This window comes from Dendrobium catenatum, unplaced genomic scaffold (genome assembly GCF_001605985.2).
Source record: "Dendrobium catenatum unplaced genomic scaffold, ASM160598v2 original_scaffold_96692, whole genome shotgun sequence".
In the NCBI taxonomy this organism is placed as follows: Eukaryota; Viridiplantae; Streptophyta; class Magnoliopsida; order Asparagales; family Orchidaceae; genus Dendrobium; species Dendrobium catenatum.
This window is the reverse complement of record NW_021415131.1, coordinates 459,462-531,550: the sequence shown is the minus strand read 5'-3', so window position 1 is coordinate 531,550 and position 72,089 is coordinate 459,462. Positions and strand designations below refer to the sequence as shown.

The 72,089-nt window shown below is 34.2% G+C and overlaps 1 protein-coding gene across 5 annotated transcripts; it reads left to right on the top strand.

The window, feature by feature from the left end:
- Positions 1-18,383: 18,383 nt before the first annotated feature.
- LOC110110851 (molybdenum cofactor sulfurase) lies at positions 18,384-59,840 on the top strand. 5 transcript variants are annotated; one of them, XR_002304758.2, is made up of 6 exons: positions 18,384-18,634; positions 19,479-19,940; positions 20,458-21,339; positions 26,629-27,075; positions 46,421-46,461; positions 59,368-59,839. XR_002304758.2 is itself a non-coding variant. In XM_020842490.2 (4 exons), the coding sequence occupies exons 1-4, from the start codon at positions 18,587-18,589 to the stop codon at positions 26,998-27,000; spliced, it is 1,764 nt and encodes a 587-aa protein (XP_020698149.1). In that variant the 5' UTR covers positions 18,384-18,586; the 3' UTR covers positions 27,001-27,359. The 5 variants fall into 5 exon arrangements, 1 of the variants encoding a protein (XP_020698149.1); XR_002304762.2 differs by lacking the exon at positions 46,421-46,461 and having other exon boundaries at positions 59,215-59,840; XR_002304760.2 differs by lacking the exon at positions 46,421-46,461 and having other exon boundaries at positions 59,368-59,838.
- Positions 59,841-72,089: the final 12,249 nt, after the last annotated feature.

Here is a 72,089-nt window from a genome sequence, read left to right as displayed (position 1 = left end):
TTGTTTCTTTTGTGCATTAACATATGAGTATTACCTGTAGCTATCAACTTGTACTTCTGGAAAAGAATTATTGTATAGACTCTATAATACACATAAAGGAATAAATGAAGTTAAGCAGTTTTACTTAAATATTATATATTATGATTATAAATTATTTTCCATGCAAGACATTTAAAATCAAAAGATTGAAATTCAACATTTATTAACAAATAACCAAAATATTCCATTCAAGACATTAATAAAAGGTAAATCAAATACTTCAATGTTTATATGAGAATTGGGATGCTAAGGTAATAGAAGTTTTAAAATCAAAAGATTTAAATTCAACATTTATTGACAACTTACATGATTTATTAATTGCATATAAGAAAAAGGAAAGCCAAAGACATGCAAATGGTAAAGAAAAAGTAAAGGAAGAGGCTATTATACTGAAAGCTTATGATTTAGATAGCAATAACACCAAAGGGGGTGTAAATGATGATATTGTTTTGATGGCTAGGCAATTTAAAAGACTTTTGAAAAATAACCAAAAGAGACACAATGAAAAATATAGAGTTAAAGGCATAAAATGAATAAGATTTCCAGTGACATTATTTATTATGAATGAAAAAATCAAGGTCACATAAGGTCAGACTCTCTAAATCTAAAGAATTTACCAACAAAAGAGAAAAAGTGTTGAAAAGAAGGAATTGAAAATGAAGATCTCAACAATATTTTTGGGGAAATTTTGACTCAGATTTTTTAGAACTCAAAGTTAAAAAAAGAAGAAGTTATGAACCTATGATTAATGGAGATGAACTACATAGGTGATACTAAAAATGATAAGGTTTGCAATTTTTTTAAAAAAGATGAATTACTTTCATTTTATGAATTGTTGCATGTTAATTATAAAAATAAATTTTCTTAGCTTGAAAAAAATAGCATAATATATTGATAAATGAGCACTCATATTTAGTTAGCAAATTTCCTTGCTTAAAAAGTGAACATATGATAGTAGTATATGAGCGTTCATGTTTAGTTAAGGAATTTGAAATTTTGAAAATGATTTGAAAAAAAAATAATCATGTATATGGAATTAGATGCAAAATAAAATATATCACTACAGGAAAATTGTGTATTACCGGCAGAAAAATTCATCAGAAAATGCCCAAAATCCGTCGAAAATTTGTATTTCTCACAGATTTCCATCGAATTTTTATACAACGATAAAATGCTCGTAGGAAAAGTTATACAAGTGCAAAATAGTTCGTCGGAAATATTTTCGACGGATTTCCAATGGAATTATTATGTCGATACAGTTTTCGGTAAACTATTTTGCATCGAAAATAAAAAATTAAAAAAAAAACTATAAAAGATGGAAGCGGTTGCACTAGCCCGCCATGCCCAAACCTACAGCTAGCCCACCTGGCCCCATACGCGCGCCCCAGCCAAACCTACGGCCAGCCCGCCCAGCTAAACACGCCAGCCCACCAAACCCACGCGAGGCCAATTGCGGGCCAGCCAACCCGCGCAACAGCTCGCCTACAGTGGGATTCGTACCCCCGCTTACTCGCCAATAAGCCCCAAACAATGCGCTACTAAGGCAAACCTTTTTTCTTTATTTTTTTATTTATATTAGAACTTAATGTCAATTTCATCAATTTAATTAATTTAATTTAATTAAATAAATGTATTTTAATAATAAGTTATTAATTTAATTTAACATTTAATTTCTAAATTAATTTAAGTTAATAATATTTAAATTTATTTAATTTAACAATGAATTATTAATTATTATTTAATTAATTTGATTTAATAATATCTAATTTAAATAATTTTATTTGATAATATTTTATTAAATTATTTAACTTAATTTAACAAAATAATTAATTATAAATATTTATTATAATCTTTTTTTAGAAAAAAAAAATTAATTTTGGTAGGAAATTTCGTCAAAAATAAATTCGCTGGAAAATGAATAAAACAATTTACCAAAAAAACATCGAAAAATCCACCAAAAAGGTTTCGTCGGTAATCTATCAAAAAAGCCGTTAGAATTTGGGACGAATTTTTTTTTGTCGAAAATTGCACCGAAAATAAGCTGTTTTCCTATAGTGTATTAGAAAATAGAAGTTTTGCTTTTGCAAGATAATGAAGATCAAATACATGTGAAACTTGGAATAATTAAAGGTTTAATTAATATTTAAGAAGAGATAAGCTAAAGCTCAAAGCTGTTACATCTAGGTCTACAGTTGTTCATAAAAAAATCATTCAGAGATCACATACATCATCTCATAAGGGGACCATTCATTCATCACATAGATTAGCTCATTCATTTCTAAGAATTCATGTTATTCTTGTGGTATGGTAGGACATATAGCACGAGTTAACACACATAGAGTCGCTTCCACAACTTCCAGTTCCTTCTTACCTTGGCTTTCCCATACAATTCTAAACTCATATTGGAATTTCTAGCTAACATTACCTATATCGTCCACAGCATGACTTTCCACTCCTTTGTCTATCGCCAAAACATAAAAATTACCAAAGCTGACATCGCCCAATACATTGGGCTATCCACTGAAGGGCCTAGAGTTCGTTCCTTTCTCACAAATGAATTTGACTGGAGTGATATCAATTGTATCCTTAGAAATGAAGCCTTCTATCAACACTTACCCCTCGTCCAAACCCTCAATCGAGGTGCCAGAACAATTCAACATGTACTTAGAACTTCTATAGTACCCAAAGCTGGCGATCAAATTCGCATGACCCCTAATTTATCTGTCGCTGCCTATCTTATCAAGTCAAACACCAAATTCGATGAGGCAGACTTGATAATCGACTATATTTGAAATATGAGTATAATTCGCCTCCCTACCACCCGTAGAAAATAAAACATAGCCCTTGGCCACATTATTGGGTACATTCTTCAAAATAAATATTAGTTAACCTATTCCGGTGAACCCGATAACATTTCTGTTTTCTATATAGTTGCTTCCTTTCGTATCTTATTTCATTGGGGGCTAGAGCCAGATGAACCCGACTTTAATGAAGAAGAATAAGATGCTGCCCCAACAACAGCTCCTGCTCGACCACAATGGTAAGCAGCACCCCGAGCACATGCACCAACCTACCCTCATGATGATTTGGTCGAACGCTTCAATCAATTTCACACTCATCTTGACACACACATATAAGAACAACATCAGCAACAAAATGACAACATGTAGTGGTTTGGGGAACGCTTCGCTTTGATTGATCACCGTTTTGACACAATCCTTCAATATTTCCAACCACACCCACCTCCACCTCCAAGTGATCAGGATCCTCCTCTTTGAAGTGTATCTGTATTTTAGTGTTGTTTACTCCTCTTTTTGGTACTGTCAAAAGGGGGAGAAATTTGTTGTAGTTTGCTTATGTTTATGTTTCCTTATGTTTCAATAGAATACATTTCTTTTCTTTTCTTTTCTATTTCGTATTATTTTTTCATTTAAAAAAAAAACAACAACAAACAAAAAAATGCCATTTAAACTTGCCTATAATAAATATTATTTGACATCATCAAAAAGGGGGAGAATGTTGTAATCCATGACCCCTAGTTTAAGCTTTTGATGATGACAAATAATGTCATCTTAACTTTTATTCATTAAATATCTTTTGATTTCTATTATTGTTTATGAATAATAACATTTTAGGAAGATCACAAGTTACTCAGGATAATAGAAAGACTCAAGACTGGGTAGAGTAGGACTATGAGTATGAAACAATGTAATTTTCTATTTATTTTTATTTTTTCTTTTCTTGAGTATGGCCATAAATTATATGTAAATCTTAGCAACCATGCACACATATAGGGGGAGAGAGTTTTAAAAGAAAAAATGATGAAGATTTTTGTCTGTTGATCGTACTGTACGACTTTATATCGTACTGTACGATCTGATCTCATAAAACAATTTTTTATGAACAGATCGTACTATACAAACAACATCGTAAGGTATGATGTGTTACAAATCCAAAACCCTAGCTGCCAGATTAGTTTAAGCAAGTTCTATTAGTCGTTTGTTCTATACAAAGTAATTTATACTATACGACTTATTTTGAATACTTACTTAAATTAACCCGTGATTTGTGGAGTAAATCAAGGTTTAATCATTGATTGGTATTCGTATTGTACAAACATAATTATATTATACAATGAACAGAGATGAGTTTTGATTGTCCTGGACTTCGTCCTAGACGATCTCATATTTTAGCTTAATCGTACTGTACGATGTATATCATACCATACAATATATAGAGACGAGTTTTGATCATCCTAGACTTCATCCTAATGATGCCTTGATGTTGACTATTCATACTGTATGAAGTAGGTCATACCCTACGATGTATAGAGATAATTTTTGATCGTCCCGGCTATCGTCCTATACGAATAGAAGAGTTGATGATCGTACCGTACGATTATTAATCATAATGTATGACTATATTTATAAGTTTTTGAACTGTTTGTAAACCTTCATACTATGACGAAGCCTGTTATACAAATCTTATTGTACGATTGTAAATCATATTGTATGATAGTAACAACTACTTTAAAAATTTTAAGGATTTTTTAGCACGTTTTAAGTATCAAAATAGTAATATTTTTAGTGAACAAGAAAAAGAAGGGAACGTGATTAGAGAGGGAATCATTGAGAGAGAGCTCTTGAGAAGTTTTTGGGGTTTGAGAGAGGAAGGAGAGGGTGAGCTTGGTGAGGGAAAAGTAGTGTGAGGGAGATTATACGATTGCTCCATTCTTGCTGCATCTTGCTACTCCTATGGCCCAAGAAGAACTTGTGGGAGGCTCTTTGAGAGGGAGACTCTTCTACATCCATGACCTTGAAGGTACTCTGCCTTCTTCAAGAGGGAGAAAAATGAGAAGATACGCTGCCGTCGCCAGGAGGGTGAGAAAAGCGCTTGGCACTCCGCCACGCCGGGTTGGTGAAAGTGAGTCTTGTGAGGGCTTTTCCGCCTTGCCGAGGGGGCAAAAGGAGAATTATAGTTTGTAGTAAAATTCTCGGAGTGGAGGACTCCGGGGAGTGGACGTAGGTCATGATATGATCGAACCACTATAAAATTTTGGTGTGCTTTTTCCTTATCACTTTTTATTTTTGCTTGCACTTTATTTTCATTATATTTGCTTGGTGATAATTATGAGAGAAAAAGAATTTCATTGTTGCAATTTGATTTCAATTAATTGTTTCCGCATTAGTTAATTTTTTCTTGTTAAAAATTTCAAAACACAAAAAAAATATTAGAACTCTTGTTTAGGATTTTAAATTATTGCAACAAATTTTTGCAATTCACCCCCCCCCCTCTTGGCGATCTAGTAATTTAAATTATATCACTAGAGGCCTAAGGTAACAAGATCACATCATAACATATTAGCATTACTTCACACTCTAAGGCCCTAGTTTATTTGTGTTCACAAATTCACATCTTAGTGTATTTTCTAAATATGTCTTCAGAAAGTGTCCAGTGAAGGCATGCGATATTTGGATAGAAGATGCTCAAGACATATGAGTGAAGACATCAATAAATTCATTACACTGGAGTCCATAAATGAAGGAAGAGTGATACTTGGATTCAACACCACCATAAAGATGGTTAGTGTAAGTGTTGTGGGAAAAAATGAATTGTTTTATAATTGAAAAAAGTTTACTTGTAGAAGGTTTAAAGCATAATTTATTAAGCAGTGGTCAATTACATGTCAAAGGGTTTGACATTAAGTTCTATTATGATAACTTTTTTTCCAATGTTAAATAATAAAATAATTTTTGAAGTTTTGTACATAAATAATGTTTATCTATTTATATTAGAGTATATTAATAAATCTAGTCAAGTGTGTTACTCAAAAACTACCTTAAATAAAGCATAGTTGTTGCAAAGGATACCATGTAACATATAAATGAAAAATCTTAGAAAAAATAGATACTTAAAAAACATAAATGAATACATGTGTGATGCCTTCCAATTAAGAAAATAAGTCAAAACTTCATCTAACACAATTAAGGAATCCACTAGTAGACCATTGAAGATTATACGTATGGATTTTCATGGACTTGTTGGCACTGCAAGCTTACAAGGTAAGTTGAATAGCTTTGTGATTGTAGATAACAACACAAAATGTGCCATCTCCACCATTCACAGTAATCATGGTGGAGAGTATGAGAATGAGAACTTTAAAATATTTTGTCATGAAATAATAATAAACTAAATTTTTAGCACCTAGTACTCCTCAACATAATGGCATAGTAGAAAAGAAAAATAGGACGTGAGTTAAGGCTACTAGGGTGATATTGAATGAATATAAACTACCCAAGTATTTTTAGGTTGAAGTAGTTAATACAACCTACTAGGTACTAAATAAGATAAATATTACAGCCAAATTAAAAAGACCCCATTTGAGTTGCTTAAAAGTAAAACACCATGCCATTACCATTTACACATTATTGGATGGAAATGATTTATTAAAAATAATGGAAAATCTCAATTGGTAAAGTTTAATGCTAATGGTGCTGAGGGGATTTCTTTAGGATATTCTTTAGTAGGAAAAGAATACAAGAAATTCAATAAAATATTTTTGGTAGTGGAAGAGTCAACCCACATTATCTTTAATGAGTCTTATAGGGGTGCCCAACCTAAAGAAGTAGAACAAGAAGATATTATCCCTAGGATTGAGAATGCAAGATTGGATGAAAGAATAAAAAATAAGGAATAACTACTTAAAGACTTGAAGTATTCATCAAGCCATTCTAGATATTTTATCATAGGAGGCCCTTCCACAAGAGCTAAGACTAGACATGGTATAACGAAAGAGATAAGCCACATCACATTTATATCAATGGTAGAAAATACTTGTAATGATGATGCATTAAAAGATGAATATTGGATTTTTTCTTTTGAGTATAAACTTAATCAATTCATAAAAAAAGATGTGAGGGAGCTAGTGTCTTGGCCATCTAATCAAAGTGTGATGGGAACAAAATGGTTATTTAAAAATAAATTATATGACTATGGATAACTAGCAAGAAACAAAGATAGAATAGTCGCTAAAAGATAAAATCAAATATAAGGTATAGAATTTAAAAAAACCTTTGCACTAGTAGCCAAATTAGAAGCAATTAGGGTATTATTAGCTTTTGTTTGATTTAAATACTTCAAATTGTACCAATAGGATGTGAAAAGTGCATTTTTTAAATGGAATAATGAAGGAAGATGTGTATAAAGAGAAACCACCTAGTTTTTAGAGTTCCACATTTCTAGATCAGGTCTATAAACTTAAAAAAAGGTTTTATGTAGATTAAAACAAGCACTTAAAGCGTGGCATGATAGGCCTAGCACATTCCTATTAGACAAATATTTTGTTAAAGGAATTATAAACACCATATTATTTATTACAATGATAAGAGCTGATATTTTAAAAGTCTAGATTAATTTGGATGACATCATTTTTTGATCCACAAATGATGAACTATGTGAAGAATTTTTATCCACAATGAGAAGAAAATTTGAGATGAGATTGATGGTTGAGCTAACATATTTTTATGGTTCAATGCTAAGCAAATGAAAGATGGGGCCTTCATGAGCTAGTTTAAGTATATTAAAGAAATCTTTAAGAAATTTGTTTTGGAATGAGGCAAGAGTGTGAAGATTCCCATGAGCCTAGCTACCCAGTTATATAATGACCGAAATGGAAAACTCATTGACCAAAAAAGTATAGAGGTATAATAGAATCATTTTTACATTTGATTGTCAACATTCCTAACATTATGTTTAGTGTAGGCATATAAGTTAAGTTTTAGGCTGGCCTTATAGAATCACATATGATCTAGTAAAAAGGATCCTAAGATATCTTGTAGGGACACTACTGATATGATAGGAACAGTTTGGATTTTGAATAAGTAGGAAACTAAAAATTAGATTTTATGAGCTAAGGTATATGTAAAGAGTGCATCTAGAACATACCAATTTATTTTATAACATTTGGCTTCCTAGTTGAGAAAAAAAATAGAATTGTTGTGTAGTCAAATCTATTACAAAGATAGAAGATATCACTGTAGGAAGTTGTGTTGCCCAATTCCTATGGATGAATCAATAACTTCTTAATTTTGGATTGCAATTGGGTATCAAAACAGTAATGTGTAATAATATGAGTGCGATATATATCACAAAGAATACAATTCAACATTGTAGCACCAAGCACATTAATATCATACACCATTTCATTATATATCATGTGTCAAATGGAGATGTGGATATTAAATTTATCAGCATTAATAATTAATTGGCTAATGTCTTTATAAAACTTTTTAACTATGAGAGATTTAGTGCACTTAAGACTAGATTGGGAGTTATATATTTAAGTGCCTAGATTGTTATGGTATGTTTTTGTGCGTTGTTTTATTTATTTGTTTGAATGATTTGTTTATAATGGTTATATATTTGTGTTTTTATTTGTTGATATTTCTTTAAATCTTTTTTTTTTTTCTATTCATTGTTCTGTTAAGTATGTTTTTGTGAGTGTTTCTAATCATCACCTAAGAAATCCTAAAAATTTTAAAATCATATCGTATAATATACATAAGATAATATGATACAATGTGATACACCTCTTCATATTATATGATACACCTATTCATACAATACACTTTGACTTAGTCAAAAATAATTATGACATTTATTGGGAAGAGCAAAAAGTTAAAGATTGTACTTTATAATACTGATCCTATTATATGATTTGACAAGTCTTCCAATTGTGATTAATGGGATAATTTGGCATTTATTGATCATACTAATTTTTTATCAGACTGTATAATCAAACAAAGACTAATATAAGCATGTTTTGTTTCATTTCAATTAAAACATTCTATGCTTCACCTTCCTACTCTCAGTGTGAAATAACCATTCACTTCCATATGGCTAGAATGGTTCATCATTAACAATGATATAGAAGCCTTCAAAAAATATGAAGTGGCATTAATCACATATTCAAAAGTACTCAATCAAGAACAAATAAATTATTAGGAACTACACTTATTCAAAGGCACCACCATTTAATTTCTTATCTCTTTATCGTTCCCCTACCATATCAAGCTTTTTTTTTTATTATTCTTCGCAAACAATAGAATCACTACTAATAGGACCATCATGTAGTGCTTAATTTGTAATCACCATGTTGTAATCACTGACACTAACCTACACGATCACCTGCATATTTCCAACACCCATGTTAAACCACATGACATCGATAATGACCTATACTACAATTGGATCGATGTAAACATGACACTTAGAATAGCCCAGTGATTCATCATCAGCCATTAGCAGTATGGTATTGAATGCACATGATATACAACGTGTACTTTGTCACACTTTTATCCTTAAAGAACTAGTGATAGGATACATCACACCCTCATTTCCATAATTACCTATTTTTGCATAAATAAAACAAAATTCAATGTATCTTATATATTGATCTAGTATGTAGAGAATCTGACCACTAGTAGTAGTTCTAGTGCGCATAGAAAGCAATGTTTAGCTTTAGGACATATCATAACATATATTCCATAAACTAATATAAAGTCACCTTTCCAGCACGACCAGATCGCCTTCCCTCCTACTTCACAAACCACTCATTTTACCATATCTATAGTGACAGGCAAAGGCAGACACACATTAGAGGAGATCATGAAGAAGACAAAGAAGCTGAAAGAGCACATATATTCCAACCCCATCACTAAGCACATTACTACCCTCAAGATGAGTGGATTGGTCATTTTGCACACTTAGAGCTTAAAATTAATAAACATATTCAACAAGATACCTAAAAGTGGAAGTTATTGTAAAAATATTTCTAGGATGATCATACATGGTTTCATGAGCAATTCTCCCACCTCTTCTAGTCACCACCACTACTGATCATGACTGCCTGACTTCAAAGTTTCTTTATTTTTTTTATTTTTTAATAGCTTCTATTTTTTGTCTTTTGTAGTGTTTTCCTCTACTTTTTGAGATATGAAAAGGGGGAAAAGTGTACTGTGGTTGAATTATGATTTTTTTTGTTAATAAAATAAAATAGTTTGGTGGTTACATTTGTGTTTAAAATGTATTACCTAAAAATAAATTAAAAGAACCCCTCATAATAATTATTGGAAGCATAGAGTAATGTGGAGAAATAGGTAATGGACTAAATTAATTTAATTCAATAAAAAAAATTAGCCAAAATATTTGTCATCATAGAAAAGGGAAATGTTATTTATCCTTATGAGCTTAGTGTACACTAGGATTTTGATGATGATAAATATTATTAGTTAAGCTAATCCACATTCCATTTTTACATGTAGATCTTTTTCTTTGTACTAGTCTTTTAGGTAAAAGATAAAGGTAGAGTAATATTCAACAAGAAATTTAAATAATACACGGAGCTCAAAACTATAAAAGAAGATTGTAGACAACTAATAGTGTGTGTGACATTTTCTTTTTTGAGTCAAATTTTTTATAAGTGTAAAATAGTTAAATAACAAGGCTCAAACTCACAAGTGAGAAATACAAAATTAAATTTAATTAAAATCACTTGAATTCTCTGAAAAATTTTCTCGTATGATTTTTTATAATATAATAATAGATCAATTGATATTCATTAAAAAGAAAATAAGGAATTAAAAGAGAACTAATCATCATGGACTTATTTTTAATAAAACACACTAGTTATTCTAAAATCTCATAAATAGGAAAATTTAAATTTGAACTAATTGTACTGTATGAATATTTATAATTTTTGCCTATTTTGGATAAAAAAAATTGATAATTGAATCATGATCAAATCAAACTGAATATTTATATTATACATTATATTTCATACAATATGAACTAATGAACAACTTGTTTGTACGATTTCTATTCAGACATGGTAATCCATTGAACTGGTCATACCACATGATCATGATCATACAATCCAATCAAATAGAGAAGTTTTTTTAGTTTTATCTAGTTGAAATTAATAGCACTATACAAATTAGTATTCGTACTGTATGATCTAGTTAACAAAAATTTAAAAATTAGGTTCTTATTAAAATAAAAATCTTTTGAGTTTCATGAGAGTTGGTTCAAGCTATTACTGTAGAGAGTTTTTGACGAATCCCTTAGAGAGCGAGGAGTCTTTCTTATGATAATTTATGTAAATACTTAGGAGCAGAGGGAGAGATAGAGAGTATGCTCCTTGGGGAATGTCTAAGAAGTTATGTGAGGTGGTTCACATTATTATTTTTCTCTATTTAACATCTTATTCCCCTGAGTTATTTGTGTTAAAAGCTCTTGAAATGGAGCTTTGAGAAGTTTTTGTTGAAGTGCTCACATCTAGCTGAGGAGGCTAGGAAGAATTCAACTTTATCGTTCTAGGATGCAGAGGTAAGGAAATTGAAGCTTTTGAAGTAGAAAAGTGGTGTACAAGGTTTTTCTCCACTTGTTAAAGGAGAATGTCTTATCCACCTTGCTGGGAGAAAAAGGAGTGGTATAGTGGAATTTTCATGGCGAAGAATCTTGGGGGGTGGACATAGATCAAGAGACTAAACTATTTTCCTAGTTTTATTTTTGCAAAGTGGTTTTTTAAATAAAGAATATGAAAAATATTTTAATGTGTTAATTTTTTTCTATTAAAATTTTTTTCATTATTGTGTTACCTTTGCTCTTGAACTTGTGAGTGTGAATAAAAAATAATAAATTATATTTACTTATTATGAAAATTATTTTTTCAACATATCCACTATAATTGTTGTTGTTAAGTTATATATTTTTTAAATAACTAATTCACCTTCCTCTTGATTATGCCACGTCACTTTCATGTCATTCTGTATCCCTTTATGCCCTTTAATATAGAACATTCTAAGGTAGATTTCTCCATTATATGCCTTTTCATACACGACTTTCTTCTTTTATGTCAACCTTCTTTTATCATTATATATGTTAGCCTAAGTGATTCCTCCCTTACTTCAACCTACTAATTGAGGAACTTCTTCTATCTATAATAATCCCTTCATCTTCTACCGTTTACATGGGCTACCAAACTCTCTCCTTATAGAAATCCCATTCATCCTCCCAATCACTGCTCCTACATATCATAACACCTTTCTTGCCACCAACACCTCATACCTCTAATTAGAATTTTTAAATTCCTTCAGGACATCCTCCTAACATCTCAAGCTCTCTAGAACAAAGAAATATCTTAAACCAAAGGCTGCCCTACTTTCCCATCATGATGCTCACTTTTTGGCATCTTGGGTCCCATAACTTTGCAAAATAATTTTTACCACTCCACATTCTTCGTAGTGGTTTCGTTGAGGTTCTTCTAGATGTAAATCATAGGATGAGCTGGCTCTTCTTGTGCCCTCCTTATGAGCAATTAGACAAGTTTTGCTCATTCAAATGCATAAGCATTAAGGAAAATGTCAATAAAGTAATAGTTTATTCATATTTCAAACTAAATCTATTTACCTCTTAATTACGTTGAAATCAAGCACCCAAAATGAAATTTTGAAGTCAAGTATATTTACAATCACTCAAATCCTACAAACCTAAATGTAGCCCAAGTAGATTGAATATGAATTCTTCAAGTGAGCATCAATAATGATAGAACAACAACCAATTATAAGAAATAATCATTTTATCATTTCCTTATAATGCTAAAAGTAAAGGAAAGGAAAAAATAATAATAATAAAGTTCAATTCCCTAAAAGAAATAAATTTACTAATTAAATTAATAATCCATTGGGAATATTTATTTACACTCCTAAAAAGTAGCTGATTTGCATATTTTCTTCACAAACTTATTACACAGAGAGATTTATGACTAAAATCATAATATAAAATTATAGTCCCTTATATTCTTATCAATACCTACTTAGTTTACCCATAGATAAAAAATCTATCTTAAACCCTTTCATGATTGCACTAAACTTATGACATTGAAAGTTAATGAGAGAAAAAGAATACAAAAAATGAAGAAATTTTTTATGCCAGGAATAGGGTTTGGAGGTGTTGCGAGAATGAATATATGCGGCGATAGATTTGTAATTCTACGTCTTAGCGTTGCATGGATATCCAGTTCACACAAAGACAGTACGAGGTGTGATTGAAACTAGAGTGAAGCTATAAGAGATGCAATAGTCAATCACATGAAATATAATTTTACAATTGATCTCAATATTTATTTCAAAACTTATCACAAGTAAATACTTGTTTCATGATTTTAGGGCAATTAATATGAATTTTAAATAAAAACCAATGATATGCCTAGATAAGCTTTTAAATTGAAATTAGATAAACTCCTTATAATTACAATTGATGGTTTGATAAGAACACAAAAAATTATATTGATAATATGATAAATGAGTGCTAATATTGTTTAAGTTGAAACAGTATTTTATTCAACTTTTTTTCCTTTGATTTTTAATTTGAAATATCAATATTTTTTTAAATTGTTAAGTATGTATCTCAATCAACATCAAATAGCTTTTAACTGTACTGATATCATCAATCACATGAAATATAAATTTTTATTTTTATTTTGCTAATATGAAAACCATATGGACTAAACCTGAAATATATAAATAAAAATAAAAAAGCCGGATTTCAATCGACGGTTTTATCCTTTAAAAATAAAAGCGGGTGAGTTTAAATTTTAAAATCGGATATTTGAGAAAACTATAAAATATTTTAGACCGTAGATAAAACATATATAAATTTACATCGTAGCAAGCAAGCAAGTTCAGGATGTTTGGCTTGAACTGAGAACTTCTGTTGGTCAGAAGGATGTTCGACTTGAAGAAGACCAGGAGAAAGTTCAGGATGAATGTAACGGTAACAAGGCAGATGAAGTCTTTGGAAAAGTTGCTGTAACTGGTATGTTCGAACAATCAACGAACCGGTTTGCTGTTTTGGTTGAGGAGAATGAGGAAGAACTTCTGGGTAAAGCTGTTAGTAATGACAAGGTGGTTGACAAAGGCTCGGAACTAATGGAACCAAAGGTAAACATTGATATGAATTATGGTAGTGAAGATGTCAAGGTTAAATTAGCCAAAGAATTGAAGTCATTGGGACCTATGAATAGTGAGAAGAAGAAGAGGAATGGAAGGTTGAACCCCAATAGTGGGGGAAGATCTTCTATACCTTGTTAATTATGTCTACATTCTTTTCTGGAATTGTAGGGGAGCGAGGAAGAAAGAGGCTTCCCTGTATCTTAAGGAAATTGTTTGAAATGAGAATGTTTTCTTTATTGGGCTTATGGAGACAAAGCTGTCTAGCATTGGTAGAATGGAGGTGGATTGCCTTTTGGGCAATGAGTGGGATTACTTTCACCAACCTGCTGTTGGGAATTCTGGTGATATTCTGGTTTTGTGGAACATAAAGTTGGTGTCATTTGAGGTTTGTGAAGCCTCTTCTCAGGTGATCATTGGTAATCTTTCGATTCCTAGCTTAGGAATGTGGAGATTGCTACTGATTTATGGAAGCCGTTGCAACAAGGAGAGAAGTGATCTTTGGAATCAATTGGAGAGGAGCATGGAGAATTCTAGTCCTTCCATCATTGGGGGAGACTTTAATTGTATTCTAAACAAAGATGAGAAGAGAGGGGTGGTAAGAGGTTCCTATTTTCAAGTACCAAAGAGAATGAAGAGCTTCATGGTAAATTCAGATTTCCATGACATTGGATTTGTTGGGCCAAGATACACATGGTGTAACAACAAGAAGGTAATTCTCGATATGGGAAGGTTAGATAGATGTATTTTGAACTCTTTGGCTATGCAGAAGCTTCCTTTGTAGTGGAACAGGCATTTGGCGAGAATGGCGTCTGATCACTGTCCAATTGTGCTCAAGATGGATGACAGAATACGACTTAAGCCGAAACAATTCAAGTTTGAAGATACATGGGACTTATCCGATGGCTAAAGCATAGTTATCATTCCTGGAAGAAGCATGACGAAGGTAATGAGTATGAAGTATTACAGAAGAAGCTTAATCGTACTTAAAATCCTTGTTTTTCTGGAGTAGAAAATAAATGCAAGGATTTGAATGCTTTAAAGGATAAATTGAGAAAGAGATCCTTGAGTTGCAAAACAAGAAGCTTTGGAGTAGTAATTGGTCTGTTGATGACCTGTTTGAACTTAGAAATAAGGTTCATCAACTCAATATCACTATGAGAAGACTTTCAACTTGGTGGAATCAAAGGGCTAAGGCTAGGTGGCATGAGGAAGTCATATTAATTCTAAGCTTTTTCATAATTTTGCGACAGCCAGAAGGGAATGGGAATCGTATTTCCAAGTCAAAGATGAAGCGAATAAGGTGCAAGTGGTTGAGGATCAAATGAGAAAGTCTTCACCAAATTCTTGAGAAGAAGTGGGAATATAGGGAATGTGAAGTCACGGGTTGGCCTTATAATTATGGAAAATCAGAAGTGAATGCCGAAGACATGGAGTTGTTAAATGCTAAGTTTACTGAAAACAAGCTACAGATTGCGGTGTTCCAGCAAGGGAACAATAAGTCGCCTGGTGCGGATGGCGTTACCTCTTCTTCTACAAAGCTATTGGAATATTATATGGGAACTCTTTGGAATGCAGTTAGGAATTTTTTTTAATTCCAGCCATATGAATAAGGAATGGAAGGACACGCTGATTGTCCTAATTCCTAAAATAAGGAACCCGTTGTCTCTATCGAATTATAGGCCCATTAGCCTTTATGATTGCTAATAGATTGAAGAAGGGAATGGCTAGAATGATTTCTGAAGAACAAGCTGCCTTCATACATGGCAGATCTATTGCTGAACATTGTTTGCTTGCTCAGGAGATCTTCCACAAGTTTAGAGATTTCAAAAATAAGAAGGGAATGATGGTCGTTAAGCTTGATATGGAATAAGCTTATGATAGCATGGGGTGGACTACTCTTCTCCATATTTTGAGATGGTATGGTTTTCCTATGCTTTCTCTAATCTTCTCTTGGAATGTGTTGTTAGATAGTGAGATTCTCCATCAATTATTAACGAGAAAGGAACTCTGAATGACAATGCTCAGAGGGTTCCATCAGGGCATGTCCACCTCACCTTATTTTGGTCATCAGTGGTGTTCCAATTGATTACTAACTCGTGGAGCAAAGAGGGAAAGAGCTTGGCATTCAAGTTTCAAGCGGAGAGAGGGCCCAAAGAGTACACACTTTATTATATGCAGATTGACGCTCTTATCTTTCTCTCATGCACTCGAATTGAGCATGGCTAAAAGATTGAAAGACAATTTGGAGAAGTTTGTAAGTGGACGTCGCTAGAGGATAATATTTGGCAAATCTCATTGCTGTTTGGGGAGTAACGTCAACCAATTCGGGTGGAGGAAGGGGGAAGATTTGGCAAAAAAGACTCTTGGGTTTAGATAGTGAAGGAATGAGATACTTAGGAGTTAAAATCTCACTTGAAAGGGAATGAAGGATGGCTGATATCAAGAGTTCTTCAGTAATTGCCATGGAAAGCTTAATGCTTGGAGTAGGAAATCTCTTATCCTTGGGAGGTAAATTGATTGCTATGTAGAAAGTTTCTTTTCTCTATGGAAATTTTCTACTTATCCATTCTTTGGTTACCTAAGGAGGCTTTCTACATGAATTGGAGAGCTTGTAGAAGTTTGTATTGGAATAATAAAGATGGCACTAGGGGGATGCATTACATTGCTTGGACTGATATTTTGCAAGCCTAGTAGATGGGAGGTTTGGGCTACATTCGCCTTACAGAGGAACAGATCTTTAAGATCCAAAGTGACATGGAAACTTTATTCAAAGCATGGTTCTTTGTTTCACCAGTGTCAATAGAAGTAAATATGGGATAATGTTAATGAACCGACGCTCACAGGGATATCAGCTCAAATGCCTTGTTGAGAATCTTACTGAGATGGTGGGAAGAATTTGAAGATGGTGGATTCGTAATGGAAGGTGGGGAAAGGAGATAAAATCCAAGCATCGTATAATGACACTTGGGGCTTGATAGATGCATAGGTCGTGGCCTACTTTTGTGGACAGCAATTTACTGGAAGGATGAGTGCGGTGCAGCATTAATTCTTGATAATGCGTATGTGGAATTATTATCTGTTACAAAAAGCGATTTTCATTCTTACTTAGTCTCTGCTAATTCACTCCAAATTCTATTGAGTAAATGAGAGCGATCGGATCGAGCTATTGAAGATTTGGTTTGGCGAAGACAGTGTCTGCTATGGTTTTTGAACAAATGTGGCCTCAACAAATTGCAATTATTGAGAGGATGTGGACATATTTCAGCTGGGTTGAAGAAATTGAAGATGGGAGGCAAGAATATTGAATTGTTTTGGTGGAGACTTGGTTAAATCAGCCATACCAAACCAATATGTTCCTTCATGAATCGTAAAAATTTCGGAAATGGCTCTTTGGTCCTAGAGGTTTGCCAAGGTTGATGGAACGTATGAATTTGGTTAAAAATGCAATATTGCATTGATATAATTTGAAGTGACGGGAATGGGGAATTTCTATTCCTAACTTTCATTCGCGTTGGATTGTTGGCGTGGAGAATTTAAGGAGATGTCGTAAAGATCCTGGGATTGCTCGGCCTGTATTGCTCTGCGGTCTTACTCTTCTGGAGAAGCGAAATGATATTAACATAGGTAAGAATCTGTGTCTGTTCTGTTATTGCGTTGCTAAGGCTTTGTTTTATGCTGTCTCCAAATCTAGTCCATTTTCTATCTTGCTGGGGTACTAATCTCCTTAGGGAAGTTCGCAAAGAACTTGGTACCCACTCCCGAAAGAAGGTGATCAAGGTAAATTGTAGATGCCATCCTGACAAGCTCTAATTTGGCTGGCATTGAGGATCTTCCGCGGATTACAAACGAAGATTATTAGTGCTTTTGGAAGAATGGAATGCATTGGGTATTAACCATCTGAATTACAAGCAGTCCTCACGCGAGTTAAGAGAGTTTTGAAGAGTGGATGCTGGAGTGTAAAGGCTTTTCATTAGAAAGTGATAAATATGAATATCACAAATTCATTCAGACATTCTTTGAGGATAATAGGAGAATGTAGGGTATAGTGGCCACATAAGAAATTTATGTTTTTAACAATGATTTAAAAGTATGTTCTTTCTTCCATGCTTCTGAGAATGTAATAAAGTTAGCAATTGTGTGTGCTACTATGCATTGGGAATAGTTTTCTTTGATAGTTCTTCTTTTGACTCATATGGCCTTCCTTGTTGCTAGGCTTAATCAAGGAAGAATGTGACTTCCCTTCTTATTACTTGTACTTAGCTTCTTTTTGGTTTTAATGCTATTTGATGCATTTCTTTAAAAAAAAAAAAAAAAAAAAAAAAAAAAAAAAAAAAAAAAAAAAAACAAGCAAGCAAGCTTCTGGAGTATTTGACCTCGTCGCGTGTTGAGTTTCGTGGAGATGAAAGTCATGTTAGATCCTCTTCAACTACTTCACCCTTGCCTGATTCTTCAATGCTTCACAATAAATTCCATATTTTTCTTGCCCATTGTCGCTCGCTCATTCCCTTTCGATCCCCATCCAGGACGAATTGGCCATGTTCTCGAGGCTTGCAACTTTCCGGAGCAAGGAAGCTGCTGCTCAAGTATGCAAACCCTAAACTTCTTTCTTCTCTCTCTCTCGTTCATTTACTTCATCTGAGCTTGAGAGGGATTATGTTACTTCAGTATCATCGAGAGCTCGTCGGATTTGTTGAGAAGTTCTATAAAGATAAATGTTCTTTTGTTCTGGAAGAAAAAATGGGATCGTTTCATTGCTATTTTTTCCTATAACGTGTTTTAAGTAATCATGGATTTTAGTGAGGTTTAGCGCGTCCGCATGCTTGTTTTCTGATTTTATAAAAGGTTGGGTTTGGTTTGTCTTCTTCTTCTTCCTTCTATTTGATTTGGTAACGGAGGAGTTGAAGTTCCCTTACTAATACAATATTTGAAAACGGTTATTTAGAATTGGCATCAAATACTTCCTTGTATAGAAATGTTCTAATTGTTTAAATAAACCCAGAGGGAGTTTGAAGATGTTCCGCATAAAAGTGAATAATCAAAGATAACGTAATTCCTTCAATATTGATTGATATTCTGCGTGTACAGGAACATTTTCTTATTTTCACACATTTTTTTCGTACAAGCTCAGTTTGTCAATAAATGCTTCTTCCAAGACACTTCTCTTTGCATTCAAAATGTTTGATCTGCAAAATAGCTTTTGCTTCATTGGCATACCCAGAATAATGAAATTAAAGTAAAGACACAAATTTTTTATAGGCTAAAGTAAGCCTTTGTATAAGGTGAATGCAATTACTTTGCAATCAATTATATAAATAAAATTATTTTATCTGCAAGTTGCTTTTCTTGCATTCCATTTATTTGAACCCATTCTATGACAGCAAAAAGCCCAAGAATTTTAATTTGAAAACTGTATTCACTTTATTGCAGAAGGGGAAGAAACTTGACCATGAAAGATTTACTTCACAAAATCATTCAACTGAAGATGACAATTCAGTGAATGGACTCTACTGTTCTCTAAAGTCAATGCCATCATTTATATCAACTCCAGAAGCGTCTTTTGATGTACCAACATTGCAATGCTCTAATGCCTCTTGCACTTCATCACCACTTTCACACAGAAACTCAACTTTGGAGTCTATTAAGTCAATTTCTTCCGATGTCAGTCAAGAAAACCTCACCTCCTCATCACTTCAATGGGAGGAGATTATTTTTAGTCCTCTAGTCTTGCCTCCTTATGAAGAGGCTGAAGAACAGTTCTTGGAAGATTATGAAAGCTATTTCCTACATTTGGCCGTGGATAATGTGCGTAAGGATCAATATCCTATGCTTGACATGCGTGAATTTATCTATTTGGATTACGCAACATGCCCACTTTACTCTCGCTTTCAGGTATTTTTGTAATCATTAGGCTAGTATTTAATGAACTTAATGCTCATTTTCAATCAGATTTTTCCTTTATCTTCTTCTTGCTCAATAGTTAGTGGACTCATTGGTATTAAGCTATTACATTGTTTGTTGTCGTGCATTTTTCTCATGTTTTAAACTGTCATGAGTTTACTGGTTAATCAACAGAGGTTTTCGTTTTTTTAATTTAAAGAATTGTGAAATAATTATTTGATTCATATTGTGTGATGAATGGCCTACCTTAATATTTTTAAAGAGGTTGACCTTGGTATCTATTTCTTGAGTAGTGGTTTAAAATTTAGTTATGCTGAGATGCTACTCATTGAATCAATTGTCAAGCCCTTCGAATAAGAATCCTTAAAACAAATAGCAGCGGTCTGTTTTGATTCTCTTAATTTACTTGTATAATTTTAATGCAAACTCAAATTGACAGATTGTAGCTTCTTTGTTAAGTTACTTGCTTTACCATATCGAAAATAATTTGTTGGTTCAACTTTTGCAGGTTGAGCAGCACATGAAATTTCTGCTTGATGAGACTGAGCCATTCGGATTGAATTATATTGTTGACCAAAAGTTTCCTTTGAGTAGCACCTATACTGACCTTCTATGTCATCATATCTTAAATATTCTTAACACAACCCTAGATGATTTTTCTGTGGTGTTTACACCTGGCCTTGTATCATGTTACCGCCTTTTCACTGAAATGTATGAGTTACAAAAACGTAGTCTTATACTAGTTGGTCTCGACCATCATGGTCCTGTGCAGCACATACTTGAATCGGCAGCTCAATGCAATGTCAAAGTTGGAGGCATTCCTCTGAAAGAGAGAGATTTGTCAATCCATGGCAATGAAATGCACAAATTATTGAGAAAGCAAGGATGGAGTGGTCAAGGATCTGGTCTTCTGATCTACTCTACACAGTCATTGTCAACAGGGATGTGCCACTCTATGAGTTGGATTACTAGCGCGCAGCAAAATGGATGGAAAGTTCTTCTTGATGTTTCCAGTTCCCTTCCCATGATAAACATTGACCTTTCTACATACCAACCTGAATTTGTGATAGGATCCTTGCACCACATGCTTGGTTATCCCTCTGGCCTTTGTTTTCTGCTAGTTCGAAGGAGTTCTCATTCTATTAGTGGGAAAAAAGGATCTCGAGAGTTGCGATTCATAGAGTATCCTGAAAATGGGAAGGCTGTTCATGTTGTAACTGAAGGTGAGAATTTGACTGCACATACATTTGCAGCTATGAATTTTGGTTTTGAGCATTTGGAGAGCATCGGTATGGTTGCTATTCAGAGGAGAGTGGAGAGCTTGATTGCATGGTTGATTAAAACTTTAAAATCTCTAAGGCATAAGCTGTTTGAAAAACCTCTTATTCAGGTTTGTTCTTTCTAAATTTCTTTCATTACTTCTCACCTCTTGTTGTATAAAGTATTTTGTTTCATTACTTTAGAATTTAAATTACAATATTTAGGTAATAATCGTACTAGAAATGATGTAAGCATAATTATAGATAATAGTTTGAAGGATAATGTTGTAGAAATTAACATAGTTGGAGATGAAATTATAAATTTAAAGATTATTGTTGATGATAAGATTATTAATATTTTAAGTGCTTATACTTCTCAAATAGGTTTGTATATATATACAAAATTAAAATTTTAGAATAACTTGAAGAAATAATATAAAGACACCACTTGAAGAAATTTTTTATTAGAGGAGATTTAAATCGACAAATTGGTAGAGATATAGAAGATTTAAAAGTATTTATGTTGGCTATGAATTTGGAGCTATTAATGAAGGTGATAGGACCGTATTAGATAATAGTTTGAAGGATAATGTTGTAGAAATTAACATAGTTGGAGATGAAATTATAAATTTAAAGATTGTTGTTGATGATAAGAATATTAATATTTTAAGTGCTTATACTTCTCAAATAGGTTTGTATATATATACAAAATTAAAATTTTAGAATAACTTGAAGAAATAATATAAAGATACCACTTGAAGAAATTTTTTATAAGAGGATATTTAAATCGACAAATTGGTAGAGAGATAGAAGATTTAAAAGTATTTATGGTAGCTATGAATTTGGAGCTATTAATGAAGGTGATAGGACCATATTAGATTTTGCCCTAGCTTATAATTTTGTAATGACATTTCTTTATTAGATTTCAATGAGAATTTGACTCTGAACAAGTCACAATGGAGAAAAAGGATTCATGTAGCCGACCCCACGTAGTGGGATAAAGGCTTGATGTTGTTGTTATTATTATAATTTTGTAATTGCTAATATATTATTTAAGAAACAAAGTAGCATCTCATGAATTATAATAATGAATATGATAAAATTCAAATTGATTGTTTTATTATAGGAAAAATAGATCATTTAGATTGCAAAGATTGTAAAGTTATTCCGAGTGAATGTTTATGTACTCAGCATTGTTTATTAGTTTTGGACTTTAAGATGAAGTAACAGAATAAAAAAATAATGTAAAATATTATCTTAGGATTAGATGGGGTATTTAAAAAACATTAATAAAAGTATTTTTAAGAATAAGATTTGAAGATCTTAAATTTTTGACTGTGCATGAGAAAATTAATGCTATGTAAAATAGAATCTAATGATATTAATAATGTTGCGAAATATGTGATTGAAGTATTAAAAGGAGAAACTCATAATAGTAAAAATAGTTGGTAGTATGATCAAAATATGCAACAAAAGAAAAAAATTAGGATGTTTTGTTATAAAAATTAATTTAGGTGTAAAAGCTCAAAAAATTGAGACATATAAAGAGGTCTGTAAGGAGTTTAATAAAGTAATATGCTTTACAATAAATTTAGCTTTTAATAATTTATATAATATATTATATACTAAAAAGGGTGAAATATATATGTCTAAGTTAGCTAAGAAAAAAAGGAGAAATAGGGATTTAGTTCATGTAAGATGCATTTAGGATGAAGATTAAAAAGTACTTTTAGTAGAAGAGCATATTCAACAAATGTTAATGAGATATTCTGTTTAGCTTTGCATTAAAGATTGTGAAAGTAAGATTGACTTTAATGACCTTAATATCCTAAATGAAATTAGATATTTTTATTTTTATTGCATATTGGAAAAAATCAAAGTTAGGGAGGTTTTAAAGAAAATGAAGTGTGGAAAAGTTGTTGGACTTGATGATATTCCATTAGAGGTATGTAAATGCTTAGGAAATGAAGGAATTTATGAAGGAATTTTTTAGCTTATGAAAAATTTCAATACTATTTTCAAGGCTAAAAAGTTGTTAGATGAGTGGAGGAGTGTATTAATTCATATTTTTAAGAAAGAGTGTGCGAATTAAAGAGGAAATAAGTTAATGTGTTATACTTTGAAACTATGGGAGAGAGTTATTAAGCATAGGTTACGATGTGATACTAATGTTTCTCAAAATCAAATTGGATTTATGCAAGTCTACTATGAAAGCTATACATTTATTGAGAGGTTTGAAGGAGAAGTATAGAGAGTAAGGAACATCTATATATGATATTTATTGTTTAATAAAGAGATATGATAAAATTTCAAGAGAAGTGCTCCGGAGAGTTCTAGAAAAGAAAAAGGGTTAATTATGCTTATATTCAAGTCATTAAAAATATGTATGCAGGAGCCATTACTTGTGTTCAAATACAAGGTGGTTTGTGTCAATGGCGCTCGCCATGGCTCATGGCGCGGTGCGGCACACCTTCGACGCCATTTGCGCGCAACACACATGTTCAAGTTGCTCCCTGTGTGTGCAATTTGAATTTTAAGGATTTTTTAATATAATTATAAATAAAATTTTATATTTATATATTTTAATTTCTAAAATAATGTAATAATTAATTTTAAAATTATTTGATATGATTAAAATAGTTTAGTTAGGTTTTATTATACTTCATTTAGACTTTATTTTATTAGAAATTTTGGATGAACTTGAAGATCACTTTAACGGTTTGGAGTTTATACTAAAAACATATTCAACCAAGCCTTACCCAACTTGATTGATACTCGAAAATAGGATCATATAATGATTTTTATAATTATGTTTTATTTTTCGTTGTGTTCAAAATGACGCTCGCCGCGCCGTGCGTTATGCGCTATGGTTCCACGGAAAACTTTGCACCGTGCCGTGCCATTCGTCATTAACAAGTATAGTTTGACCCATGGTTTAAAATTGCGCAATATGAGGCTCGCCTTTGCGCTATTCCAGTAAAAAAAACGCCTCGATGCTTACACCTCGAGTTTTTTTTATGAGGCTTGTTCCTCAACTTGGTTGAGGCCCGAATTGAGGCCCGCCTCGCCTCACTGGCATGAGGCTTACGCCTCATGATATATATATTAAAACTTACATAAATCTTGAAGTAAATGCCCGACATTGAACTCTATAGGAGAGGAAGGGGAGAGAGCAGTTCATCATAATGATGATTCAAATAAAGAACCCCTTAGTGATGACAGTGTTGATGTCTTATGAGTTCTTATGTGATATGTCATTGCTATTTGTTTTTGGAAATTGGAATTATATGTTAATGAAAAGAATACTGGATTTAGGAAAGATAGAATTTTGAGTTGAACTATATTTCATGTTATCTTATTATTGGGATATTTTGATTTCACTTCATATCTTATGATTTTTTATGTTTTATATTATTCACTCATTATTATATAAAAAATTTATTATTTTATGTTTACGCAATCTTTTGATTTTGAGGCTTTCGCCTCAAAATGTCTTGAGGCTTACGCCTCAAAATGCCTTGAGGCTTACGCCTCAAAATGCCTTGAGGCTTATGCTCGCCTCATGAATGAAAAACGCCTCAATACCCGAATACACAATTTTAAACATTGTGTTGACCAAGTATTTTCCTAGTTTAGTTGGATTATATGAAGGATCAGCTTTAAGCCCATATCTTTTTGCTTTAGTCATGGATATTTTCACTGCATATTTGCAAGATGATGTACTATAGTGTATGTTTTTTACTGATGATATTATTCTTGTTGATATGGCTAGAGAGGGAGTTAAAGGTAAACCTGAATTATAGAGTTCAACCTTATAGTCTAAAGGTTTTCGTTCGAGTAGATCTAAAATCGAATTCATTGAATATAATTTTATAAGTAATAGATCTAGTCATTAATAAAAATATACGTTTTGGATATCTCGGGTCTATTGTTTAAAGTGACGATGGAATAGATGAGGATATTATTAGTAGAGTCCAATTTGGATTATTGAAGTGGAGGAATGTATTGGGCTTGTTGTGCGATAGAAAATTAACCCTCAAATCCCAAAGGAAAATTCTATAAGATGGTGGTGAGACCTGTAATGCTTTATGACACATAATGTTGGCCAGTAAAAGGGAAGCATAAAATTAAGTTAAGTGTTGCAGAGATGAGGATGCTCTGGTAGATGAGTGGCTTTATGGACAGAATGTGAAACAAATATATAAGTGAAAAGGTTGGAGTAGCTCTAGTGGTAGATAAGATTAGAGAGAGTCGCCTTAGATGGTGTGGTTACATAAAACATCGGCCTTTTGAGGACCAAGTTAGTAGAGTAGATGTATTAGATTTGTCCTATGTTAAGAAAGGTAGAGGTAGACCTAAAAGACTTGGTTACAAAATATTAGAAATAATTTTTTGTATTAGTTTTAAATGAGAATTTGACTCTTAACATGACACAATGGAGAAAAAAGATCACGTAGTGGGATAAAGGTTTGTTATTATTGTTGTTATTGTTGTATGAACCTAGACCCTTTCTTAGCATATTCTTAGCATTTCAAGGATATTATCTTATCTTTGTAATTGTCAATGCAGTTTTCAAAGAAAAAAATTAGTGAATTTTCTCTTATTTACATATTCTGATAATTCTAACCCATGGAATTTTTGTGATCCTAACTGTAAGAAAATGATTATTTGATTTTATGAAAATTCAAAAGACAATTTGAACTCTTTTAGAAACGGCATTAGAAAATTAATTGAAATTTACCTTTGGCATCTTAGTGATTCCTAATCTGATGATTAGACTGATAGGGTAAGGGTTCGCATAGGATAACCTTTTCCTTGATAATTTTCGAATGAATGGCTTTCTACGCAATTTTGAGGTTCCATTTCAGGATTTTGCCCCCGTTTTTCATTTAGCACGGACTACATATATACTTGTTTCATACCATTTTTCAATTGCAATGTTCTTTATATCCCAAAAGTTTTTAATGCGATTCCATCATTACAGCACATATTAACTCTTTTAAGGTAACCTCCTGTTTTATCATATAAAGTAAATAACAAGAAAAGAAAATAAAACAAACTGAATATGTTCAAGTCTTCAATTGATCTTTTGTTAGTATATTCTTTTCCTTCATGCTCAGCTCTTTACAATCCTAGGTGGTTCTTTTGAGTGCAAAAAAAAAAAAAAAAAAAAAGCTTGGGGGGGGGGAAAAAAAAGCTTGAGGCGGAGGAAGGATTTCCACATGAAATTTAAGGGGTTTATAACTAATTACTTGTAATTTTATCATTAGGCTGTTTGTCAAAACCAGGCATGATAAATAATGAAATAAATATATGAAATGCATTTGCAAATGTGTTATCAGCAAGTTGTTCTACCTTCCGGACTTGCATGAATGATGTTCACTTTAAGCAATTCTCACTTAATATTTGTTTTCTTGCAGCTTTACGGATCGCTAGATGTTAAGTACAGAGGTTCTATATTGTCATTTAATATCATAGATTCAACTGGAAACATTTTTCCAGCTAGACCAGTGCAGCAGCTAGCATTGAGAAGCAACATTGTCTTAGGTTGTTGCAGTCTAATTGATGCAAAAAATGCCAAGCTCTTGCACCTTAAATCGTACTGGAGGATGGAAAACGGGCATCTTGATTTGTCTTTATGCAATCTTGAAGTTCTTCGCTTATCACTAGGCCCTGTTTCCACATTTAGTGATGCCTATAGGCTTGTAATGTTTATATCAAGATTTAGGGACGAAAAGTACATGTCAAGTATAGCAGCTAGTTATGCAGAAGAGATCGAGAACGAATGCTGAGCTGTTGGCATTGCAGTTGGAGTCAGAATTCATCTTCTTGACGGAGCTGAAAGAGGCAAAAGGTCATATAAAAAGGTTTGTGCTTGTACTCTGAGATCATGCCATGATGTCGGTGTCTAAGTTTTTCAACCTTTGATGTTATTTACATTGATATGCATATATATATAGAGCTTAAATAAAGTCTGTTTTTGGGAAATAATGGAAATTATGAGTCATGTTCAGTTGATCCGTGAAATGTACCATAGATGATAGAATAATCATGGGATTTCTCTTGAAAAAGCTCAAGATTCATTTGTCAGTGGTGCCTTGATGTAAAATTTTAATGATAATGCTAGGCGTTGGCAGATGTGCAGCATTCATATGTTTATGTTTTTCATCTTTCTTGCCAGTACTAAAATTATCGTTTGAACTTCATAATCGTGATCAATACCCTTGAGAGAGAATCTTGCCCTTGAGTTCACTATTGAAGGTGGGTCTGTGGCCGCTCCCATGGCTGTTAAACCTTCATCATTCTCTAGAATCAAAATCCCTAAACCTATGTCAAGGATCTATTATTTTGTATGAATTGCCAGTAGCCAGCACCTTTAAGATTAGTTCATCATTTGCTGCTATAGAAATGAGTAAATCTCAGCAAAGGAATAAGAATTGTCGTCTGAGGCGGTGAGCCAAGAAAGTAAAGATGTTAGAAGAACTAGTTTTGACAGCTGCTCAGGAGCATGTAGCAAAATAAATTTTTGTGGCCTCTCCTTTATGGGGAGGAAGTCATTTCCAGCCTATGTCTATTGCTGCTAGAGAGGAGGGCATTAGAAGAATTACCGACTCCCTGCCATTTGCATTCAACGCCAAGGCTTCGTTTGGAACATATTTCTTCCTACTTCTTAATGTAACTTTTTAATACAAAAATAAAAAATTTTGTACTATAAAGCTGTTTTAAGAAGCAGTGAAAAAATCTTCCCAAACGAAGCCTAAGTTTACTATCCCTTCTTTGATTGCCAGAAAAAGGAAGTTTAAAACCATTCTTAAGAGACTGGTCCAGAAGTGTTACAGTAATATTGTGCAATCTATAGAAAACTTTTTGAGAAGTATGAAGGGAGTCGTTATAGAAAAAGTAGAATCAGAACTGCTGAAGAAGGAAGTCATTTCTATCCTTCCTAGAAGGAAAATAAATAACAAAGAAGTAAAACTCGCTGAGTTAGCGAGTACTAAAGGTCATTTTAGAGAACTGATGTTCTTTTGAATCAGTGATCGTGTAGCATCCGTTACTAAGCAGTATAGAAGATATCCTAAAAAGTTAGTTAGATTTGGGCATTCATCTTATCTTGGTTATACTCATGTATCTCCACTTGCATCATTCATGCTAAATAATCAGCTAGTTCAATCCTTCTACTGCTCTTTAGTGCATCAATCACCAATAGTTGACATGCATCCTTGAGAAGTTAGCTAATCATTTTCTCACCCAGATGTGAGGAGGCTGAATTTTGTAAATCAATCGACTCCAAAGGAAAGGAAGCCAGTATGTGGGGACTTACTCCTAACCTTAGGGGATCAGAATTTAAACTAGAGTTGTGCTTGAGAAGCTTGCTCGACTACTCGCAAATTTCAATAATACTAGGATGGTTTAATGAGGGGCTTACTCCACCACTAGAGGATGACCATAAGTAAAGAAAGTCAATATGTGGCGGCTTACCCCTAACCTTAAGATCAAAATTTAAACTAGAGTGGTGCCACGAGGTACTTACTATACTACTAGCAAGTTTCAGTAATACTATGATGGCGCCATGAGTGACTTGCTCCACCACTAGCGCATGATTGTCAGGAAAGTAAGCTGGTATGTGGGGGTGGATTTACACCTAAACTTAAAGGATCTGAATTTAAAGTAGGGTGGTGCCATGAGGTGCTTAATGTACTACTAGAAGGTTTCAACAAAGCTAGGATGGTGACATTGTTGACCTGTTGTGTAACAAAAAAAAAAAGAAAAAAAAGAAAATCCAAATCTTACCTACTCCCTGCAGCCCCACGTCTCGCCTCGCACGACTGCCTCTGTCGTCGCCACTCCTCGCACGACTCGACGTCGCCTCACACACGATCGCTCGCACGACTTGGCGTCGTTAAAAGCGAACGAGGAAGAGGCCTTCGGCCTCCTCTCGCGATCCCGCTCCAAGCTCTCCCCCTGCACTCTCGCTCTCTCCTTCCAGTAGGATCGGAAGTTACAGCTATTTGATCGGAAGCAACTCAGGAGCTCGGTGGCTGAGAAGAGATTTAAATTTTATATTCCTAAGTAGATGATTTATTCTTTTTATTAGAAAATTATCTTCTTAATCATTCATAGCCTCTCAAAATGATAAATGGTAACATATTTCGTAGTTAAGGAAGAAGTAGATTGATTCCTACTAAATCAAAAAAGGTTTAAGGATTTAGATTTTGATTACCCAGATCAAGATCCCTAGAAGCTAAATTGGTGTCTCACTTATATATTTTTAAATTGAAATCTATTTCAAAGACTTAAATTGGGGAAAGAAATTTAATCTTTTTAATTTTCTTGCATTACTTTTACATATAATAGAATATCCATGCAAGTGATGAATCTAATATTAAAATTTTCAAAGTAGAACATCATGAAAATATCTAAAGAAAATAGATTTTATGAGATGTGAGATTTTGAAAATGATGCCATTTAACAATTTCATTTTTGGCACACTTTATGTATCTTTCAACCATTAAAAAAGTGGACGAGGCGTCCGCATTGAGTGGTACCTCAAGTCGAGGCGGAAGTCATGCATATCGGGGTTTACGCCTCGAACCATCCAGCGAAGCCTACGATTTTTTCGCACGAGGCATACGCATCAGTGTAATGCCTCGAGGCAGTACGAGGCACCGCCTCGAAATTTTTTCTTTGGTATATATGTAAATACGACGCAGCCGATTCGTTTTCGTGTATTCGCGTATAGGAATAATGCTTCCTGTGAGAATTGAAAGACAAACTGGAGGCGAAGCCGTGAGGGAAAGAGATGAGGCCATGAGGGAAGGAACGAAGACGTGAGTGCAGGAGACGAAGTCGGAAGGAGACGACGCAGGAAACGAAACCGAAAGCAATAACGATTTCGAAAGCATGAAATGAAGCCGAAGTTGTGAGTGCAGGAAACGTTCAGGCCTCGATTAGGTCGGAAGAGCAGGTGAGCGATGTTGTGGGCCTTGATTTTGACTTGCATTAACGAAAGATTTAATAACTTCTGATTCGGCTTTCTTTTATTCGTCCACTCAGTACATGCTCGGTACTGCTAGGTATCGCTAGGTACATGCTTGGTACCGAGCATGTACCTAACCTGCTCGGTACCGAGCATATACTGAGTGGTACTGAGCATGTACCGAGCGGTACATACAACAAATAGAATTTCAAAATTACTCTTATAATAAAATTTTGTTTCGGGGGCGCTGCCCCTTGACCCCTCGACTTGACCGAGCAGGTCGAACCCTGCCAGGGGGCAGCGCCCCCTTGGACCCCTGACAGACCAGTATATTATTGTATTCATGTTGTCTTATTATTGGTAGTACAAATAATTATTAAAATCTATCATATTTTATGTTGATTATTTATTTTTATAAATTATTAGCATGACTAGTGGCACAAGAAGGAAAGATCCTGCATGGAAATATGGAACTGAAAATATGGAACTCAAGTTGAAGTGTCAAGCGAAAGTGCAAAAAGGGATATGTTTATATGAAATATAATTTCTGTGAGAAACGCATAACTGGTGGCGTCAAGAAGTTGAAGGATCATCTAGGCTGCACTCATGTCAATGTGGGACAATGTGCAAAAGTACCTGATGAGGTGAAAAGGAATGTACATATTATTTAAAGAAGTTTGCCACCACAAAGGAGATCACACAAAGAAATATGGAAGAGATGATAGGAAACTATTCTTACTATGGATCATAGCATGAAGGTTCCAGTAGTGGAAGCCATCTAGTTTCTTCTAACCAAGGCACTCGGGGTCCTATGGATAGATTTATGATAAATATTGATGACGAGGATAACATAAACACTCAGGATCTTCAGCCTCCTACAGCTACAAAAGAACTCAGGAACAGAGTTTGTTTGGATATCACCAGATTCATCTATAAAAATGGGATTCCATTTAATGTTGTTAGGAGTCCGTCATGGATCAATATGTTACGATCCATTGGAAGCTACGGATACAACTTCCAAGCATGTATGAGCTGAGGACTTGGATGCTGAATGAGGAGGTTAAGACAACATCAAAAATGGTGGATGATATTAAGAAGACTTGGATTTAGACATGAGTGACAATAATGACAGATGGTTGGTCAGATATTTGACACAGAAGTATCATTAATTTCTTGGTCAACAATCCATATGGAACAGTTTTTCTTAAATTAGTAGTTGTTTCAAGCTTTATAAAGGATGCACAATTATTGTTTGAAATGTTGGATGAAGTTGTGGAGGAAGTGGGAGATGCCTTAGTAGTACAAGTTGTTACTGATAATGCAAGTGCATACAAAGCTGCAGGGAGAATGTTAATGAAGAATAGATCTCACCTTTACTGGACTCCTTGTGCTGCACATTGTATTGACTTGATGCTTGAGAGGTTGGGATAGTTGCCTCAACTTAAATCAACCATATTGAAGGCCAAATACGTTAGTAAGTTTATATACAATCATTCTTGGGTATTTAGCTTGATGAGAAAATTCATTGATAAGGAAATTATTTGACCTGCTGTTACAAGATTTGCTACTGCATATTTAACATTGCAGAGATTCAAGGAGTTAAGACAACCTCTGGAAGCAATGTTTACTTCTGAAGAGAGAGATAAAAGTTCATGAGCCAAAAAACAAGAAGGAAAACTAGTTAAAAAGATTATTATGAAAGACGATTCATTTTGGCGTAGTACAAATTATGCTTTGAAAACAATAGGACCATTAGTAAAGGTATTTAGAATGGTTGATGGTGAGAGGGCCTCGGCCATGAGATTTATTTATGAAGTAATGAATTGGGCTAAATAATACATTGCAAAAGAATTGGGAGGTCAAAAAAGTTCCTACAAAGAAATATGAGATATTATAGGTGAAAACTGATTTGTATGCATGTATGGACATATTCATTTTTTAAGAAGACTACTTTAAAGTGAATGATCAACTTGAGGATTTTCATTTGAAGAAGGGAATGTTTGGATTTAGAGCAGTACAAGCATGCTACAAAATACGATCTCCTGGTATATGTATAGTTTGTGTATTTATAATTAATGTTAATATTTATGTTCAAGTCTTCTACTTCAACCAATATTCATAAAATACTATGTTTGTCTTCATGTGGAACATTGGTAGGCTCAGTTTGGAGATGATGTTTATGAATTGAAAACTTTTCCAGTTAAAGTTCTTAGCCTAACGTGTTCGGCTTTTGCATGCGAGCGTAATTGAAGTATCTTCAATCAAATTCATATAAAGAGAAGAAATTGATTGGCGGCAGATCAAATGAACAAACTAGTTTATGTTATGTTTAATAAAAAACTGAAAGATAAACATCTCAAATTACAGAATCAAGAAAATATTGAAATTGATCATTTGCTTGTTCATGAGTTACAATCTGATGATGAATGAGTTACTACTAAGAACGCTGATATTTCTGAAGTTGAAGAAGAAGGAGAAACTCATATCAATGAAGAAGACAACAAAACAACTACCCAAGTATATAAAAGAAAGAAACAAAGTGAGATTGGAGCTTCAAAAAAAAATCAAAGGTATTCTTAAATATAATGAATTATTTTATATGTTACTATTGTTTCATTTTAGAGCTAATGAAATATTAACTGATATAGGAGATAAAGGAAAAAATATTTTAGATGAAGAAGAGTTTGAGGATGACTTTGACATTAATTATGAAGATTCTTCTGAAGACAATCAAAGTGATGATGAGCATGCTTTGGATCTTGATCCTAAGGGGATGTTTTATTTTTAAGTGAGTTTATTTTAAATCTTGTATTCCAGTAATATTATCTTAAAAAAAATCTTCAAATTCATAGTGGACATAATATTTTGTTATTTTTTTGTCATTATTTATAATTTTAAATTAATTTATTTTAATCGTTTTGAGGCTTACGTCTCGATCAGCTTCGAGGCTTATGCTTCGCCTCGCTTAGAAAAAACGCCTCGATTTTCGATTTCGTCTTTTAAAACCTTAGTATCTTTAATTATTTGACACGCTTTGTGGATATTCTTTTTTTGCTCTCTTTGCGCTTTTTTTTTGCACGCTTTGTGTAACTTTAATTTTGGCATGTTTTACGCATTTATATATTTGTGATGCACTTTGGACATTTTTTATTTATGTGCACTTTGTATATGTTTTATGTTTTTTAAATTTTAATTTCGAAGGGAAAAGCTCCTAGTAGTAAAAATAGTTGGTGGTGGAATCCAAATGTACAAGAAAAGATAAAAAATAAGAAGATTTATAAAAATTGGTTTAGATGTAAAAATTTTGATAATTGAAAAAGTTATAAAGAGGCTCGTAAGGAATCTAAGAAAGTTATTTGCGATGCAAAGAGCTTAGCTTTTTATAATTTATATAATATATCAGATATTAAGGAGGGAGAAAGATATATGTATAAGTAAGCCAAATAAAGATATAAGAGTAGTAAGGATTTAGTTTAAGTGAAGTGTATTAAGGATGAAGATAAAAAAATACTTTTCTTAGAAGATGATATTCAACAAAAGTGGATAAGGTATTTTGCTAAACTTTTTAATAAAGAATGTGAAAATACGATTGGCTTTAGTGACTTTATCACCCTAAATGAAAAGAAAGACTTTTGTTTTTATTGATGTATAAGTAAAACCTAAGTTAGAGAGGCTTTAAAAAAATGAAGTGTGGAAAAGCTGTTGGACTTGATGATATTCCAATAGAGATATGAAAATGCTTAGGAGATGAAGGAATTTCTTGGCTTACCAAACTTTTTTATACTATTTTGAAGACTAAAAAGATGCCAGATCAGTGGAGAATGAGTATGTTAATTCCTATTTTTAAGAATAAAGGTGATGCACAGTAGTGTGCGAATTATAGAGGAATTAAGTTAATGTGTCATACTTTAAAACTATGGGAGTGAGTTATGGAGCATAGGTTGCGGCGTGATACTAATGTTTCTCAAAATCAATTTGGATTCATGCCGGGTAGGTCTACTATGGAAGCCATACATTTATTGAGAGGTTTGATGTGAAAGTTCGTTAGGGATGTTAAGCCCTATGAACCGGCCTAAGGCTAACCAAGAGGGTGGGGGGGGTGAATTGGTAATTTAAAAGTCTTTAAAGCAAAGCACAAAACTCAAACCAAGTTCACCACAATGAAAATCAAAAGTGCGGAAAATTAAATGCGACAGTAGTAGAAAAAGAACACAAAGATTTATAGTGGTTCGGTGAACTTGACCTACGTCCACTCCTCGGAGGCGTCCACAGCAAGGCGGAGAAACCCTTACACAAACTCCTTTCCGCCGACCCCGGCGAGGCAGAGAACCTAACTCTTTTTGCTTCCTCCTGAAGCAGGAAGAAAACCTCGACCAATTGCTAAACTAGACCTCCCTTGAACCCCAAGGACGAAGGACGATGACGGGAGAAGACACCTTGGAACCTTGCTTGGAGTAACCTTTGTGAATCCCTTTCACAAACTCTCCCTCACAAGTTCCTCACTCTCTCTCCCTCTCCTCTTGGCTCTCTCAGGTCAAGATAGAAGCAAAAGATGCCCCAAAGGGTTGAACAAGAGCTCTTAAATAGAAGAGCTTCGGAATAGCTCATTAATTGCAAATTGCCGACTTTATTGCCCAGGACGATATAAATATCGTCCTGTATGATCAGTGCAATTTAAGCCTAATCAGCCAGGACGATCTAAGACTATAAGATGAAATTTTTTCATATCATCCAGGACAATAAAATATCGTCATGGCCGATTAGTTCAAATCTAATAATTTCGTCCAGAACATCGCTCTGAAGTGAGGTCTGGACGATCCAAAAATAGCTTGATCGTCTTGGCCGATATCACGATCGTCCTAGACGATTTGTTCAAAACCAAGGGAAATCGTCCAGAACATCGTTCTGAATAAGTGATGACTGATTTTTGGTCGTCTAGGAGCAACTAAGGTATTTTGTACTAATCGGCCCGGCCGATCCTGCAATCGTCAGGGACGATGAGATCGTATCAATCAAGTCTTAATTGCTTTCCTTAATTATCATATTAATTTAGGCATAATTGTGTTACAACGTCCTGGCAGATGTAAATGATCGGCCTGACCGATATCCAAAAATATATAATGCCTAAATAGATCTAGCGGCTGATTCTTTCTGATTTGAGCCTATCGTCCGGGTCGATACACGGATCGTCCAGGACAACATGCTTAATGATGGCTGCCTTAACCAGGATACCCTAATTAGGGTTTCTGTTTTTAGCAGATCATCCTGGGCGATGTTAGGATCGTCTTGGCCGATGTGATCAAAACAGAGAACTCTAATTAATAGATAGAAAATTTCCCATTGTGTGTGTATGCAAGGTTACTTAGCATTAGGAACCACTTCGTTTACAAAAAGACTCAAGAAAGAAAAAATATTTACAAACTGACTTAAACCTAATCTACCCAATCTTGAGTTTGTTCGAATTACAGTCCTGTTCCTATGGTCCTGAAATGTTAATAGGCAAAGCAGTCGTAGTAAAACAGAAGGATTTATTATCATCAAAATTTGATTTATGACAAGCAGATATGTAACAATCTCCCCCTTTTTGATGATGACAAACACAATAAAAAAGTTACAAGCAGTTATGGCAATTCAGTGCAAACAGTGTAAGGAAAAGACAGATTAACTAAGTAAAAGTACAAGACAAAACAATACAACATACTACTCCCCCTTTTGACATCACAAAAAGAGGAAACATAAGTAAAGTAGAAACTAAACAACAAACAAACAGAAAACAAATTATAACGAGAAAACAAATAAAAAAGGAAAGCTATAGTAAACTGGTGGCCCTGATCATTTGAAGGTGGAGGAGGTGGTGGTGGAGGCTGCTAAAAGTAACTAGTTAGTGTAGCAAACTGAGCACCAAACCAGGCTATGTCCTGGTTGTGCTGCTGCTGCTGCTGCTGGTGGTGAACAACGTAAGCGTCAAAACGGGCTAAGTCCTCCGCGCGGTGCTGCTTGTAGCGGGCTATGTCCTCAGCATGTTGCTGCTCCTGTGCAGCAACGTAAGTGTCGAATTGGGCCTCCCATTGGTCAAAGCGCTCTACCAATTGATCTAGTTGAGAGTGCTGGCGGAGTGGGACAGGTTCAGGAACAGTAGCAGAAGCCTCCTCCTCCTCGGCCCCCTGAGCTTCCCCATCCCCTTGGTGGAGACGACTACTGTGAAAGGCGTTGAAGGAATTGGAGTAGAAGGCTGGCTGATAGTTGGGAGGAGTAGGATATTGAATGTTATATTTTGATTCTAGAACATATGCAATGATATGTTCTAGGGCAATATTAGGCTTCCTCCTATGACTTGGATCTCGAATTGAAGTCAAGTGCTCGATGCAGCGAAAGATCAGGTCGGTTGCATTGAATTCTCGATGGGCCATAATGTAAAAAGTGGTGAGGGAAAGAAAGGGAGTGATATGGACCCGATCACTAGCTTTGGGAATAACAGAGGTGCGAAGGACGTGCTGGATTGTCCTAGCATCTTTAAGTAAAGAGAAAGTTTCTCCAATATGAAAATGGGCATTAGAGTTGCGAAGAAAGTGATTAGCCAGAGCCCAGTCAAAATCAGGATCATAACACAGGGTATGGAGTTTGTCCCCTGTGGTGGAAAGTTATAACAGTTCGGCGCAGTCTTGGTATGTGATCTCGACAGGGCGTCGAATCACATACGAGGTAAGAGAAGTATAGGCAGAATTTATTCTTAGGCTTGCGAAAAATTCAAAAAAAAGTCCAGAATTGAAGGGGATTATGAGAGTGAGAATGAAACACAAAGAGGTGTGAGCGAATAAGTCGAGTACCGGATAAGAAAGGTGGTTTGGGTTGATCGCCCAGGAAATAGTAATGCTGGCCATTTTGTAGCGTTGGTAGGCGGCTTGATCATCCGCCTCCAGGAATCGAGGGTCCAAAGTGGCCCTCGAGGAACTTCCAGCAGGGTGGTGAGCACGTTTTCCTCCAGCCATTATAGTGAAACAGTAAGAAAACAGGAAGCAAACAAGTAAGGAGGAGTTTGGTGTGAAGAAAATAACCGGAAGGCTCTGAATTTAAAGAACCAGCCAGATCGTCCAGGCCGATCGCAGGATCGTCCAGGCCGATCTGGTTCAATAATTTCGTACAGGCCGATTGGTCAAAAAAGTAGTCTTATCGTTAGAGACGATTAGATACAGGCGATCGTCCCGAGGAGTCAAGCCGGACAACCGTTAAAAAAACAGATCGTCTGGGTCGATTAGGTGGATCATCCAGGACGATAAAATATCGTCCTGGCTGATTAGTTCAAATCTCATAATTTTGGCCAGAACATTGCTCTGAACAGAGGTATGGACGATCCAAAAATAGCTTGATCGTTCGGGCCGATATCACGATCGCCCCGGACGATTAGTTTAAAATCGAGGGAAATCGTCCAGAACATCGCTCTGAATAAGTGCTGGCCGATTTTTGGTCATCCAGGAGCAACTAAGATATTTTGTACTGATCGGCTCGGCCGATCCTGCGATCGTCCGGGACGATATGATCGTATCAATCAAGCCTTAATTGCTTTCCTTAATTATCAGATTAATTTAGGCATAATTGTGTTCCATCGTCCTGGCCGATGTAAATGATCGGCCTGGCCGATATCCAAAAATAGATAATACGTAAATCTAGCGGCTGATTCTTTCTGATTTGAGCCTATCGTCCGGGCCGATACACGGATCGTCCAGGACGATATGCTTAATGACGGCTGCCTTAACCAGGATACCCTAATTAGGATTTCTGTTTTTAGCAGATCGTCCTGGACGATGTTAGGATCGTCCTGGACGCGATGTGATCAAAATAGAGAACTCTAATTAACAGATAGAAAATTTCCCAATGTGTGTGTACAAGGTTAATTAGCATTAAGAATCACTTCGTTTACAAAAGACTCAAGAAAGAAAAAAAAGTTTACAAACTGACTTAAACCTAATCTACCCAATCATGAGCTGGTTCGAATTGCAGTCCTGTTCCTGTGGTCCTGAAATGTTAGTAGACAAGGCAGTCGTAGTAAAACAGAAGGGTTTGTTATCATCAAAATTCGATTTCTGACAAGCAGATACGTAACATGATGGAGAAATATAGAGAGAATAAGGAGGATCTACATATGATATTTATTGATTTAGAGAAAGCATATGATAAAGTTCAAAGAGAAGTGCTATGGAGAGATCTTGAAAAGAAAGAAGTTAATAATGCTTATATTTAAATCATTAAACTTATGTATGTAGGAGCTTTTACTTCTATTCAAACACAAGGTAGTTTGACCAAGTATTTTCCTATTTTGGTTGGATTACTTCAGGGATCAGCCTTAAGTCCATATCTTTTTACTTTAGTCATGGATGTTCTCACTAGACATTTGCAAGAGGATGTACCTTGGTGTATGCTTTTTGCTGATGATATTCTTCTTGTTGATAAGACTAGAGAGGGAGTTGAAGGTAAACTTGAATTATGGAGGTCAACTTTAAAGTCTAAAGGTTTTCACTTGAGTAGATCTAAAACTGAATATATGTAGTGTAATTTTAGTAGCAATCTAGTGAGGGGATTGTGACTTTGGACGATCAAGTTATTAATAATAGTACACGTTTTAGATATCTTGGATCTATTATTCAGAGTGATGGTGAAGTTGATGGGGATATTATCAGCAGAATTCAAGTTGGATGGTTGAAGTGGAGGAATGCATCGGGCTTATTGTGCGATAGAAAAGTCCCCCTCAAACTTAAGGGAAAATTCTATAAGATGGTGGTGAGACCTGCAATGCTTTATGATGCCGAATGTTGACCATTAAAAGAGAAGCATAATACTAAGTTAAGTGTTGCAGAGATGAGCATGCTTAGGTGGATGAGTGGCTTTACCCTTAGAGATAGGATACGAAATGAGCATATACGTGAAAAGGTTGGAGTAGTTCCAGTGGATGATAAGATTAGAGAGAGTCGCCTTAGATGGTTTGGTCACATTAAACAGAGGCCTGCCGATGACCCGGTTAGGAAAGTTGAGGTATTATATTTGACTAATGTTAAGAAAGGTAGAGGTAGACCTAGAAAGACTTGGTTAGAAAATATTAGAAATGATCTTTCATTATTAGATTTAAATTAGAATTTGACTTTTAACCGGACACAATGACAAAAAGGATTCTTGTAGCCGACCCCACGTAGTGGGACAAAGGCTTGATGTTGTTGTTGTTGTTGTAAATTTTAATTTTGTAAGGGCCTTTTTTTTAAACTTTAAAATGATTGTTCTCAATTGTAAGATTATCTTTCAAACTTAAGAGAAGAATACTCACTCTCTTATATAAGAAAGGAAGATCTACGAAATATATCCGATCCTTCGACAAGAATGATATCTTGACTAGGTAAATCATTGAATAGATTTATGATCAAGCCAAAGATGCCTAGAAGATGTTAAATTGAAGGAAATTTGATAAGATTTTTATTTCTATCCAATTTAATTTTGATATAGATTTATATTTGAAATAAAATTTTACCCACACAAAACATGTGGAATGGAGGGAATATACTTTCCTTCATAACTTTTATCAATCATAAGTTTTCTTACGTTAAAGTATTTAGCAGAGTCAATCACATCTTTCTTTTTTTAAGATTTAGGATAAAGTTAATTTCCATATGAAGAATGAATCAAATACTTCTAACATAACTATAAACCCAAGTTCTGAGAACAAAATATTTAGACCACGGGTTTTGATTTTAAATTTATTTCTGAATGTTTAAAGATTTAGGTTAGGACCCTTTCTAAAAGTCTTCAGACTAAGGAATGTTTTGGTTCAAGATTTTTTTTTTTTTTTTTTCAGAAATTTAAATCAGGATCTTGTCTAAAAGACTAGGAATGTTTTGAATCATGATTCTTTTTATTTTCAGGGATTTAAATCAGAACTCAGTCCGAAAGACTAGGGGAATTATTGAAGTTATAGTTTGAGTTTGATTTTAATTATTTGATAATGACTGCAATCCAAATCACTTTGAATTGGAGAGGAAAGATTGATGTTTGATTTGATAAGAACTCCAACCCATACATGACCAAGGATTGAAACCAAGTAACAATGTGATATATGTATGTGAGTAAACATGGGCAACAAAATTGAAATTTATATAAACATGCAAATGTAAGACAATATACAGGCAGAACCCTGTTAGACCGGTCCAGCCGGTCCGTGCGGGACCGGACCAGCGCAAACTGGGCGGAGAAATCTCTGCCCGCGGAGATGCCGAGCAAGCCGCACACCGTGCGGGAGCTTTTTAGGAAGCTTTTTTGAGGGTTTTGAGAGGGAAATTTGAATGTAGGGACTGTTTAGGGATTTCCTTTTGATTTGTATGCATTAAATAGTTTGTTTTCCTAGGGTTTGGGCATCTTGAATTTGGCTGAAATTTGAGATCTCTTAGATTTAGGTTTCTTTGGGCTCTAGCGGCGTCTAGAGATTTGGGAGAGATCGATCCTCCTCTCGAATTGAGGATCAATTGTATCTTTGCTAATTTCCTTGCATCTACTAGTAAAATACAAGTTTTTCCTATGATTTTCTCTCAGTTTTCTACAGTTTTTCCACTGTTTTCACTGTTCTCCTGCTCTGGACAGGAGTATTTCGTGGAGATTTGCTGTAAAGGTGAATAGGAAATACTTGATTTCAAGTATTTCCTATCAAACCCCTACCTAACCTTGTACTGATTTAGTATTTTGGTTGGCCTAGTCCGCTTGGTCTTTCGGATGAAACCAACCAAGGGACATATTTACGTGAGCAAAAATGAATATACAAAACTAGTATTTAGATAAATATGTAAATATAAACATATAAATACAAAACTATATATGGGAAGAACCCCTAGTTGAGTTAGGAATGATTCAGTATTCTGGAAGAGCTAGTCCGCTTGGTTTTTAGAATGAAACCAAGTAAACATGGGACATGTGTACTTGAGTAAACATGGACAACAACATTTAAATTTAAATAAACATGGAAATAGGCAAAATTGAACAAAGTATGCATATACAGGGCTTAACTAGACATACATATACAGGATTATACTAGGCATACATATATAAGGCTATATTAAACATGCATATACAAGATTGTACAGAACATGCATAGAAAAGACTATACTAAACATGCATATACGAGACTACACTAAACATGTATAATCATGACTAAAATTTAAATAAATATGCATATACATGAAATATGATATCCCAAGTATTTATTTAAATCTATATATATTTTAAAAAGTTTAGTCTTCACTAATGATGAAGAGAGAAGTTTATCACAAATGGAGTCACCAGAAAAATCCATGTATAAATTTTACGTTTGGTTAGCCACATATTTTGCTTTAAATATTTCTTTAGTCAAATTGATATAAATTAACATTATACCTTCTAAATGATAGAATAATGTTTCACTATTGATTTGAAAAGTGAAACTCTCAATTTATTTTAAAATCAAATGTAGTATAAGGAATATTCAATTCATCCTAAAAGATAAAAATAATATTCACTTATCATTTTGATTAAGAAATTAAATCAATCTATTTATTTTTATAATCCAACACAACATAAGAAATATTTAATTTTTTTTGAAGGATAAAAAAATATTCACTTATCTTTTTTATTATGAAAGTCAACCAATATTTAAAGCTAGTTATGCATCCACATATTTTTCCCCTACCTTAGAAAGAAATTAAGATAGGGTTTATTTTATTTCTGGGTTTTAGACTTCCTATAAGAGCATGCCCCTATAGTTAATTACATCTCCTAAAATAATACGCATAATTAAAGAAAAGACTAAAGATTTTAAAATTCATAGAGATTTTAATAAAAGGTTTGGGCTATCAAGATTTGAGTATATATAGGCTTTAGATTATAAATCATTGGCTTGGATTTTGAATTCAAATTTCGACTTTAGATTTTTTATTTTAGAATGATATAACAAAAAATTAATGTGTATAGACTGAGGGCTGTATATAATCTGGAATTACACTTGCCTAGAGTGAGCTAGCATAATCAATCGCCATATAAATATAGGATTAAATAGGCTATATCATAGGAATCAATGTATTATAATTTAGAGGAATATCATAAGGGCTTTACAAAATGTACATGATCGTGCATTGAAATGATGCATGAATAATATTATATAAATAAAAAGCTTTTATTCATTGAGAATTTCACAGAGTATAACCTAGGGTCTATTGTAAATTAAAGGTGGCCAAACTCCACCAACAAGAAGTCTGAATTTTTATTCCTATATGATGTTAATTTGATTATGATTGTTTATTTAGTCTTGGAATCTTTTGGCTTCTGAATCTTCTATAGAATTCCAAAATACAATGATCTTTAAAGAAAGAAGAATCATTTTCTTTTGGTTACTGAATAGAGCTTTAAAGGAAGCCTCCAATTTTATGATGTGAAACTTGGCTTTGGTTTTTCAGCCATCTATTTCCAAGGTGAAAGTTATAGATCCCAAACCCCTCTCATGTTATTGAATCCCCAAAATATCATTTTATCAGAATTGAGTTTGTGAGTATTCACCCTCAAGTAGTTAAGAGTTTTAAGACTCATAATATTGACCGATGCACCCAAATCATTAAGGACACGTGACCATTTGAAGTTATCCATATATATATATATATATATATAATGGGTGATTATGGCCAGCGGTTTTCAATAACAAATCTTCTTCTGAGAATGTTGTTCCTGGAACCTCATGGAAATATATTGCTTTTTCTAATTGCATAGATGTTTGCTAGTTTAAGTAAATCTATGATTAAATCCTTCTTCATTTCCTTTGATAGACCCATGGCATCATAAATGATAGGTTTCATAGGTAGCTTTCTAAGATAACCTAATATATTATGATCTACTTTAGGAATTTTTTAGATTAGCTATATTTTAAGACTCTATAAGATAAGATTGTGTTGAGGTTTCAGGATTAACTATGACTTGCTTTCTTTTATTTACAATTTATACTCATGGTTGTAAAACTTTATCAAACAAAAGTTTACTTCAACTACCTCTTCAGGGGAAGGGGCAATAGGATCATCTACTTCTTCATCACTAATAACTTTTAAATTTATATTCGATCAACAATGAGAATCTCTTAATTTTAATTCTAATCGAATTACCCTAAATATTAAGAACAAGGGCATCTCCATTAGAGAAATATTTATGAGATTCTTTTAGTTCATTTAAATTTATTTTTGCTTGCTCAAAATTATTTTCTACTAAACTATTTGAATTGTTAACAGGCTGATCATCTAAAGTAGACAGGATGTACACTAAAGTTTTCTTCATTTTTTTCTTAGTCCGAGGTGGGACAAAATAGCATTTACTTAGGGTGAGTAAAATAAGGGATTTATGTCTACCTTCTACAAAGATTACAACTTTACTTTTATACTTATTCTTCTCCTCCTTTGTTATTACATAAGTTTGGTTGCCTTAGACTTGGAATCTTCAGTTGGTGCTATCTTCTGGTCTTTTTCCTCGGGAGCTACCAGATCAACATGGATGGGACTCTGTGCTCCCTGTGGAACCTAAATAGATGAACGATATACATTATTTAAGATTATTTTAGAAGACTTGGATAAAATAATATTTGAGGCATCATTATTCTTTACAATTGAAGAGGGTGCAAAAAGCTCACCAATCACACATTTATCAGATCCCTGACATGAATTTATTAAATTCTCTGTGGGTATAACAAATGACCTAAATTTAATCCTTCTATTAAGCCAATCCTTGAAGGTGATAGTTTTGTAATTTGTCATCCAACATCTGGCAAAATGGGCACTGATTGTCCCATATCTTTTGGCCTCTAAGGGTCAGGTAATTTAAATTTGGGAGATTTACATACATACCATCTTATACTATTCTATTTACATATTTAACACCTGAAATTTTAATATTACATACATACCACTCATAGTTTATTTTCATATCAAATATGAGTGGTAGAAATGAAATATATGAATGGTATGGAAGAAATACAAGTGATATATTTGATATTAAAATAATATAGGATGGTATGCATGTAATATTAAAGTTTTAGATGTTAGATATGTAAATAGGATGTTATAAAGTGGTATGTATGTAAATTTTCCTTTAATTTTAGCTTTCTTTAGATTCTTAAAAAATTTCTTTTAATTATTTCTATTTTAAATGAATATAATTTATTTTTAAGTGATTCAAACTTCTCTCTATTCTCTTGTGGAGTGATATTAAATCGAGGTTTGAATGTCTGATCAAACTAAGATTTATTATGTTGTTTATACTGGGAAGTACGAGATGGAATTTCCACTTGCAGCTTTAACAACTCTTTGCCTTTATCTACTGTAGAAACAGACAGATTTCTTTTCTATGATCATCTAGGTTTTTATTTTCTTAGAAAATATTGAAGACTAATCTTTTATAAATGATAATTAAGAAGCTTCCTCTTAGAGAGTAGAGACTTTATTCAAAACATCCCAAATGTTTTAATTATAAATCCCTTTAGTAAGAAAGCTATCGAGCCATGAATGTTTTTCAAAAGTATTTCGACATCATGCCACTCATATAATTGAGGCTCACATTTCTTGTTGAGATTCATCTAATACAAGATATAATCTACTAAATTCTCCATGAGTTTCTTTTTCTCAACCACCATGTCCTTGAAAAACAATATAGCGTATTACTCAGGAAAATCCTTTTATAAAGAGGCTTTTTAATTCAACCAAGGTACGGTTAAACCCATTAGGTTTTTTAGCATACCAATGAAATGTAACTCATGACAAACATATGATGAATTGTCTAAACAACAATGCATCAGTTCCCCTGGCGTTACGATAAATTGCTCTTAAATTTGTATGATGCTATTCAAATTTAACTGCGCCATAAAAATTCTTGTATGAAGTCTGTATAAATCCTTTTAGATATAGGACTAAGTCTTATTCCTCCGGGTATGGTCTACCCCTTAGAATGATTGAAGTACTTTGGGATTGTGCTAAAGCCTTTTGAGTTCCTGCACTACCATTTTTTTTATCACAACATATTGAATTGATTCTTTTTCTAGTTTTACAGCTTTATTCTTTAGTTCTCTTTAATGAGCTCTTTATTTTTAGTGGCATGTTGAACATATTCATTAAGAGGTGATTCAATCTATGCTTTGGATGAAGGAGACTCTCTATTATATAATATAGCCATGTGGCCATCATTTCTTCTATTTTCTCCATACTATAAATTCGTTCATCTTTTAGACTGTTTTGAACTAGTAGGCACTACGTTAGGTTTGGTGCAGTAACTTCTTCTACTTCTATATCTAAGAGATTTACTTTAGCTTAACCTTTCCTATTATGAGTAGATGCTCGGGTATCTACCATGCAAATATTATCGGATATTTCCTCATCATGATATCTCATTATAACTAATTTGATACATTCTTCAACATTTTTTTACTACTTTTTACATTGTTCATCATATATTCGATCAATCTTCTTGACACATAATTTGGATCTACAAGAGTATACTCTTTATCTGATGAAAGATTCATCAGAGCTTTACCTTTTTCTCTCATCAATTCCTCCTCTACCCAGTGCCCACTCTTTAGTTGCAGTGAGTGCAAATGAAGTGGCTACCATTTTAGGCTACCAAACCTTTTTCTTAGCTGATGTTGGAGACGATTGATTTACTGATTTCAGTCTCATCACATTAGGGTGAGAAGATGACTGGCTACCTTCTAAAAGACGATTGTCAACTCTTGATGAATGATAAACTAACGGGTGATGTTGGACTTTAACTGATTGATTGTTTAAATGAACTGACGTCGGTGGAGATGAAGGCGTATCACCATAATTAAATGAACGCCTAATTCTAACTAAATTTACTTGATATCTATAGTGTTGATTACTAACTTAAATTGGATGATCATTAATTCTCAAGAACTTCTTTAGGTCTTTATGACAAATTTTAACAATCATCAACTCAATTGATTTCACTTCCTTAAAATTTACTATTCTTCTTGTAGAGATTGAAACAACTTTTTTTTTTTAATGAACTTTAGACTTTGCTCTTTCTTTAATTACACCCTCATGCTATTTAAGAACTCTTTATATAGTCCAAAACTTGATGCACTTTCTTAGATAAGTTTTTTCAAAGTGATTTGAACTTTCTCTTCTTCTTATACAAGCAAGGGGCGACTGGTTTGTTAATAATTCTTTTGATGCTCTCTTATCTAGGTACAATAGACAGAGGATGAATTGACTTCTACCTAGAAGTGGTGAGGTGATAGGGATTTCTCTTACTACACATTCTTGAGTAGTAGTAAAATTCAAGTCCACTTCAATCAATTTTGACTTTTTAGCTCTACATCTAATGCATCATTTCATCTTTCTACTTATGACTTGGTCATTTCTACAGTAGTAGAAGATGAACCAACCACAAAGGTACTAAATATTGGTATTTTAGAGGGGATAACTGACTTAACTTCTAGTTCACTAGGAACTTTAGTCTTAAGAAGAGAAAAGGCTTTGTGGCCATAGGGACAATTACAGACTTGCCTTCAATGTTAAAATATACTACAAACTTCTTCTTATAGATTTTTGTAGGCTTTATGATAGTGAAGTTAGTACCATTTACTCTCTTCTAGAGTTTATCAGAACTAGAATCAAACTTGATCATGCTGCCCTCAAGGAGTTGAGATTGATTGGAAGCAATATTAAGCTTATCACTAAAGATGAGTTTTCCATCTATTTTAAAATTGATCTAAAATTTTATATCAGTTCTTGAACTCACTGGAATTAGGCAATATATTTAGGGCAAGATAAAACACAAAACTGAATTTACTGAATCCCCATAATAGGCTTTACACTAGAAACTAGATCTTAGAAATGAAGCAAGCTTTATATTTTAAGATTGATTTGATTGAATGGACCTAGTCCTAATAGTCACACCAAACTACAAGGAAGCTACATGGAAGAAATGTAGTTACAATGCACTATCCAATAATAGGAGATGATTGAACCTAGAGTCTAGATTTAGGATTTAGAATTGTGATGCATTATTTAGAACTAGATGATGCACCTAGAGTCTAGATTTTAAAGATAAAGGGTTCTAATTCAAGCCAAATTCAGTATATAACAGGTCAAATACTTAATGTTGATTTCTTTCGCTCAATGGTGAAATGAATAACGGATTGAAAGGTAGTTTGAACCAATTTGAAAAGCAACTATACAATCGATCTTGTTGACCCGCTGCATCAAAAAAAAAAAAAAAAAAAAAAAAAAAAAAAAAAAAAAGAAGAAAAAAAAAATCAAAATCAAACCAAACCTTACCTGCTCACTGCTCTCCCATGTCGCTCCCCACGTTGTAGCCATCCCGCGCACAATCGACGTCGCATCCGCTACGACTTCGCACGACCTCTCTCCGCGTCGTTAAATATGGAGAGAAAATGTGGCCTTCGGCCTCTCCGATCGCTGGCTCTCCCGAGCTCTCTCTCAATTTCTCGATCTCTTCCAAGCTTCCACACACCCGCTCGGCTCTTTCGCGTCAATCCTCTGTCTCCTGCTCCCCTTGCTCTGTTCGGTCCAATCCAGAGAGAGAGGAAGAAGAAGAGAGAGCATTCTCTCTACCCGATCCCAATCAAGACCGATCTTCCTCCTTGCGACCTTCTCCCTCATAACCCGACGCCTGGAGCCGCCCGACCTCCTACCCGTCGCTACCCCCATTTCTCCTGTCGGTTCAGAGAGAGAGAGAGAGAGAGAGAGAGAGAGAGAGAGAGAGAGAGAGAGAGAGAGAGAGAGAGATAGAGGGAGAGCTAAAATCCTTACCTCTCCCGCCTCCAGCCCTTGCCGAACTCCTCTACCCGACCTCCTCTTCTAGCCAAATCCAGCCAGCCGAGCTCCCCTCTCTCTGCTCCGATTTCCTTTAGCTGACACTTCAAACCGGTGCCTGAAGACCCATGCACGCCTTTCTCTGACGTGGTGGGGGAAAAAAAAGATTTTACGGCCGTGGTGTCCTCGAAAGAGGACACCTACCGTGCACGCTTTTCCCTAGCGTGGTGGCAGGCCCAATTTTCTCGTAGTTTTCCCCTGAACGGGGGAGACGCCGGGAGGCTGTCGAAATTTCGGGTGAATGTACGATCACACTCGGACCTGTTTGAACGCAAAAGAACAAGAGCCTGGACTCCAAAGAACAATGACTTGTGGACTTTTGAACTCAAAAGAACGAGCAGTGGAACTCATATGAACTTGAACAGTGGACTTGGGAACCTAATTCAGAACCAAAATTCAAATGATTAATAAAGATCAAATTCAAATGAAATAAAATCAAAGTTGGAACCAAATTCAAGTCATTTTGAACATAAAACTGAACCTGCAAAGATTCCAGAAGACTTTAAACAGTCATTTGAACATACACTCAGACTCAAATTCAAATTTACTAAGTGTGGAGCACACTAAAATTTGAACAAGACTCGGACTGTAGGGGACTTGAATAAAAGCTTGAACCTTCAAGAACACAAAGGGACTCAGTCTTACATCTGGTCTGGACAAAGACTCTAAGCTCGTATTCGAACTCAGGCCATACGACATTAAGCGAGGATTTGTAAACTTGATGAATTCGAGTTTGAATGAAATTGAACTTGGATTCAATACATGCAAAGGTCGAAACTTGGATCACACACGAGGAAACTCAAATTACAAGACCTCGATGCGTGAACTCATACGACAATCCCTACAAATGCCTATTGATTGAGATGGCAATATGGGAGACCAATGATGGAGAATCCGCCCCCTGCAGCAAGTGCAATCATCAAACCACCTGAGATTGGTGAAAGGTGGATGTGATGCAAGAAACGAGGGTCTCCTACGAACATTCCTAGGAGCTCATAGCAAACACAACGGATCCTTACAAACAAATACGAGCCGCTTGTGGATAACAACAGTGGGCATATCGTAAGCTCCAATCAACCACTGTGGGCACAAGTACAAGTATCTCCTACGACGATCCCTACGAGGTCAAACAAGTACAATCAAACCACCCAAGATTGGTGAAAGGGTGGATATGATGCAGAAGCAATGGGTCTTCTACAAACATTTTTAGGAGGTCGTAGTGGATACAGCGATCCCCTGCAAATGGATACTTGTGGATAACAACAGTGTATTGAAAGAACAACGAATCACTGTGGACACAAGTATAAATATCTCCTACGACAGCGGTGACCAAAATCTCCAAGTATGTTGGGTACAAGGGCAACTCGATGTACGGAGAAGGACACCTCCTGGCAGAATGGGAGGAAAGTTCAAACAAATTAGAACTAAACTTCCTGGTGTTTCAAAGTTTCTTCCTTATCCCATCCTTAGGAAGAAAACAATTCAGATGTCCAGAAATACCGAAAATAACGGTCTGCTACACCAAAGACCCTGAAAGGAGTTCTTTCCAAATCAGCAGTCGTTGATTCCAAAGTTCAGAAGAAACCTTCCCCGGTGATTGAGAAAGGGGAGTCAATGTCAAGATGAGGAAATACCTCATGACATCTAAATAACGACGCCACCAGATCTGCAACACTCATTCAAACAGACAGAAGGCGTCTACAAATATTTCAAAGTACCCCTGCACGTGCACCATAAATTGTATACACATAAGTACACTAAAGCGGTATACAACCAAACACCCGCATGGGCCCCGGCGAGCGTGTTATTGGTACACACAAGACGTCTAGGGATGCTGCGCGGGTCAACAAGTGAATTATAGTTCGAGCCTGATCCTTCTATACGGATCAATAGAAGTCGACAGGGTTCGAACCTTCAAACAAATACATGGTTGTGGGGATCGATGTATTTGTTTCAATACATTCATATTAGACCTTCAAGGCCTACAATCAAAAGAATTCACTAAACAAAAGGCATGAAGCCTACGAAACCCGATCCTCCTAAGCAGGTGAATAGGAGTAGACAGGGTTCAAACTCTCAGATAAATATACAGTTACGAATGTGATCGAATATTTATTTTAATGCATTCATATTCGGCCTTCAAGGCCTAAAATCAAGAAAATTCATAAACAAAGGCACAAAGCCTACAAGAAACCCGATCATCGATCAATAGCTTGGCCGAGTTGACAAGGTCCAATCAAATAAAGGGAAATGACCCCAAACACCCCGATGATGGCTGTGTTGAATGTTTATCTCAACCGGAGGGGTTCATAAATATTTTTCAATGCCTCCCAAAAGTCCACACAAAATTCAAACTCCACAAATCCCAAATTCCAGCATATTTAAAATTGAAATCTATCCATCAATGCTTAAAGCAAAATCCATCCACCCTCCGCAACAGTTTGCTAAGGTGGACAAATCAAAATTTACTTCAGCTCACAAAAGAGACAAATGCCTAGTCGAAAATATCACTAGGATCCATTCTCAAACAGTCTCCTGCCAGTAAGGACGTGGTACGTGTCCTCTAACCGGCGGTCTGCCGCCAAATGGCACCGCAGGATTAACGGTTAGGACGACCCGGGGCCCTCTGAACCGAGTGGTTTTGCCGCCAAATGGCACCACGAAATATCGGTTATGGCCAGAGCCAATACGCTCCTTATTGGCATCAAATCCTTGAGATATGAATCAATAGGATATAATCGATAGGGCACAAAGCTCTCTGTTAGCTAAGGTGGATTTAAAATTGCCCCCTTAGACAAACATCCAACCCAGGTCTACAAGGTCCCCTTGGACGAAGCAACCCATGGCTGCCGACAAGGATCCTTCTGTCAGGTTGGGTCGACTACCTCCTCTGACTAAGTAGACTAGGGACCACGATGGCCCAGGACGACGGAACCATGGGATTTTGATCGGGTCCATCATCCATTCCCCCACCATCCGCTTTAAGTGCAAGATAATGAAATGTCTATTTTAAATATCAAACTCTCCAGATTTCCAAATCCAAATCCAGTTCTCAAATACCCAAACCCATGCTGCTACTATATGCTAGATAACACGTATCTCTATATGTATCTGATTGACGACTAGCCTTAATCGAAAGTTCTCTCTCGTTATCGGGAGGGGTAATTAACTATAGGGGCTTGCGCCTATAGGAAACCAGAACTCAGATCATAAAGTCCTCGCAAAATGAGAGCGAAATCTCTGGGTAGTGTCTTATCTACAAACCCATCTGCCTTCCAAAATTTACCCCGGAACATATCTGTTAAAACTCCCTCGCCAAATAAAAAGAAAAAGGGAGCGGAGGCCGGGGCCGAATTTGATTTCCACTAGAGATGGTAAGAAAGACCAATCCCTAATGGAATTACCAGAAAAATCTGTGGACCAATGTAAAGTGCCACTAGATTTTGATTTATATTTCTATAATCAAATCTGCATACCTGACAACATACCATCTCAAAAGACAGATTGATGTTCCACTATCATTTCTAAAATTAAGATTAAATTTTTTTTTATAATCAAAGTCAACATAGAGAATATACTATTCATCTCTAAAAATAAAATGATATTCTTCTATAATTTTAAAAATCAAATTAACAATGCATACAAATTTATCTATGTTTAGAAAAACACCCCTACTTTAGGGAACTAAAACAAGTTTTTATTTATTATATTTTAAATCTACCATAAAGGCAAGCCTCTATGTTTAATTACATCTCAAGATGAATCTTGAGAAAACTCTTGATTAAAATGATGACTAAACTTCTTTAGATTTACAAAAGTTTAGACAAAGTTATTAGAAATAGATCTATCAACTGGGATAGGTTCAATGATTGAACACTTCTTTACAGATTTAAAGAATGAAAGGTAGAGAGTGCTTTAGATTCTAAAAAAACTTAGAAACACTCCAACATATACTATGATTGGGATTTACCAATTTAGGTCCTAATGAATTAAGATTTAAATTTACAATTTATTAGATGATTCAGATAATCCTCCTAGAAGGAAATGCAGGAATTGTGCAAAAGTGCAAATTGGACTTACGTCTACTTGGAGTGGAAAGCCAGCCTAAAACCATAAATTTTTTTGGTCTAATGTTTGCAAGTTTGACATGCTATTTATTTTAGTAATTAAGATTTAAGGTTCAAAATTTAATCAGGAATTTAAAGATGTCAAGGGTTCAAATGCACCTAACAAATGCAAATTGAAATGAATTTTACCCTAACTATAAAATGCTTATATATGACTAATGCAAATCAACACGAATAATTTTCAAAAAAAAATCTAGTAGTATAATGACCTTATACCAAAAGGAATAGCATACTCGGCTTGTCTCTTAGGTTGTCGCTTGTTGGTCAAAGGCTTGTGTGCATTGGTTTGTGTATGCAATAAAAAGAGTAAATATGCATGCCATTTATGCAAATATAATTAAAGGCGTTGGGGTATTAAAGTATGATAACCAAAGAATCAAAAGAGCCTAAAGTTTATATCCAAGAAAAATCTCATGCAATGCCATAAAACCTAGAAAAAGTATGTAGTCTCTAATTGCAAGTTATTTATAATCTATCAAAGCAATATGTTTATAAATGAATGAAGTAGTGTAAAAAGATAGTGTGTGGCAAGCGCCACTAAAAAGGACAAATCGGGGTCTAATGTAAAGTAAAGGTGGCTAAGCTCCACTAGCAATAAGCTTAGATTGCTACACCTATATAATCATGTAAGTCTATACAAAGTAAATTGCTTATTTGATATTTTCAGGTCTTTTAATTCTAGTTATGAACATGTATCAATATAATTGCAAAAGAATTGAACTTTAAAAAGAAGCACTCTTTTGGACTATTACAACCATAAGGAGTTTACTTTAGAACTTTACAATTCCTTACAATTTACAATTTTATTTACAGTTACATTTAAAAGTTAAAATGACTGCACTCCTGCAATGTTAGTATGAAAATAATGTGCAATTTATATATAGTTCTCTACATGACATTAGTGCAATGAATGTAATCAATCACATCATCACATAGCAATCGGAATAGGATCAAACCACGACATAAAGTGCAAGAAAGTAAACACTTCGCCCTAACCTTGGCCATAATTGGTTATCCTATCAAGCAATTCTAAAATGTACAATATTTGTGTAGTTTAGATATGCCATAGGTAGATTAGTGTTTGGGGTTTCTATGAGTTAAATTTATATGTTATAGGTTGAACGATTTAGTTTAATTATGTTTTATGAATTTATAATTTTTATTTAAATCTTTTAAATGCTCATGCTTATTTACTTTATGTCCTAAAAACTAGGTTAATTATCAACTTCAATGTTCAAGAAGTTATTAATAAACAAGTCCTAGGCTTCAAAGTGGAGGTATTTATTTCATCCTTTAGTTTGAAGTAAATGCATAAATCCTCCATTTTATTAAGGTGTATTTATTTATTTTATATTTTAAAGTACCATGTTAATTATCAATTTCAAAGTAATTGAAGTCATTAATCAACAATTCATAGGCTTTCAAATTGATGGCATTTGTTCTCCCTCTAAAGGAAAGAGCAAGAGAGGAGAGAAAAAATGTGAGGATAGAGAATGTGTGTTTTTTGAATTTGAATTGAGCGGGTTGTTGCCAGGATTTTAGCTGGAGGTGGTTATGGCAGGGGGGAAGCCGCCGTCCACTCTTCTACACCTTGTGTGGTCCTGTAGGGCCACTAATTGGAGGTAGGTCAGGTAAGGCCAATGGTATTCATATTAGGAGTGGTAGTGTTGGAAATGATTTTGGTAGAAGCTTAGGAAGCAAAGCGGGTTCATCTTGGTTCTCGTAGAAGGAAGAGCTTATCTCCCTTAGATAAAGGAAAGTGTGTTGTGGACAAAGGTGAGGGATTTCCATCGGTACCCGTCAATCTGGGGTTCATCTAAAGGATAATCTGGTTTCTTTTAATGGTAATGGAGCTTCATCTTCTTCTGATGGTCGGTTGAAGAAACATGGTGGATCTTTTGTGAAGTTTCAAGCGACATCAGGTGATCATTTGAAGCATTAGAATGAAGTAATTCTCTCAAATGTCAATATATTGAATGCCAAGGACCAGGAGTCGAAGGTGAAGTTAAAAATAATAGGCTATTGACAAGAGATCAAACTTTTGATCCAAAGTATAACTCACAAGGTAATGTTCAGAATTTCTCAGAGAAGATCCTTTTAGTAAATAATGAATGTATGAAGGCAGGTAATGAAGCCAATATCAAGTATCGATCTCAACACAATGTTTGGAAGAGACCATGGCATTTCAAAGTCTCAAATACTAAGGACTTTTCCTCATTCTTTGACAATGGAATGACTGTGAAATTACATTCAGAAGCTGAAGTTAAAAATAATAAAAGGCTAGATAATGCTTTAATTATTAAGATTCTTGGTAGGAGCATGCCTTATTCTTTTATTTTTAATGAGCGCAATAAACAAAGGAGACATGTTGGTTCCTTTCAAATAACTTCAGTTGGGATGGGGTACATGGTGTGCTTATTTCAATCTTCTGAAGCCAGGGATGCAGTTTTAAGTGGTGGTCCAATGTTTATTGATTGGCATGTGATTGGGCTAGATAGATGGTCCACTTCTTTCTCTCCTACTATGAATGGTCTTTATTCTCCTATTTGGGTTAGATTTTCTTATCTTCCTCTTCATTGTTGGAATAAGAGAAATATTACTAGCATTACATTTAGGATTGGCATTCCTATCTTAATTGATGCTCAATCTATTAATTAGGGAAGAAGGTAGTTTGCAAGGGTTTTGTGTGCACATCAATTTGGCTGATAGACTTCCTACTGGAGTTTGGGTGGAAGGGATTAATGGAAGGTTTTTCAGCATTGTGAATATGGAAGGGTTTCAAAATTGTGTTTTAAATGTTGTAGATTGGGTCACAAGCAAAATAATTATTTGAATTTTGGTTTTGAGGAAAATAGTAAAGTTATTAATGAGGATGTTCCGCTGCGGAAGATGATGGGAGAAAGGGTAGATATTGTTAATGATCCAGTGTATATGGCATCATCTCTTGAAGGTGTTTAAAATGCCAAAGTGCCTCTTACATCTCTAAATAAGCAATTTGAAAATAGAGGATCTATGGAGAATCAGGATGAAGCATTTTATGGACCTTAGGTGTCGTAACTAATAAGTGGAAAAGGAATAAATTCCATGTTTTGTCTACTCCTAGAATATGTGGGGTGTTTCTGATTCTCTAGATCCTAATAAAATTCCTGTAGAAAATGATAATGTTGCTGGACTTAATCATGCTTCACTGGAAAAGCATAAACACCAAGAGTGGGATTCTATATAGATATTGTCATCCACTATCCAGTGTAGGGATTCTACTATACTTTCACATGCTAAAAATTTGAAAGGATGTTCAGATGCTGATCAATGAAAGGATTCAGATCATGTCAAAGAAGTTGATGCTGATCATTCCAAAGATGTTGCTGTCAATAATGTTAAATCTAATCAGAATACGAATGTTCATATTAGAGAATATTCTATTTTGGAAGTTACTCTTAAGGAGATTCAGAATGCTCAACAAAGGGTTGATGATGTAAAGTATCCTGCTACTGATCAAGCCATTGAGGAATCTGGAGCTTCTCTTATCAAGGATTCTGCTTATTTCAATGAAAGGGAAAATAATGATCCAAATTTTCCTACTGAGGTTATGGAGAGTGAAAGTGCTTTAAATTATACTTCTTTTGTTAACACAGTGGTCAGAAAACTTAATATAGCTTCTTCTACATTTGATGGTGGAAGGGAAGATGTTTATAATAAATATTCTATTTTAGGGGTTGAATCTGAAGAGGTTGTTGGCATTAGCAAACTTAGAGTAGTTTTGAATGATGTCAAATCAGTTCTGTATAAGGTTACACTTATTAAAGAACTAAAAATGTTAGGCCCTATTAAGGATATCTCTAGAAGGAGGAGAATGGAGGGGGTAGAAAATTTGGTTTGGGACTTTTCCCGTTATTTTCTTAATCTATTCTATCATATTTTGGAATTGTAGGGGAGCCAATAAAAAATAGTCTTCACTTTATTTGACGAGTATGGTTAAATAAAATGATATCTTTTCTTTATTGGGTTAATGGAAACTAAGTTGTCTTCTATTGATATTATTGAGATCAATAGAATTATTAGTGTGAATGAGATTTCTTTTATTATTCATTTGTGGGGACTTCATGAGGAATTCTTGCCCTATGGAGAAAGAATATTTCCTCTTTTTTAGTGTAAGCATCATCTAATTAATGTATTATTGGTAAGCTCCTAATTCTATTAGTTGGTTTGTTGTTATTGTTTTTGGAAACAAAGTTGTTCATGTGAGGAACTCATGGCAAATAATTGAAGCCCATTCTTCTAAAGATAATCTTGCAAATATTAGAGAGGGGGGGGGGTAGAGATTTACTTTGTACTATGGGTCTCATAAGAAGGATTATTTTGTGAATACTGATCTCCATGATGTATGGGTTATAGTGCGTAAATTTACTTGGTGTTATAATAAGGAGGGCTTGGCTCGTATTTGGGAAAAATTAGATAGAATTTTGTTGAACTCTGAATCTCTCTAATATATCCCTTTTTATGTGGTCAGACATTTTCTTAGAGTAGCTTCTAATCATTGTCCTATTTTATTGAATTTGAAAAATGTTCATCATAGTCAAAGCAGAGTTATTAGATATGAAAATATTTGGCCTTCCTGTTCTGCATCATGGGGCATTTCATGCAAATCCTAGAGTAAATCTAATTTTGGGAGTGCTGCTGAAATCCTTCAAAGAAAGCTTGAAAGATCTCTTAGAAATCATTATTATTGAAGCAAGAAAAAAAAAAAAAAAAAACTAAAGGAGCTGAACTTGCTAATAGAGAATCTTCAAAACAAAATATTGCTGCTACAAGAGGAAGAATGCTTGGCTTGCTGAGTTGGTTGAATCCATATAAGCTTGTGGAGCTGAGAAGGAAAGTACACGAATTAAACATTACTCGTGCAAGATTAGCTACCTGGTTGAGGAAAAGGTCTAAAATAAGATGGCTGGAAGGAGGAGATACTAACAATTTTTTCATACTTTTGCTTCAGCAAGGATGAACAAAAATATGGTAAACCAAATCATAGATCAAAATGGGGAGTTGGTGAGGGATCCAGAAACAATTGATGCCACTTTCTTTCAGCTTTTTTGTCAGAGAAGTGGAGAGATGTGCTACATTACTGGCCTGAATTTAGTATGGATTAGCAGATTGATGAAGAGAAGAAAAAACTGCTAGTGACTGATTTTATAAGAGAGGATTTACTTGTTGTAGTAAGACATATGGGAAGTAATAAATCTCCTTGAGTAGATGGTATAAATGCTTATTTCTTTAGGACTTATGAAAGGCTATTGACAAATTTTTAATTTTTAGTATCATGCTAGATTTTTGGAAGGACACATATTTTTCTTATTCCTAAGGTTACTAATGCTTTTGATCTATCCAAATTCAGACCTATTAGTTTATGCCAAACAATATATAAGATTGTGATAGGAAATACTTGAGTTTGCAAGTAATCCTAATGGGAATACTTGAGTTCGCAAACAGACCCTAACAATAATCGGTAAATTCAGCAAGAAAAATAGAAGAAATTTGGTGGAAGCAATCAAAATCAGTAGATAATTTGACAGATTGTATTATTGGTGGACTTTGATGTAGATTTTGATGGTGATGTGTTTTCCTGTGAAGATCACAAGCTGGATAATCCAATGTGTGAGTCATCCAAGATTCTCAATCCTTATCAATGGAAGGAATAAAATGGATTGAAGCAAAAAGTGGGTTTAGCCAAGGTTGCTGACTATCACCATTTCTTTTTATTATGTGTTCTAAATTAAATTTCAAATCTTTTCATGAAAGATGCGGTGGGTTGGTGTTAAAATAACTATAAATGCTGAAAGAGTTTCACATCTGCTGTATATAAATGATGTATTAATATTTGTTAATGTACCTCTTAAGTATGTTCTCAGAATTAATAGAATTCTTACTGATTACTATCATTAGGCTGGTCCGAAAATTAATTATAATAAATCTATGATGTTATTTGGGAAGAGTGTATCTGCTGGGAGGAAGAAAAAGATGGCTGGCTTGTTGGGGTTCAGAGTAGTCAAAGAGATTTCCTATTTGGGAGTGAAATTTTTTTCAGGAAGGATGGTGGATTCTGATTTCCAATTGCTGATTAATCATTCATTGGATAGACTTAATACTTGGGATATTCGTTCTCTTTCTTTGGCTGGAAGGATAACTCTCATCAAATCTAATTTCTCTTCTATTCCTTCATTAATCATGTCTCATTCTTTGGTTCCTAGAGCAATTTTGGTTGAATTTGATCGGCTGTGTAGAAAATTTTTAGAGCATAAATATCAAGGGAGACAGGGCTTGCATTTTGTTGCTTGAGAGGTTCTTTGTCTTCTGATTGATGTGGGAGGGCTTGGTGTCCAAGGTGCAACTGCAAGCAAGGATCTTTGAGGGCCTGTTTATCCAAGAATTTTATTCAGAAACCTAATTCATTACTTAACAGAAATATTGTTGCTAAATATGGGAAGGATATTTGGAATGGGGAATTAAAGAGGTGAGCTTCATCTGGTTGGCTTATATTGGTTGAGGGAGAAAATTTCGTAAAGCCTTTATTCATATAAGAAGTGGCTAATAGTCAGTATATTAGGCTGCTTGAAGATGTTTGGATATTAGATAGATGTGTTGATAGATGGCTTGCTCATTGCAACTTCCAGGAGCTACAAGATATGAATGTGGCTTAGTTGCTAAATGTGGAGAGTCGGTGGAATGTCGCTGAATTAAATAAGCTACTTTGTGAAAGCAGATGATAAAATGTATTCAAGAAATTCCTTTATTATCTAAGTTGTCTGAAGAGAAACCTGAGCTAAAGCTGGATAATTAAGTTAAATCAATAATTGCTATGGCATTTGAATATACTATACATCCTGTTTTTCTTAGTTTAACTTGTATGAAATGGATGGTATGGTCAGAATTTATGTTTCTGCTTTGTAGCATTCTTGGAGAGCCAAAAGAGCTACTTAACATGGTAGTCCTATGCCATCTGATTTAGTTATTACTGCACAGGTACTATCTGATTCAATTCAACCTGAATTGTATCTAATTTTAAAGAATTCGGATGTTAACCAACCTCTATGAGCTGAAAAAAAAAAATTGGCACCCCCCACCTCCTTAATGGATTAAATTGAATGTTGACACATCTCTTCTTCAATGTAATAGAAATGGCATTGCTGGGGTGATAAGAGACCATAAAGGAAGATTTTTTGTTAGCTTATGGAAAGAAATTAATGTATTGGGATATGTCTCCATTGGACCTCCTTACTATCATTGCTTTCAAGGAAATGCTCAAGGGTGGATGCATGAAAAGCCAGGATTTTTTATTGAGGGGATAATGTAAACATTATGAAGATGCTTCTGAATTCAATGGAGATCGAATGGCAAGGTAAAGACCAAATGCAACAGGATTTATCTTTCTTTAAAAGTTTTAATCATGTTATTTTTCATTATGTGTCCAAAGATTGTAGTAAGGTGGCTGATTTATGTTCCCATTATGCTATTTTAGAGAAATTTTTTGGGGACAATGTAGTAGTCAATAACCTTCCATCAACTTTTTTATTCTTGAACAGGAGGGATTCTGATAGTTTGTCTATCACTTAGTTGACTATATATTTTTTCCCTTTTTAATGCAAATTGTAGTTTTTCACAAAAAAAGTATAAAGCAAATACATAAAGCCTCTTTTTATTTAAATTCCATTTGATTAATTAAACTAATTTGAATTAGTTTATTTAATTTGATTGAATTTAAATTGATTTGTTTTTTAAATTTACATAGTTTATATCATTTAAGTTTTATTTATTATTCTCTTACTACATTTTATCTATTTAATTTTGAATTTGAAAATTTTTAATTTTAAAATAATTTATTTTATTTATTTAAATTAAATTATTTACTTATTTATGAATTACGATTTTACTAACTATTTAAATTTTTTTGTTTTTTACTTGTTTTTATTTTATATTTATTTATTTTATACCCTTAATTATGGTTTTTACCAAAATTTGACTTTTATATTTACTTAGAATTTCATATATTTATAATTTTTGATATATTCTACTATTTATTAAGAGTTAAATGCAATTGATTAGTGGGGATATTTGAGTATGTATTGACCAGTTTGACTGGTCAAAAGTCGGGTTGACTACCTAGGTGGCATGGGAGGAGAGAGATTGAGCTGGTTGGACAAGGTTTAAAGCTTTGAAACCAAGTAACTAGAGTTTTGAGAGGGAGTTGACCATTCAAGGCAAGGTTTAAGTGCTTAAGTTTACCATTTGATTGGTCAAAGTGTCTTGTTGACTCATGAGGCAGATTTAGGAGATGTGGACATCTAATTGAATGGATGGAAAGGGTTTGATTGGGTTGAACTTGATTTTAAACAAGTGATTTGATTCAATGGGGTTAAGTTTGACCAAAGTTTGATTTTGTTGACCAAGTCAACTATTAATTGGGTCAAAGGGTCCAATCACATCTAAAATAATAGGGAGAATGATTAGATGGATTTCCAAGAATTTGGGCACATTTAGAATTTGATTCAAAGCTAATGAGTCTAAAGTTTGATTTTGTGAACCTTGGTTGACTTGGTCAACCCGGTAGACTTAGGGGATGGTTTAGGCTCAACAGATTCAAAATGACATTTGGAGACCAATGGAGGTAGTCCCAAAATCTAGAAAGGTCAATTGGGTCAAATGACCCGTTTGGGCTTTTAATGAGTCATTGGTCAACCTAGGTTGACTTGGTCAACCAAGTTGACCCAGGGGCTATGAATGGGATCAATAAATTTGAAATGACATTCTGAATGTGTTGGGAGTGATTTTAAGGCATGGGGAGGTCATTTTAGTCAAAATGTTATTTTGATTCTCTAGGGGCCTTTAGCTCAAACTAGGTAGATTTGTTCAACCATGTTGACCCAGGGTCTGAAATTGGGTCCAATAGGTCCCAAATAATGTTTGAAAATGATTGGAAGAGGTTTAAAAGGTTGGCAAGGTTAAAACATACTAAATTTGGGTCAAAAGTCCAAAAATACCCTTAAGGGGCATTCTGGTCATTTTTACCTAAGGTCAATTCTGGGTCAAAGTGAATAAAAAAAATGTTGATTAATGCTTACCATATCAATATCAAAGGATTGGAAGGGGTAAAAAGGTTTGGAGGGGACTCCAAGGTTAGATTTCCATGAGGTGATAGATCTAGTGGCATGGGTCATAAATATTTGAATGTTTTGCAAGCTTTGGAAATGGGTTTAGTGTCTGGGCTTAGAAAAATCAGATTAAGCTCAAACTTGAAGGGCTGACCCCAAAGACATGTCTCATCAATATGCAATTGATAGATTCTAAATCATAGATCAATTGACTTGGTTTTGAAGTGTTTGAACAAACACTATGAAAGGTTTTTAGGAGCTAAACCCTTAGCCTTAGATTTTGGACTGGATTGATCTAAGATCTAAATTGATCCTAGGGTCTAGAGACTAGAAGGATCCTAAGATCTAGAGCCTAGAAGGAACCTAGGGTCCAGGAAGTCTTAGGGTCTAGAGTCCATGAGAGATTAAAATGACCTCATGTAAAAATGAGGTCAACAAGTGGATGTAGGCATGTTTGATGAACCACTATAAAAGTGTTTGCATTATTTTTTACTTTAATTTCTTTTAAATTATTGCACTTTATTTACTTGCACTAGTTTATATGCAATCATATGTTGAGTTGTAATATCATTATTACATAATAAACTTTAGAATCTTAATTTTATAATGGATGTATTATTTGTTGTTAAAAATTGTCTTTGTCTTCAAATTTACTAAGGAGCAATGAAAAAAACTTCGTAAGAGATAAGAAATATCTATGTATATTTAGTCTTAGAAGCATGAACCATTGTTAAATAATAGTCTACCCCATCTTGCATTTCAAATGACCTAAAATCATGATTTCAAGATAATAAGGTGGAGTTTAACTAGAATTTGACTCCATGCAAGATATAAGGGTGAACGTCTTAGGTATTTTCTTGAATCTCATTAAAAGATTATAGACCTAAATACCATTTTAAAATTTTTACATCTTGTAAGACTAGGTTCTAGATGTTACTTTCGTATTGCTCACCTTAGTTTAGGATCTAAGGCTAAATATAAGTCCAAACTTTTAAATAATATGTCATCTCAAATAATAAAATTTCAGTTTTAAAAAATAAAGCCCAACATATAGTAGATTGGATCATTTTTCAGCTTCTCATAATAAAATGCTCCAAGTCTTCTTCCTTTGACTCTAAACGAACTATTGATATTTGAGTCAATCCTCCTCCAAAAAATTCATCTTCTAATCCTTATCTTACACTTTGAAATTAAGAAAATATTAGACATATTTTAACCAAAAGTAGTCTTAAGTGTCTCACATCTCTTAAGATGGAATTAATCATAATGACTTGCCTTTATGGGAAACCTATAACTCAAAATTAAAATAAACCCTAATCTTATTTCCAAAAGGCAAGGAAAGGATTCTAAGAATTTAAATAATCTCTTAAGACCCATCTTTTTTTTATTTAAATACATTTGTAGAATATCATGTTCATCTTTTAGGATGATATGATGTTTTCTCTCATGTATTTGATTATATAAATAATTATTTTTCAAACCATCTTTTCATTTTTAAATACCATTTGTAGAATATATTATACATGTTTTGTGAGATGGTATGTTATTCTCCCTAGTGTATTTGATTATAAAAATGATAATTTAAAAGAAAACCTTTTTTTTTAATCCATTATAGTATACCATATTTATCCTTCAAGATGGAATAATATTCACTTAAATAGTATTTGATCAAAAAATAAAAGTCTAATTTGCATGGTTTTATTTTTACACAATATTGTTCTAGTATTGTGGATTGAACTAGTTGAACTATATGATCTACTTTATAAAGTTCAATCAAACAAAGATGGTTTTAGCATTATATATTGGTTGTGTTAAACCTATTATACAATATCTTCATCAGATTGTATAATCAAGCTATTTATTCTATTAAATAGCCTTTTTTTGGATATATGTGGAAGTTAACATATATATAAAAATCCAAAGTAAAGTTTAAGGATGGCTAAGAGTTTTGAGATAGTTTTTGTAAAATTTTAAGAGGTTTTTGAGAGAATAGAGGGACGAGATATTTAAGAAGATCATGAAAAAATTCTTGATAGAGATCTTGAATTTTGTGTATATATTTCACATTGGTTAGTTCTTCGATCACCTCCTTCAATTCCTCTATGCTATAACTTATGCATTTAGCAGAGTGTTTGTAAGTTCATGTTGAAATGGGTGTGAAGATCTCGGGTAGGCCATTTGTATTTTGAGAACCTAGCCAAAAGGGCTAGGATTTGTGGACATTTTGAGAAGAAGAGCATGTAAGGGTTTCTCTTGTACCATGTGAAGAAGACAAGCTTTCTACCTTTCTAGGAGCAGAATAAAATAGTTTTAATGGATCCCCATGGAGAGGGCTTGGGGAAAGGATGTAGGCATGTTTGATGAACAACTATAAAAGGGTTTGCATAATTTTTTTACTTTAATTTCTTATAATTTTTTACACTTTATTTACTTGCACTAGTTATATGCAATCATATGTTGAGTTGTGATATCGTTATTATATAATAAACTTTAGAATCTTAATTTTATAATTGATGTATGATTCATTGTGAAAAATGTCATTCTCTTAAGATTTACAAAGCAACAATGAAAAAAAATACTTTCCTAAGGGACAATAAATATCTATATATATTTAGTCTTAGGAGCGCAAACCATTGTTAAATAATAGCCTACCCCATCTTGCATTATAGATGACATAAAATAACGATTTTAAGATAATTAGGTGGAATTTAACTAGAATTCCACTCCATGTATGCTATAAGGGTGAAAGTCTTAGGTATTTTCTTGAATCACATTGAAAGATTATAGAGCTAAATACCATTTTAAAATTTTTACATGTTGTAAGACTAGGTTCTAGATGTTACATTCGCATTGCTCACCTTACTTTAGGATCTAAGGTTAAATATAAGTCCCAACTTTTAATAACATGTCATCTCAAATAAAAGAAATTTCAGATTAAAAACATAAAGCCCAACATATAATAAATTGGAGCATTTTTTAGCTTCTCATAATCAAATGCTCCAAGTATTTTTTCCTTTGACTCTAAAAGAACTATTGAAATTTTAGTCAATCCTCCTCTTAAAAAATCATCTTCTAATCCTTATCTTAGACTTTGAAATTACAAAAAATATTAGACATTATTTTAACCAGGAATACTCTTAAGGGTCTCACTTCTCTTAAGATGGAATTAATCATAATGACTTGCCTTTATGGGAAATCTATAACTCCAAATTATAATAAACCCTAATATTATTTCCAAAAGGCAAGGAAATGATTTTAAGAATGTTTTAATGCTCTAGTTATTACTTGGTGCCTTAGCATGGATGTCTGGCTATTTTTTTTGGTTATGTGGAGATGGTTTTGGCTCTCTGATCTCTTGGGCTTTGTTTGGGTGGCTGGTATCCTAGGATGCCAGATGGACTACTGTCTATATTTTTTTGACTCTCTATTCCTTCTAGGTGGCTGTTTTCCTTTCCTCATTGTCCCTGGCCCGGTTTATTTATGTGGAAGTTACCGTATATATAAAAATTCATAGTGAATTTTAATGAGAGCTAAATGTTTTAAGGTAGAGTTTTTGAAAAAAATTTAGAGGTTTTTGAGAGAATAGAGAGATGAGAAAATTGAGAAGCTTGTGAGAAAAATCTTTATAGAATTCTTGAATTTTGTGTACATATTTTACATTGGTTTTTTCTTCGATGATATCCTTCAATTCCTCTATGTTATAAATGAAGCTTTTAGTAGAGAGTTTTGTAAGGATCTATTGTATGGGTGTGAAGATCTCAGGTAGGCCTTGAGGACCTAGCCAAAAGGGCTAGGATATGTGGATTTTTTTAGGAGAAGGGCATGTATGGTTTCTCTTATACTCTTTGAAGGAGATAAGCTTTAAACCTTATAATGAGAAGAAGAAAATAATTTTAGTGGATCCCCATTGAGAGGACTTGGGGAGTGGATGTAGGCAAGTTGGATGAACCACTGTAAAAGGGTTGCATATTTTTTACTTTATTTTTTTTTTTTTTTTAATTTTTGCACTTTTTTTACTTGCACTAGTTTATATGCAATTAGATGTTGTGTTGTGATATCATTATTACATAATAAAATTTAGAATCTTAATATGATTTATTGTGAAAAATTGCCATTCTCTTAAAATTTACTAAGCAACAATGAAAAAAAAACTTTCATAAGAGATAACAAATATATATCAAGCTATATATTTAGATATTCCTAAATGACTTCTTTTCTTTTTGAACCCTTGAAGTAATAGCGAAAGTTTGATATTTCCCTCGTCATTTATACTATTTTAGTTCTTTAATCTATTTTTTTAATTTAAGTTTGTATAGAAAGTCAATTTAAATTCATTTCTTCCCTCTTAAAGTAATTTTGAATTAATTCAAATCACTTGGGCAGTACATGCAAAGTGAGAATTTTTAAATTATTCTCTAATAAGCTACGGCAAACCCTTGACTGCTCTCTTCTTTTTTCAAGCAAAAATTAACAAATCTTCTTTAAAAAATTCTGCATCAGATCAAATGGTTTTTTTTTATTATAGCAGTTTTTTTTATTCCTATTTCAATCTGTTATGTAAACAAGTTTATATTTATAATTTTTTGACCTATTTTTTCTACTTGCTTAGATAATTTTGAAGAATTAGTTGTTGGTAAAATGTATTTCTATGTTTCAAATTAATTTTTTTATTGTTAAAATCTATTACCTATTTGCTAAAATCAAGATCCATATTTGTCGAAATCAAAACTTATTGTTTGCTTAAATAAAACCTTTTTTTTAACTAAACAAGATCCTTTTATTCATAAAGAAGAAATATACAGTCCATGTCCCCAGCCATTGCAACAATAAAAAAAGGACTCAAAATAAATAGCATGAGGCAAAACACAAAGAATAAAATAAGACGAACTCGGACTCAGGAATGGAAGCCTCCTGCACCATCCATGCGGCCAACCACAAGCCATCCATAGGTGAGAAGACCACGAAATCCAAGCCTCCAAGCAATCCAAGCAAAAGTCCAAATCACCTCGGTTGACAACCAGCCAAATCAGGGAGGGGTGGCTGGGGCTTCCTCATCATTGTCCACATAGCCAACAAAAACCATCGCCGAAGAGCAAAAATAGAAGAGGCAAAGCCTATTTCTTTTTACATTTATTCTTACATTTATTGCCACCATTAGAACGACTAGGGTCAGCAAGCTTAATAGGCACAACCTCCTCACAGTCCTCAAAATCCTCCTCCTCCCCATCAAATGACGAGGACTCACTCAAAATAAGCCAATCATTTTGCACCAACACTGGATTTTTAATAGAGTTATCCACCTAAGACTTCAATTCACTTGCAGACATAATAGTAATTGGGACATTAATAAAGGATGCTGAACTTCCCAAAATGCCAGTGGACACAGGAGAAACCAGATTAGTAAGGACTAAAGATTGAGTAGGGGAAGATACCAAAACTCGGGACAAAAGGCACCCCAGAATTAACCTCCCCAGACAATTCGATCGAATTAAGCACATCATCCACACAAGAAAAGGAAGCCTTTAAGTTAGTATCACAATGCATAACACCAACCAGGGGAGCAGAATGAGAAGGCTCCAAAGGAGAAGCTAAAGGCCTCAAAGTCGCATCACTTCCCACCACCATGTTAACATTCTTGATAGGGACAGATGGGGAAGGAGAGGGGGCAGGGACCAAATTACCAGCAACCGAGCCCTTAGAGGCCAAAACAGAGGACAAGCTTCACTCACATCAGCCAAAGTTTCCACAGAATCCACATTCGCAATGAAATTAGCTAAGTCAATATTCACCTGAGCATTAAATCCAACATCCGTCATAGTCAAAATAGAACCCGTATTAATCAAATTCACCCCAGGTAACACAGATGAAGCATAAATAGAGTCAGGAACAAGTTTAGACACATTATTCAGATGAGGATGTAAAATCTGGCAATCCTCCTTCAAATAGCTTAACGGATTACAATGCATATAGAAGTGGGGATATCATAAAAAATCATATATTGAATATAGCCCGTATTAGGTGAACCCACCCAAATTTTATTAGGATGTTTTTTTGGTGACATCCAATTCCATGAGAATTCGAGCAACCGAAGGTTGGGAACCCGAAGCAGTTGTTGTGTCTGATTTCAGTGTTCGACCAAAGAGAGAACCCAACCCAAAGAGGATCCGAGGTGAGAAGAGATGGGGCCTAAGGTAGGAAAATGAAACCCAGATGGGAACAATTGGGGAATCAACCTCAACATCCAAATTAGGGGACCATTTCACCACTTTCATATAACAATTATTCACAAAATAAGAACGATGAGAGAAGATATGACAGTAATCAAAATTGTTCACAAGCTTAATCAAGACATTTTTAGGGTTAAGAATAATGATCGAACAATCACCTATGAGTTTCAAATTGAAGAAAAACTTTTGAATGACATCAATAGCTGGTCGCTTTCTAGGAAACCGACCAACCAAAGAAAATTCTAATGGCACAGCAAGTGATGAAATTTCTTCCTCTGAAATCAACAACACCGGAAAACCCCAGTGAGAAGAAATACACAAATAAAAAAAAAAGAACCGAAGACGAAGAAGCCCCAGACAAGGCCTCTTTAAACAAAAGAGTCGAAGATGCTCCATTCAAAAATTCGGGGTCATGAAGCCGGGTAGACGTCGTAAAGGAAAAAAAAATGAAAACTAAAGCACACAAAAAATAGGGAGACTAAAGAGGAGAAGCTTCCTTGAGGCAAAAATGGTGGCTGGAACCATCCTCACAGTGAAAACCGAAGCGGGGGAAAAACCCTAGCTGAGCGAGCATCTTTTTATGTCAATTCATATCTTAATTTATTCTCTTAAATAAAACCTTATTTTTGTTGAAACCTAACTCCATATATTGGCTTAACATTGCATGATCTGGTGGATGCTGGTGATGCTAGTCATTCAGAAAATGTGATTGCTAATGAAGAGGGGAATGTTATGCCAATTAATTTGGTTTCTAAGGATCCTCTTGTTACTCATCTTGCTGCTGTAGAGTAGGTTGATTGCACTATTGGAAATGTGGTTGGGATTAATTTAGGGTACCCTATTGTTGTTACATCTATTAATAGTGTTAGTCTTTCACTGTGCTAGAAGAGGTTAGGGGTAATGTTAATTTGGAGGCTTATCAATTAGTAATAATCCCTTCTATTTAGTCTCCTCTAGATGATTCCAGTGTTGTTTTTGAGGAGGATCATTGTCCGATCAACTTGGTGGTGGAACTAATGTTGTTTCTCCTGTGATTTTGTCTGAACTTTCTCTTTCACCTATGAATGTACAACTGAATGATATGCCTCCTATTGATATTCCAGTCTCCCTTATTTCAAAAAATGAGTTGAATGCTCATCCATCGGTTAACAGGAAGGATAGCTGCTTGAAATAATCTGACTTGTTGGAAGGGTCTGCCTCTATTGTGATGACCTTGGGGTTGATTTTTATGTTTTGTATGTGTTGAAGGTTGGTTATGTTTATGATGCTTTCTCGTGTGGGAGTGCCAAACATGGTTGGAGGAAATTCAAAAGGAAGTAAGTTGGGTGTATTTTGTTTCTCTCTATGGTGATGGATTCGTTGATTATATTTGTGTTCTGGTGGTTTCCATGGAAGTTGTTGGGCGCTGAGTGAGGAGATGTGGACTTCTCATGTTTATCATTGGTTTCTTGTTAGTGAGATGCTTGATGTGGTTTTTAATCCTACTGAGTTTTTTGGGCTTGAGTGCTTTCTCGGTTGTGAGATTTATTGAGTTGGTGGCTTTGTTATAGGAGTTAATTTGTGGATGCTTCCAGACAATGATGAGGTTGCTTTATGCTATCCCTTTGGTTGGTCTTGGCTTTTTGGAAAACTTGGTGGTCTATATTTCTTTTTGTTCGGTGGCATTTCTTTGGCTTGTGGGTTCATTCATGTTTCTTTTGGGGTTTGCTACTGGCATGTTCCCTCCAATGGATTGTCCTTATCTAGCAGCTTGGTGGTTGCAGAGAGCTATCATTCCTGAGTTTGACTAGTGTCTTTGCCTTTCTCTAGCATTGTAATTGGCTCTTTTTGTGTTGGATCTTTATTGTAATATCTTTTTAAAAGATGCAATGAGGCTTGTCCCCTTATTATTATTATTATTGTTATTATTATATATTATAGCAGAGAACAAAATATTTTTTTCCCTAAAATTTATTTCACTTATTTGCTAAAATTATATTCAGATTTGGAAAAGTAAGAGCACAAATTGACTAGAATTTTACTCGTATTTATTAAAATTATAGTTCATATTTGAGAAAAATAAAATACATATTTTCTTGCATTAAATTAAGTATTTGTTAAAATTAATGTGCATAATTATCGAAATTATTGGTTTAATTTATTTGTAAGTTGCCTAATTTGAATTCACCTTTTATAGAATTCGTAAGTGTTGATGTTATATTTTTAATAGGTTGCTGAATTAAGTATTTTGAACAACGCTTTGAAAATTGACCCGGACCGGCCGGTTCAACCAGTTGAATCGGTACCCGGTCGGCCAGCCGGTTCATTTTTCCACTGAAACCGGGGAAGCAAAGAACCGGCTTTGAACCGGTCCGACCGCCGTTCGGATCGTGAAACCGGCAAACCAAAAACTAGGAGAGAACCGACCAGTTAAACTTAAACACAATTTTTAGCTATTTGATTGCAATCATGCAGTATTTGAGGTATTAGTAAAATTGTAAAAGTGTAAATCAGGAAAAGTGTAAAACCTAGTTTTATTTTCTCCTGCTCTCGTAACTCCCGAAGTCGCCCCTCTCCTCTGATCCTCTTCCTTCATCGCTGCAGCTCCTCCTTCGTCGGTGCTTGGATCATTGGCGAACTGGCAAGCCCAATTAATCATCGCTGCACCTCCTCTAGTTAAGCTTAACCGTCACTGTAGCTCCTCCCTCGTCGGTGCTTGAATCATCGTAAGGTGAGGAGATTTCTAAGGCTTCAGTAAATGTTCATCCTAATTGTATGCGTTCAACCTGTGTTTTATTCTTACCTCCAGTTTTAAAGAGAAAATTGAATATACCTTTAACCTGTGCAAATAAAAAATTGTTTTGATAATCTGTGCACGACATGGGCTGGTTTGCTTTTTTTTTTTATGTTTGAATAAATTTCCAATTGCCCAAAGTTAGAGAATCTGGCTTATTGAAGGACGGGTAGGAGATTCTGGATGTGAATGTATTAGAGGAGATTCTGAAATTTGTTTCATCGTTGTAGCTCTTTCGTGTAAAATAAAATGAGAATGACATAGGAGAAGGTTTCAGGCTTTCATGTAAAATAAAAAATGACTTAGGAGAGGTTTTCAGTATTCTTGTTATCTCTGATTTTGCAGGACCATAGATCTTTGGATCAAGTTTGCTAACAATGGGAAATTCTTGTAGATAAATAAGTTTTAAAATACAAAGGTTTTGTATACTAACATGGAAATCATCTCTCTTATTTATTATCCTCGAGGAGTTTCATTTCTAAAATCAGTAGATAAATCTGATGTCATTAAAGATACCACAACATTGTGCTCACTATTTATTGATATTGTTATATGGGTTGGTCGGGAGAATATAGTTCATTTTGTAATAGATAATGCAGCAAATTATAAGAAAGCTGTTGAGTTATTACATGAAAAATATGGAAATATCTATTGGTCACCTTCTACAGCTCATTGCATAAATCTCATTCTGAAAGGTATTGGAAGCATGCCTTGTATTACAGAACTTGCTAGAAAAGCTTCAAAGATTATAATTTTTATTTATAATCATGCTTTCATATTGGCTTGGTTAAGGAAAAGGATAGGTTGGACTGAAATTATAAGATCAGGAGAAACTAGATTTGGAACAACATTCATTATCTTATGAAGTGTCCATGATCATAAACATGATTTGCAAGCATTCATGACCAACAAGGCTTACACTGATTCAAAGTTAAGTAAGACAATGAAGGCGAAAGAGGCAGCCTCAATTATTTTGGATGCAAGAATATTTTTGAATGACAGCTTCATAATTTCTGAATTATCAGGGCCCCTAATTATGTTGTTAAGAATTGTTGATGCTGATGAAAAGCCATCTCTTGGATACCTTTATGAAGGTATGTATAGAGCTAGAAAAGAAATGAAGGCTATGTTTAGAAATAATAAAATAATGTACAAGCCTTTCACTAGTATCATCAAGAGAAGATGGGATAATCAACTAAGACAAGGGATACATTCAGCAGCTTATTTTCTCAACCCTCATTTTCAATATGACAAGGAAAATTATTACAACAAGTCTGGAGTTATGCAAGGTCTAATAAAATTGATTGGCAATAAAGATATATGTCTTAAACCATCTTTGGCAATGAATGAGGTGAGGCTTTTTGTGATAATTTAGAAAGTTTTGGGAAGCCCAATGCATCAACATTAGCAAAAGAAATGCAAATAGGTAAGATGAAAAAAATTTGGGAATTCATTTTAATATATATTTGAACAAATTAATGTATGTTTATTGATTTGTAGATGAATGGTGGAAGATGTTCGGCTCTAGTGCACCAAACTTATAGAAAATATTTATTAGAATTCTTGGTTAGACATCATGTTCATCAGGTTGTGAAAGAAACTGGAGTGTGTTTGAGCAGATTCATATAAAAAGACGGAATCATCATGAGCACCAAAGGCTAAATGGTCTTGTATATGTTCGTTACAATCTCAATTTAAGAAATAGGTACTATTTAAAACTTCTTTAAATAATTTTTTTTAAATAATGAT

What these genes read in the sequence shown, in the direction of transcription:
- LOC110110851 (XM_020842490.2), top strand. Translation starts at nt 18,587, where the DNA reads ATGTTCTCGAGGCTTGCAACTTTCCGGAGCAAGGAAGCTGCTGCTCAA. An exon ending in GCAAGGAAGCTGCTGCTCAA is followed by an intron (nt 18,635 to 19,478) that starts GTATGCAAACCC and finishes ACTTTATTGCAG; the next exon opens with AAGGGGAAGAAACTTGACCA. An exon ending in TTGAAAAACCTCTTATTCAG is followed by an intron (nt 21,340 to 26,628) that starts GTTTGTTCTTTC and finishes GTTTTCTTGCAG; the next exon opens with CTTTACGGATCGCTAGATGT.